The sequence below is a fragment of the Dendropsophus ebraccatus genome, chromosome 10, assembly GCF_027789765.1.
Source record: "Dendropsophus ebraccatus isolate aDenEbr1 chromosome 10, aDenEbr1.pat, whole genome shotgun sequence".
In the NCBI taxonomy this organism is placed as follows: domain Eukaryota; kingdom Metazoa; phylum Chordata; class Amphibia; order Anura; family Hylidae; genus Dendropsophus; species Dendropsophus ebraccatus.
Genome location: NC_091463.1, coordinates 48,353,128 through 48,418,077, shown reverse-complemented (window position 1 = coordinate 48,418,077; position 64,950 = coordinate 48,353,128). Strand labels below are relative to the sequence as shown.

At 44.2% G+C, this 64,950-nt stretch overlaps 1 protein-coding gene across 1 annotated transcript; it reads left to right on the top strand.

Moving 5' to 3' along the window:
* The first annotated feature begins 7,717 nt into the window (after window positions 1–7,717).
* On the top strand, window positions 7,718–52,285 carry LOC138802838 (ubiquitin carboxyl-terminal hydrolase 12-like). The gene is made up of 9 exons (XM_069986535.1): window positions 7,718–8,038; window positions 25,704–25,784; window positions 31,186–31,399; window positions 34,385–34,611; window positions 38,184–38,260; window positions 40,620–40,703; window positions 43,786–43,983; window positions 50,042–50,120; window positions 51,247–52,285. Exons 1-9 carry the CDS (start codon window positions 7,991–7,993, stop codon window positions 51,346–51,348), a joined length of 1,110 nt encoding a protein of 369 aa, XP_069842636.1. The 5' UTR covers window positions 7,718–7,990; the 3' UTR covers window positions 51,349–52,285.
* The last annotated feature ends 12,665 nt before the right edge of the window (window positions 52,286–64,950 follow it).

Sequence of the window (64,950 nt, the reverse complement as noted above, 5' to 3'; positions counted from 1 at the left end):
TGCTGTTTGTCCAGAAGGAAGTGGTCTAGTCTGAAACAGCGCTTTCTGCTGCCACCTCTGTCTGTGACAGGAACTGTCCAGAGCAGCAGCAAATCCCCACAGAAAACCTCTCCTGCTTTCCAGACTGGAAAGAATACACCACTTCCTGCAGGACATTCATCAACTGATGAGTACTGGAAGACTTGAGATTTTTTAATAGAATTACATTACAAATCTCTGGCACTTTCTGGCACCAGTTGATTTGAAAGATGTTTTTTTCTGGTGAACTACCCCTTTAAGGGTGCATTCACACATACCGGATCCTCAGCGGATTTCATGCTGTGAGTTTGCTGCGAATCCATGTACTGTGAAGATCTATGGGAGTTACATATCATCAGCGGAATTTTCATTCCACTGCGGATATGTAAGACGGCCCCTTTAACCCCCCGCAGCCCTGAAGCATACATACATACGAAGCAGTAAAGCTCCCGGCTCCCCTCGCTTCCCATCAGCCAATCAGTGGTGCCATGTACTGATTGGCTGATGAGGAGCGAGGGGAGCCAGGAGCCTCACACACAGCCACGGCACCGAGCAGGTAACGTATGCTTCGGGCCGGGGACTGCGGGACGTGGGGCGTTAAAGGGGCCGGGTGACATACTGACAGCGGAATGAAAATTCGCGCTGCGTGGATGTGATCCATTCAGCTTTACACTACCAGGATCTGCAGCGGATTTCGCTGCAAACTCGCTGCACATGTGAAGGCACCTTAAAGGGAACCAATCACTTAAAAAACGCATGTAAAGCTATGGGAATGTGCTGTAGCAGCACCCAGCACACTTCCCAAACATGCTTTTATACCCCCCGTCCCTGCAATGTACAAGCCAAAAACGTACTTTATAAACTCGGCGCCCTGTATGTAAATTACCCCCAAGTAGTTCTCTGGGCGGGGAGCTGCGGGCAAGTAGTCACGGTCCCTGGGCGTTCTGCAGTGCTAATCACGCCCCTCCGGGCGTGATTAGCCTGCATAATTGTGGCGGCGTCATCAGAGGCGCGCTGTCTCTAACGTCAGCACGCCTACGTTCTTGCTGTGCCGCTCATGCGCAGTACAGCGGGTCCGGTCTGCGCAGGTGCAAAATAGCCTCGAACTCATTGCCGGATCTCCAGCAATGAGTTTGAGGCTTTCTGCACGTGCGCAGTACGGCGCAGACCGGACCCGCTGTACTGCGCATGAGCGGCACAGCAAGAACGTAGGCGTGCTGACGTTAGAGACAGCGCGCCTCCGATGACGCCGCCACAATTATGCAGGCTAATCACGCCCAGAGGGGCGTGATTAGCACTGCAGAACGCCCAGGGACCGTGACTACTTGCCCGCAGCTCCCCGCCCAGAGGACTACTTGGGGGTAATTTACATACAGGGCGCCGAGTTTATAAAGTACGTTTTTGGCTTGTACATTGCAGGGACGGGGGGTATAAAAGCATGTTTGGGAAGTGTGCTGGGTGCTGCTACAGCACATTCCCATAGCTTTACATGCGTTTTTTAAGTGATTGGTTCCCTTTAAAGATAACTTGATAAAGTTGTGGATAATATAGATGTAAGGGATTAACAATAGTTTTTAGTAAAATAATAATTAGTATGATTAAAGTAAAAGCAAATAATATTGTTCCAAGGCTAAGGAATTTTTTTTTTTTTTCCTTGTCTCACATGTGTTACATGTGATACATTCAGAAAATAGACTGTGTGCAGGCACTAGTATACTGCATTTGCTCCGTGGCATACATAAGCCAGGTTCTTTCATCTTCACAAGTTCTGCTACATTATTATTTGGGTCTGTTGTACTTGGCAGTGAGACATAGAAAAAAATTACGTCTAGCTTCCGGAATAAGTATATAAAAATAACAAGTGTACTTCAGGATATCTAAAAATATGGTGGATTTCTTCCTACTTTCTATTTTTAAATGTTTTTAGACATGCAGAAATAACCCTGGAATTTTTATATACTGCAGATGTATGTAAACCTGTAGGCTGATTACAATGACTGCCTGTGCCCTAGATTAACACTGGCACATGGAAGCCAGGAAGTCTGATGAATGTCAAGAAGACCAAAAACAACCGTATATCAGATGTGCTGAGAGTATACAAAAATAAAGAATTTACCTTTATTTGTGGAATAACAGGTGTGCATAAGTTTCCTTTATTTGCAAACCAGTTGGGAACCTGCTGCACCTCTGGGCATGACAGGAGTGCAATGATATTCCATTGTTACTGATCTCAGTGAATATCAGGAATTTGCCGCTTGATCCTAGGCTAGGCCTTTATCACAGTATTTGGGTCAGAATAAGAGGTAAGTAAACTTACTGAATTTCCAGGTCTGCCTGAACCCGAAAGCTTGGCATTTCACTCCTTTTGGCTAGAGAAGTTGGATGCAGCCCTAGGGCTACCAGGAAAACATAGATACTGCCTATGGATGGTGATGCCGTTCATAACTAGTTAGAATTTTACATTAGTATTTATAATCCAAAACAAGAAAAATATATTCTAGGAATATTTGTACAGTATTTCCCTTGTGTTGTTCATCCACCACTAGTTTTGGCTGACAGATACTGACCACGATACAAGTAACTGCTATAAAGTTGTCCACCACCCGGTTGGAGTCTTACGTTGACTCCATGTTAGAATTTCCAAACTGTAAAAAAGGTTAAATAATTATTTCCAATGATTAGCTGACAGCAGGAAGTGTTTTCAGATTAACCAGATTCAGAAAGATATACAGAAAAAAAACCCTCAATCCTTGCAGTACTTATCAGCTGCTGTATGTTCCGAAAGAAGTGATGTTTTCATCTTTTTTTTCACATTTTTTCATGCTAACATAAATCAAATTCAAGTTTCCCTTATCATTATGCACTCAATAACAATGACCAAATTTATTAAAAAGAATATGTAGGCACGCTTATGTCCAAGATCGCAGGTACCATTATGTTGCCATATGAGGTCCAAATATCTCCTGCTGCCGTCCTTTTTATAATAACACTCTTTTAATCCGGGGGTTTGCTGTCAATGAGGCCTAGAGCATCTGTGCCCTTGGAATGCAGAGCCTCTATTCTTGCTGCCCACCATTCTTCTTATCAGATATGCCCCTGGGGCGAGTAGGACAGGCAGCAAGAAGAGAGAGGTGCTGCAGGCCTGAGGTACAGATGCCCTAGGACCTGCTCCATTGACCCAGTGCCGCAGAAGTAAAAGTGCTTTTATAAAAAGGAAGGCACCAGGAGATATTTGAATACTGTAACAGGACATGGATTGCCCAAAGCAATTCCACAGTACTTTAACAAAAAAATTACAATTTTGTATAGACATACTGTAGGTACTCAAACCCTTTGCTATGACACATGATTCATGAAACTTACCTCTGGGAGCCTCCCATTTCTCTTGATCATCTTTGAGATTTTTGACAGGAATTGGAAGGACCCAACCCTGTCTATATACAGTAAGATCTCAAAACTGATAATGCATTTTGAAGCAAAAACTAAAGCCCCTATTACACGGGGCGACCTAGAGGAGCAAACGAGCCCTGGCAGCGCATGTTGAAAGACAAACAACAGCAACGATCAGCTGACATTGTTCATGTCGGCTGATCGTTGCCTTCTATTATGGTACTTTTACACAGAGCGATAATTCGCCCGATCGCACGATTAACGATTTTGAATAAACAATATTTTTTTTATAACGATCAGCGTTTAGACGGAACGATACATCGTACAGAGAAAAATCGTTATGCGATCGTTTTGCGATTGCTTAAGCCTATCTCACACATAGGTGAAATCGTTGAAAGAATGTTTACACGGAATGATCTGCGAATTTTTTGCGAACGACCAACGATAATTTGAGAACATGTTGAAAGATCAAAATGAACGATTTCTCGCTCGTCTTTTGATCTGTCCGTGTAAAAGGACCATTACAAGGGATGATTATCGGCTGTAAGGGTCCGTTTACACACACACATTATCTGACAGATATGGATTTGAAAAAAAGAAAAATCTCAGTCTTCTCTTTATGATCTGTTCCCTGTTTATAGTCCATTCCTGGCTGCAAAAATCTGTCAGATATCTGTCAGATAATCTGTGTGTGTAAACGGACCCTTACGACTGATAATCGTTCCGTGTAATAGGGAAAAAGAACCCAATGGTCACTCTGGCTGAGCTCTAAAGATGCTGTGTGAAAATGGGAGAAATATCCAGAGGGTCAGCTATCACTGCAGCACTCCACCAATCCCGGATTTATGGCCAGAAAGAAGTTCAGAACAGACACATGAAAGTTTGCAAAAAAATCACCAAAAGAACTCTCAGACTGAGAAACATGATTTTTTGGTCTGAGGAAACCTTTTTGGCCTAATTCGAAATTTCATGTGTGTCGGAAACCAGGCTTTGCTCATCACCTGCCCGATACCATCACTGGCTGGTCAGGGTTGAGGGAAAGGTTAACAGAGCAAAGTACAGATATATTTTTAAAGGGGTAGTGTGGCGGTAAAGAATTATTCACAGACTAACACACATTACAAAGTTATACAACTTTGTAATGTATGTTATGTCTGTGAATGGCCCCCTTCCCCGTGTCCCACCACCCCCACCCGTGTACCTGGAAGTGTGGTGTGCTATACATACCTGTCACGTGTCGACACCCGTCTCCGATCTTCAGCGAGTGACGTCTTCGGGCGGACTGCGAACAGCTCCGACTGTCCCAAATGTCGGCCGCCCTCTGCAGCGTCATCCGATGCTCAGCCGCGATTGGCTGAGCATAACTGTGCTCAGCCAATCGCGGCTGAGCACAGTTGTGACGTGGCGGAGGGGGGACGGGCGGCAGCGTCCGAAGATGACGTTTGGCACAAGATGGCGGACGGCCCTCGACACGGATCAGGTAATGTATAATCCACCACACTTCCGGGTACATGGGTGGGGGTGGTGGGACACGGGGAACGGGGCGATTCACAGACATAACACACATTACAAAGTTGTATAACTTTGTAATGTGTGTTATTCTGTGAATAATTTCTGAGCACCGCACTACCCCTTTAAATGGGTTTTCCAGGGTTAGAAAAACACAGCTGCTTTTTCCATAAACAGCCCCACTATTGTCCTGAGTTTGTGTGTGGTATTGCAGCTCCATGAAAGTAAATGCAGCCAAGTTGTAATACCACACACAACCTGAGGTCAGTGGTGGTGCTGATATTTTCTTATGTTATATATCCATTTAGTGAAAAAACTGCTCGAGAGGACTCTGCACCTCAGACTTGGCTGAAGCCTTGCCAGCCAACAAGAAAATAACACTAAGCACACAGACAGGACAACTAAGGCATGGCTTAGGTACAACTCTGTGAATGTCCTTAAAGTAAATGTACCATAAGGCCCGGGCTCAAGCACTGGAGGCGGGCCGCCCTACCCCCAGTGGGAGGGTTTCCTCCCACTGGGGGTGGGCCAGTCCGCCTCCAGTGCTTCAGCCTGGGCCTAATGGTACATTCACTTCAAGCAGTCATATATTCTGGATAACCACCATGTATATACACTTTGGTTGCAGGGTAGCCTTTCTTTTTATTGCTCTTAGGTGGATGACCCCTTTAGGAGCAGAATAATGGGGGGAGGGGTCATTTTTGCACAAGGCCGCCACATAAATTGTGAAAAATGTGAAAAGGTTGGAAGACCTTCCACATGCATTATATTTATTCACTATTCAATATTTGCATTAGTTCAAACGTAGTGACTGGTAGGCTACATTCAACCGATTAAAGTCTGTAAGTCCTTATTTGTTTTAAAGGGGAACTATCAGCAGATTAGACAAAATGCTAATGCTGATAGCTCCGTAGTGCGCATGGGGCGCTGAGGATGAAGGTATGTCTCTTACTTTCATCCCGTGCGGTTTCTTGTGAAATCTTAGGAGCACTGGGGATAAAAGTGCTCCCCGAGCACTGATCTAGCCCATCCCATTGATAATCATTAGAAGGGGTGAGTTGGCCGGGGGCAGATTTGTGCGCGGGAGGTGGCAGCTCCGCTCCAAGTGCTCCTAATGGCCCTACTGGGCAAAGGATTTCACGACAAACAGTACGCACTAGGGCTATCAGCAGGTAAAGTAGCCCTCTATCACCCCTCCTTTCTACGGTACAGGAGCTCCTCTATCGCTCCCTCTCCTATTTGGTACAGGAGCCACTCTATCACCTCTCCCCTATACATTACAGGAGCCCTTCTTTTGCCTCTTTCCCTATACGATACAGAGGTTCCTCTATCACCCCTCCTCTATAAGGTACAGGAGCTCCTCTATCACCCCTCCCCATACGATACAGGAGTTACTCTATCATCTCTCACCATATCGTACAAGAGTTACTCTATCACCCCTCACCATACGATACAGGAGCCCTTCTATCACCCCTCCCCTATACAGGAGCCCTTCTCTTCTATATATACGGTACAGAAGTTCCTCTATCACCCCTCCCCATACGATACAGGAGTTACTCTATCATCTCTCACCATATGGTACAAGAGTTACTCTATCACCCCTCACCATACGATACAGGAGCCCCTCTATCACCCACGCCTCTATAAGATACAGGATCCCCTCTATCACCCCGCCTCTATAAGGTACAGGATCCCCTCTATCACCCCGCCTCTATAAGGTACAGGAGCCCCTCTATCACCCCGCCTCTATAAGTTACAGGAGCCCCTCTATCACGCCCCCCCCCCCCTATAAGGTACAGGAGCCCCTCTATCACCCCTCCCCTATAAGGTACAGGAGCCCCTCTATCACCCCGCTCCAATATGGTACAGGAGCCCCTCTATCACCCCGCCTCTATAAGGTACAGGAGCCCCTCTATCACACCCCCCCTATAAGGTACAGGAGCCCCTCTATCACCCCGCCTCTATAAGGTACAGGAGCCTCTCTATCACCCCCTCCCCTATACGGTACAGGAGCCCCTCTATCACTCTGTCTCTATAAGGTACAGAAGCTCCTCTATCACACCCCCCCTATAAGGTACAGGAGCCCCTCTATTACCCCGCCTCTATATGGTACAGGAGCCTCTCTATCACCCCGCCTCTATACGGTACAGGAGCCCCTCTATCACCCCGCCCCTATACGGTACAGGCGCCCCTCTATTACCCCGCCTCTATAAGGTACAGGAGCCCCTCTATCACCCTGCTCCTATACGGTACAGGAGCCCCTCTATCACACCCCCCCCCTATAAGGTCCAGGCGCCCCTCTATCACGCCCCCCTATATGGTACAGGAGCCCCTCTATCACGCCCCCCCTATACGGTCCAGGGGCCCCTCTATCACGCCCCCCCATAAGGTACAGGAGCCCCTCTATCACGCCCCCCCTATATGGTACAGGAGCCCCTCTATCACACCCCCCCTATACGGTCCAGGGGCCCCTCTATCACGCCCCCCCTATACGGTCCAGGGGCCCCTCTATCACACCCCCCCTATACGGTCCAGGGGCCCCTCTATCAGGCCCCCCCACTATACGGTCCAGAAGCCCCTCTATCACGCCCCCCCTATACGGTCCAGGGGCCCCTCTATCAGGCCCCCCCCTATACGGTCCAGGGGCCCCTCTATCACGCCAGGCCTCCCCTCCACAGCAGAACTCTTCCCGGCTGTAGAACCAACTCCTTCTAGGAGTGCGGAACAAGCAAAGTACAGAGTCACGTGACCAGCAGATACCACATGACTCCTACGTCACGGCAGCGCTTGTCTACACCCGACTGTAGCCCTCAAAGGCGCCCGATAGTCACCCGTGTAGTCGCTTGCTGCTCGCCACACACTGCCGTGACATAACGTTATACGCTGGTCGCAGAGCAATCGCCGCGGTCGTTGTACGGAACGTCTGTACAAGGAACTCGCATCCGCTCTCCATGTTTCCGGTCGGCACGTTTTCAATGTAGCACAGCAGCGGGCGGAGCGCTTTCCCGGTGACCCCGCTGCGGCTGTCAAGGGCCGAGCTCCGGTTCATCATGGCGACGGTGGAGGAGGGCGGATGGACGTACTGATGACCGTCCGTAAGATCGCCTCGATCTGTACGATGGTGAGTCCCGGGAGCCGGGCGGGGAGGTGCGGGCTGCGGTGGCGGCTCTGCTGGGGTGTGATGGGGGGCGCTGTGCAGGGAGATGCCGGACTTCAGGTGTGTACAGGTGGATCCACCTCCTGCAGTGCTCAGCAACAGGGGGCAGCAGCTGTGATACACTACAGATCCCAGCATGCCTGGCCCAGCTGGCGGAGCCCTGCAGTCTGCTGTCCGGCCTGTGGGGGGCTCACCTGTATAGAGAGCAGGCAGGGCACCAGGAGCACATCCCCTGTGACATGTCACCACGCCCCCTTCTGGCCACAAACCTCAGCTGTCATATAGTTCTGTGGGTCTCCGCCCCCTATCCTCCAGTCCTGGGGGCCATAGTGGGGTCTTACAGCAGGAGGTGCACGGAGCCATAGAGGGGTCTTACAGCAGGAGGTGCAGGGAGCCATAGTGGTGTCTTACAGCAGGAGGTGCAGGGAGCCATAGTGGGGTCTTACAGCAGGAGGGGCTGGGAGCCATAGTGGGGTCTTACAGCAGGAGGTGCAGGGAGCTATAGTGGGGTCTTACAGCAGGAGGTGCAGGGCTGGGAGCCATAGTGGGGTCTTACAGCAGGAGGTGCAGGGAGCTATAGTGGGGTCTTACAGCAGGAGGTGCAGGGCTGGGAGCCATAGTGGTGTCTTACAGCAGGAGGTGCAGGGAGCCATAGTGGGGTCTTACAGCAGGAGGGGCTGGGAGCCATAGTGGGGTCTTACAGCAGGAGGGGCTGGGAGCCATAGTGGTGTCTTACAGCAGGAGGTGCAGGGAGCTATAGTGGGGTCTTACAGCAGGAGGGGCTCAGAGCCATAGTGGGGTCTTACAGCAGGAGGTGCTGGGCTGGGAGCCATAGTGGGGTCTTACAGCAGGAGGTGCTGGGCTGGGAGCCATAGTGGGGTCTTACAGCAGTAGGTGCAGGGAGCCATAGTGGGGTCTTACAGCAGTAGGTGCAGGGAGCCATAGTTGGGGTCTTACAGCAGGAGGTGCACGGAGCTATAGTGGGGTCTTACAGCAGGAGGTGCAGGGAGCCATAGTGGGGTCTTACAGCAGGAGGTGCAGGGAGCCATAGTGCGGTCTTACAGCAGGAGGTGCAGGGCTGGGAGCCATAGTGGGGTCTTACAGCAGGAGGTGCACGGAGCTATAGTGGGGTCTTACAGCAGGAGGGGCAGGGAGCCATAGTGGGGTCTTACAGCAGGAGGTGCAGGGAGCCATAGTGGTGTCTTACAGCAGGAGGTGCAGGGCTGGGAGCCATAGTGGGGTCTTACAGCAGGAGGTGCAGGGAGCCATAGTGGGGTCTTACAGCAGGAGGTGCAGGGAGCCATAGTGGTGTCTTACAGCAGGAGGTGCAGGGAGCCATAGTGGGGTCTTACAGCAGGAGGGGCTGGGAGCCATAGTGGGGTCTTACAGCAGGCGGTGCAGGGAGCCATAGTGGGGTCTTACAGCAGGAGGTGCAGGGAGCTATAGTGGGGTCTTACAGCAGGAGGTGCAGGGCTGGGAGCCATAGTGGTGTCTTACAGCAGGAGGTGCAGGGAGCTATAGTGGGGTCTTACAGCAGGAGGGGCTCAGAGCCATAGTGGGGTCTTACAGCAGGAGGTGCTGGGCTGGGAGCCATAGTGGGGTCTTACAGCAGGAGGTGCTGGGCTGGGAGCCATAGTGGGGTCTTACAGCAGTAGGTGCAGGGAGCCATAGTGGGGTCTTACAGCAGTAGGTGCAGGGAGCCATAGTTGGGGTCTTACAGCAGGAGGTGCAGGGAGCCATAGTGGGGTCTTACAGCAGGAGGTGCAGGGCTGGGAGCCATAGTGGGGTCTTACAGCAGGAGGTGCACGGAGCTATAGTGGGGTCTTACAGCAGGAGGTGCAGGGAGCCATAGTGGGGTCTTACAGCAGGAGGTGCAGGGAGCCATAGTGGGGTCTTACAGCAGGAGGTGCAGGGCTGGGAGCCATAGTGGGGTCTTACAGCAGGAGGTGCACGGAGCTATAGTGGGGTCTTACAGCAGGAGGGGCAGGGAGCCATAGTGGGGTCTTACAGCAGGAGGGGCAGGGAGCCATAGTGGGGTCTTACAGCAGGAGGTGCAGGGCAGGGAGCCATAGTGGGGTCTTACAGCAGGAGGTGCAAGGCAGGGAGCCATAGTGGGGTCTTACAGCAGGAGGGGCAGGGAGCCATAGTGGGGTCTTACAGCAGGAGGGGCAGGGAGCCATAGTGGGGTCTTACAGCAGGAGGTGCAGGGCAGGGAGCTATAGTGGGGTCTTACAGCAGGAGGTGCAGGGCTGGGAGCCATAGTGGGGTCTTACAGCAGGAGGTGCGGGGCTGGGAGCCATAGTGGGGTCTTACAGCAGGAGGTGTGGGGCTCAAAGCCATAGTGGTGGGGTCTTACAGCTGGAGGTGCAGGGCTGAGAGCCATAGTGGGGTCTTACAGCTGGAGGTGCAGGGCTGAGAGCCATAGTGGGGTCTTACAGCAGGAGGTGCACGGAGCTATAGTGGGGTCTTACAGCAGGAGGTGCAGGGCTGGGAGCCATAGTGGGGTCTTACAGCAGGAGGTGCAGGGAGCCATAGAGGGGTCTTACAGCAGGAGGTGCACGGAGCTATAGTTTGGTCTTACAGCAGGAGGTGCAGGGCTGGGAGCCGTAGTGGGGTCTTACAGCAGGAGGTGCAGGGCTGGGAGCCATAGTGGAGTCTTACAGCAGGAGGTGCAGGGCTGGGAGCCATAGTGGGGTCTTACAGCAGGAGGTGTGGGGCTGGGAGCCATAGTGGGGTCTTACAGCTGGAGGTGCAGGGAGCCATAGTGGGGTCTTACAGCAGGAGGTGCAGGGAGCCATAGTGGGGTCTTACAGCAGGAGGTGCAGGGCTGGGAGCCATAGTGGGGTCTTACAGCAGGAGGTGCACGGAGCTATAGTGGGGTCTTACAGCAGGAGGGGCAGGGAGCCATAGTGGGGTCTTACAGCAGGAGGGGCAGGGAGCCATAGTGGGGTCTTACAGCAGGAGGTGCAGGGCAGGGAGCCATAGTGGGGTCTTACAGCAGGAGGTGCAAGGCAGGGAGCCATAGTGGGGTCTTACAGCAGGAGGTGCAAGGCAGGGAGCCATAGTGGGGTCTTACAGCAGGAGGGGCAGGGAGCCATAGTGGGGTCTTACAGCAGGAGGGGCAGGGAGCCATAGTGGGGTCTTACAGCAGGAGGTGCAGGGCAGGGAGCTATAGTGGGGTCTTACAGCAGGAGGTGCAGGGCTGGGAGCCATAGTGGGGTCTTACAGCAGGAGGTGCGGGGCTGGGAGCCATAGTGGGGTCTTACAGCAGGAGGTGTGGGGCTCAAAGCCATAGTGGTGGGGTCTTACAGCTGGAGGTGCAGGGCTGAGAGCCATAGTGGGGTCTTACAGCTGGAGGTGCAGGGCTGAGAGCCATAGTGGGGTCTTACAGCAGGAGGTGCACGGAGCTATAGTGGGGTCTTACAGCAGGAGGTGCAGGGCTGGGAGCCATAGTGGGGTCTTACAGCAGGAGGTGCAGGGAGCCATAGAGGGGTCTTACAGCAGGAGGTGCACGGAGCTATAGTTTGGTCTTACAGCAGGAGGTGCAGGGCTGGGAGCCGTAGTGGGGTCTTACAGCAGGAGGTGCAGGGCTGGGAGCCATAGTGGAGTCTTACAGCAGGAGGTGCAGGGCTGGGAGCCATAGTGGGGTCTTACAGCAGGAGGTGTGGGGCTGGGAGCCATAGTGGGGTCTTACAGCTGGAGGTGCAGGGAGCCATAGTGGGGTCTTACAGCAGGAGGTGCAGGGCTGGGAGCCATAGTGGGGTCTTACAGCAGGAGGTGTGGGGCTGGGAGCCATAGTGGGGTCTTACAGCAGGAGGTGTGGGGCTGGGAGCCATAGTGGGGTCTTACAGCTGGAGGTGCAGGGGTTTCTGTGCCCTGTACTGCAACATGGACAGCAGGCAGGCTGTCATGTGAATAGTGCTGAGCTGCCCTTATACCCCCCCCCCCACCCCCCTACAAGGGGCATCAGCTGAATCTGCTGGGGTAGGGCAGGTCTCACACAGATTTCTTAGGCCTCTCCTGGATTGGTGGCATCTCATGTGTCTCAGTCTCTCACTCATCTGACAACCCTTCCTGTCACTTTTTTTTCTGTCTTTTCTAAACTTAGTTGCCACCACCTGGAGAGACCTAGAAAAAAATGTGTGCTTCTAGGAAGGGGTCCAGGGTGGCAGAGGCCCTTACTATGCACCCAGGTACCAGGAAATCTAAGGCTTGGGCCACACTGTGTTTTTGCCAATTGTTTAATGTATCCATTTTATGGGGAAAAAACAGAAGCAGTTGTTTACCAGCCTGCAGGATCTGTTTTCTATTTACTTACTAAGAGAGAAGGATCAAAACGGATCAATTTTTTTGTACATTTTTGACATACACGAAAACGTGGTGGACCATGTTAACTTGAAACGGATGCAAAAACGTAGTGTGAATCCAGCCTTAGTTGGGACAGTGGTATAGCACAAAACACAGCAGTAACCCGTGCCACAGCTCAGTGCAAATACAAGTCACCCATATGAATAATGGAATCACAAGAATAAAGACAGTCATGAACTGTAGGTAACCCCAAAACACTGCAGTGACTCCCATATTCCTAAAAGCCTTGTATGATGCCTAAACCTCTGTAGTATATAAGAAGACAGCTTTGCTGCAATTAATTCACTGTCATATACAAATTCTATAGAGCTGTTGGGAGTCAGGCTAGATATGATGTCATGGCTGGAGCTGGAGGTCCATCTGGGTCTGATGTCATGGCTGGAGAGCTGTATTCACAAATGATAGTCTTAGCTCAGTAACACCACCATAGCAAACTTCTTTAAGTTTCCCAGGACTGGATCCATCTTTCCCAGCAGCCGGATGAGCATAATGCAGATAGGAATTCACTCACCTCTAATTGTAAGGATATGTTCACACATAATGTATACGTTGTGGTTATATATATTTATCAATTAGCGGCCGTATCGGGGTCCCACCTAGGCCGCAGCTCTGACAAGGAAGCGGCCGCAGGACGGGAGTACTGGGCAGCGCGATCTGGGCACCGGCGTTGGAACGGGGGTGGTAAGTGACCTCCGGCTTCAATTTCCACCCCCTCCCCAGTGATCCTCAAAAATACCCACCGGCCCGGAGTACCCCTTTAAACCCACAGATGGGCTGGGATTTGAGGTTGTAATATAGGTTCAGAAGCCTTGTTCAGATGTGGCACGTTTGAGTTCAGGAATAGGTTTTTTGAATCCTGTTTTTTGCTAAATATTTTACCAGAATACTTGTGATTCCAGCCACTTTGCCTTTGGTGTACGGGGGGGGGGGGGGGGGGGGGGGGGGGGGGGGGTTCTTTTTTTATGTTGTGTAGATATAGTTATCTGGTGATATTATAGAGCTAGAGCATATGACTGCTATACACAATGAAATTGGAAAGCAATATTTAACCCTTATTTCCTGGGCCACTTTTCATTTTTGCACTTTTGTTTTGTACTCGTGTTTATAAGACTATAGCGCTTGCATTTTTTCACCTACAGACCCTCATGAGGTCTAATTTTTATGAGACCAATTTTACTTTGCAATGACACTTCATTTTTCCAATAATTATGCTGCGAGGCCGGAAAAACTGAAAAAAACCAAAACATAAATTTTCTCATGGGTCATGTTTACGCCATTTGCCCTATGGTAAAACTGACATGTTATCTATGTTCCTCATGTCAGTACCATTACAACGATAGGCAACCTGTATAACATTTTTTTATGTGAGGTGTCATTTTTTTGCACCACGGTTTGTACTTTCTATTGTTAGCTTGTGTATATGTAACTTGGGTATTTGGCATTTTTTGCACTATATACCCTTTACTGTGTGAGATCAGGAATGCCATAATTTAATGGTTCGGGCGATACTAAATATGTTTTATTTAATTATAAAAAGGGAAAAGCGGGGTGTTTTAAACTTTTATTATGGGATTTTTTATTACCAGTGTGCACTTAGCTGATTTTACATAGAGATCAATGCAGTACCTATGTACTGCATTGATTTAAAGCGGGCTCAATCTGACCCCCTCAAACCGGTTTTACCGTCAGATAGCTGCTTATAATCCAAGATCTGTCCTGGGCTCCGTTCGGCAGATGATGCAGTTATTGTCCTAAAAAACAACTTTTAAATGTTGCAGCCCTGTGTCAAATTGGCGTGGCCTACAGTGTCTATGCCCTAGGCTTGCACATAAAAAGCTTTGAAAGGAAACGATGGAAATGCCTTTTAAAAATGTTAAAGTACTTTTGTACTAATCCAGTGTTATAGTCAGAGCTCAGTCCCCTTTCATCTGCTGGTTGTAGTAGTAGCAGGGTTCATCTCCCAATAGTAATATAAGCAGCCTCTCACTCAGGAGAAGACAATGCAGCCTCTAGTGTCTGCTCCTGTATGAGTGTGTCGCTGTCACAACCAGTCCTGTCTTTCTGTTTGTACTGTACTGTGTTGCTTTAGAGTGGCTCTCATCACTGCGCATCATGCAGGGAAAAAGAGGGCTCAGTCTGATGCAGGCGAGAGTGGTGCTGCCTGCATTTACAGGGTCAGACCTGTGCTGGGGCAGGTGGGTATTTACAGGCTGGCAGCTCATTTAGGATCAGTGTTTCCAAATCTATGGCTCTCTATTCTTGCAAAACTCCATTCCCGTCCTGTTGTCAGGGTATGAAGGAAGCTGTAGTTTTGCAACTTGTAGAGAACCACAGATTGGGAAGCAATGGTTTAGGGTTGGGGGGGGGGGGCACAGTAGCACAGATCAGCAGGGTATGAGAGCAAAGCGGCATCTTTTAATTACAGGAGCACAGTGACACAAAAAAGTTATCAAATAACAAGCTGATTGCTGGGGATATGACTGCTGGTATCCCACTAAGCTCAGTGCTCAATGTTCAGCAGCCCCATAGAGAATAAATGGAACACAGGTAGGTATGGCCGCACAGATGAGGCAAGCACTCCATTCATTTATTATTGCATATAACTTCAAGGTGAGCCCCTACACACCTTAGTATAAAACTGATTTCTGCCGCATTCACACATCTGTTATATACAGTCCATAAGCTGACTGTTTATCACGGACTGAACTTTTCATCCATTACAAAAGCTTCCGGACCATGTATGAATACGGCCTTAAGGCTCTATTACATGTAACGATTATCGGCCAATAATCGTCCTGTGTAATAGAAGGCAACGATCAGCCGACATGAACAATGTCGGCTGATCGTCGCTGTCGTTTGAAAGACAAAGACTGGGATAGCAGCCCTCCCGGTGGCAGCGGACTGCTGCTATACGCTATGGGCTGCCCGGACAATCTAGCGATCACCTAGGCAGCCCCCCCCCTGAACTTACCCGCTCGCTGCCATAACGTGTAATAGCCGCAGCAGCGAGCTAGGAACGAGGAGCAAACGAGCACTGACATCGCTCGTTTGCTCCTCTATGTCGCCCCGTGTAATAGGGGCTTTAGTCTAAAGAAAAAGCTGGTGGAGCGAACAGAAGGAGTTTGTGTGTTTGTGTGTGCCATTGCTTTTTAGCCCCCATTCTTTTAAATGCTGGATTTGCATGTACTGCTATCCCACAGTATATACTGTATCTGGCAGTTTTTAGAATGGTAGCACCCCTGTTACATGCCTTGCTGTCTTCCATACTGCAGTCTCTGAATTCCAACATTTTTATTTTTGTAGCTCTGATGCAGAAATCTGATCTTCCTTTCATTTACCGCCTGTTATTCTATGTCTAGACTTTGTTCTCGAAGCACGGAACACATTTAGTTTTTCTTAGATGTTTGCCAGTGCAATGTCTGTGTGTAGATTTTCATAACCTTATATTTACTGCTCCTTCCCAGTATTATTCCAGCACATCTATAGATTTCATGTGTATATGATCACCTTGCTGTTGGTGCTCCTCAGCTTGGGTTATAGGAGTAGTCTGTGGTCGGTAATGTGCAATGGTATAGAAGGCAATGACTGTGCCACTCATTACATATGGGAGAAAAAAGTTTTATATTTTGTGCGTTCCCCTCTACTACTCCTTGCCATTGGTTGGGGTCAGGTAGACAGGGTGAAGACTGGCTATTAAAATGGATTACCCTTAATGGCTGCTCAAGGCCATTAAAAATAGTCAAGACCTACGTGTCTATATGGCGCTCGATGTTAGTTATAATGTAAGAATTACACTTTAAAGTGACTCTGTACCCACAATCTGAACCTCCCCCCTCCCCCAAACCGCTTGTACCTTTGGATAGCTGCTTTTAATCTAAGATCTGTCCTAGGGGCCGTTCGGCAGGTGATGCAGTTATTGTCCTAAAAAACAACTTTTAAACTTGCAGCCCCATGCCTAACAGGAGTATCTGTGCCCTAACTTTGCACCACCCCTCCGTCCCTCCTCCCCACCCTCTTCATCATTAGGAATGCCACTGAAACATTTTCTCCTGTCTGAACATTGCATAGGTGCCTTAACGATCCAGCCCATGTTCAGTATTCACACAGTTGATGAATGGGAAACAATCTGCCTGGAGCATTCCTAATGATGAGGAGGGCGGGGAGGAGGGACAGAGAGGCCTAATGCATACACAATCTAAGCCCCGGCCGTTTGGCATGGAGCTGCCAGTTTTAAAATTGTTTTTTAGGACAATAACTGCATCACCTGCAGAACGGACCCCAGGACAGATCTTGGATTAAAAGCAGCTATCTGAAGGTACAAGTGGTTTGGGGTGGTCAGATTGTGGATACAGAGTCGCTTTAAGGCCATGTTCACACAGTGTATTTTTTAAGACAAAAAAAAAAAAAAAAAACAGCCGTTATTGGCAATCAAAACAATGTCCATTCTTGTTTTAAAATAATGGAGTGCAATAAAGTCTAAGGGGAACAACGGCCGTTCAATATGGCCACACAACTAATTGCTAGAGCAGGAATAACGGACGCTGTTCACGCTCTGTTTAAACAATGTATGGCCGTTCTGACAGCCGTACATTGCATAGACTTCAATGGTGATTTGGATTGCAGGCACACCCAAATGTGCCCGCAATCCAAATAAAATAAATAGACGCTCCTGCAGCCAATATGGTAGTATCGGCCTCAGGAACATATAAAACAACATCCGTTGTTAATACACTGTGTGAACATAGCCCGATGGAAATGGCAGGGTCAGTGGTGGCTGTGGAATTGGTTCCATGTCAGGGATTTGTTCTCTCCTCATTTTGCTTTGTTTAGCCCTAGAACAAACCACAGGGACAGAGTGAAACAGATCAATACTGAGGCTGATACTGCAATGATTTGCCGGATGGAGCCAGACAATGGCTGCTAATCATAGAGGCCTGTCAGCACCACCATTAAATAGTTAAATAGCTATGCATTTACTTCATAGAGGCATGTTAAGGGCACTTGAGTAAGCAGCCCTGTTTTCACACATACATTATCCTTAATCCCCAGAGTAATTCCCTCCTTTGACTTGTGTAGTAAATGACTAGCTGACATGGCACAAATGACTCTGCTGTGTGTTTGTCAGGTGCTTGTCTAGTCTTTTCTTGTTTGGATACCCTCTCACTCTGATACTGTGTGTTCCAGAATTTCAGTGTAGGATAGATAATAATTTTTCTTCACACTTTTGTATAGTATTCTTTTTTTTTTTTTTTTTTTTTTAAGTTGACAGTAAACTTTGACAACTAGCGTCAAGTAGCTGCTGCCAAGGCAAGTATAATCATGGGGTTGTCGTGGAATTGCACCCTATATACTGTGCATTCAGCTGTGGGTTAGTACCATTTAGTGGGTCTACTTTACGTCCTAGCCATTCATGTGGACTCTGTGTCAAAGAAGTGATGTGTTGCTTTTTTTTTTTCCACCATAGTGTGGATTTAAAATATGCTCCAGAGCATATGTCCCTATAGTGCATGGGGATGAAGCACTGAGGATGATGGTAAATTTCTTACCTCGATCCTCTGCACCGTTTAAGTTTAATTTGTAGTTTATTCCTTATGTTAATAAGGCGATTTGGTGCACGGGGGCAGGACTACCCCTCTCCGCACTGATCCGCCCCGGCAGGCCTGCACCTTCCAATAAATATCAATCTAGCGCTCTGCAACAATGACGTCATTGCAGAGCGCCACCCCAATATTTAGTAGAAGGGGTAGACCAGCCAGTGCGGATCAGTGCACTGAGAGTGGTAGTCCTGCCCCCAGTGCACCAAATCGCCTCATTAACATATGGATTAAACTACAAATTACACTAAAATGGTGCAGAGGATCAAGGCAAGAAACTTAGTCATCCTCAGCCCCCCAAGTGCTACAGCTGAGGCAGGGAATCTTGGCTCTCCAGCTGTTGCAAAGTACAACTCCCATCATGCCTGGACAGCCAAAGCTTTAGCTTTGGCTAGATGCTTAGGTTAGATGCTTAGTTTCGCTTTAAAGGGGTTATCCAGTGTGGGGGCACTTTTTTGGGGGGACCGGGGAGGAGGTGGCTGAAATAAAAGACGTCCACTTACCTTGCCGGTTCCAGCGGCAGGTCCCACATCACGGCGCTCCGGTGCCCCGTTCCCAGCCGCTTCCTGGTGTCTGACGCCGCCCGAGACGCTACGTCTCAGGGCCGCTCAGCCACTCAGTGAAGGAGGCGGGATCCGTTTGAAGTCCGCTCGGATTCCGCCTCCTTCACTGAGTGGCTGAGGTATTTGTATTACAAAGTTTCTTAAAATCGCCTGGACTATTGATTTCTGCAAAAAAAAAAAAAAAATACGACAGTGACTCTTTAAAGTGATATTGTCACTCCCTTTCCAGGGGGGCTTCTAGTATAAGTGTAAAAGTAAAAAAAAAAAAGTGTTGTTATTAATAAAAAGCCCCCTCCCCTAATAAAAGTCTGAAATAAACAAACATGTTTGGTATCGCCGCGTGCGTAATCGCCCGAACTATTAATTTATCAAATTCCTGATCTCGCACGGTAAACTGCGTAAGCGCAAAAAAATCCCAAAGTGCAAAATTGCGCATTTTTGGTCGCATTAAATCCAGAAAAATGTTAATAAAAAGCGATCAAAAAGTCGTATATGCGCAATCAAGGTACCGATAGAAAGAACACATCATGGCGCAAAAAATTGCACCTCACACAGCCCCATAGACCAAAGGATAAAAGTGCTATAAGGCTGGGAATGGAGCGATTTTAAGGAACATATATTTGTAAACAATGGTTTTAATTTTTTACAGGCTGCTATGGCCTTTTATGCACAAGGAGAAGAAAGCGAAAACGCAAAAATCAAAATTGCCCCGGTCCTTAAGGGGTTAAGGTGATATTCTGGACATTTCATACCTTACCATATAAAGGATTACTTTGTGGTCTCTCCTCTAAAATGCATGTTATTGTTGGTGCACAGTGCTGTAGGGGTGGAGCGTAATGCCTGTGGTGTCCCGCCCTGTTATTTTGTCTAGGTCCTGCCCCCTCTACATCTACATCATCATCATCATCAGAATGGGCTGACCTAAAAGCATAGCCTCGGATAACAGTATTTAAAGAGGAAGTCTGTTCACAACAATTTTTTTTTTTTTCAAACAGCAGGGCAAGTTTAGTATCATTAAAAATGATACTAAACTTTCCAGTGCTGGATCGCTGTTCCGACATATCCAGCAGAGCCAGAGCCAGAGCCTGCTCAGCCAGTGCTTTCTCATTTGGTTGGATATGTCTAATGTTCTGTATCCTGTTGAAGTAAAAACAGCAAGGAATCTATGCAATCCCCCACAGGGTGCTGCTGCTCCTCTGAGGTCTTCTGGTCCCGGCTGCTCTCCTCTTTTTCAGATGGCGTTTTGTGCCTCCACAGCCAGCCGGTGGGCGCACAGCTCCTGCTGACGTGAAACATCTCAGGAAGCAGGGGAAAAAGGACATTAAATCTATGGCTGCAGATTTTGATTTGCACATGCCCAGTGGATAGAGATATTATATATACACATCTAATCTGGATGTTTCAGGTAAAATGTATGTGAATAGAGAGCGATTCCATTTTTCATTAACAAGCACATCCAGTTGAGTTGTCCTCCTGTGATGCTGATAAATGTGAATGTTACTACTTGGTCATATGTGAAGGAATTGGCAAACATTTAGATAACCAATTTATGGAGATGTCTGGCAATTAAAAAAAAAAAAAATGTCAGGGGACAAATAACAAACTCCCCACCATGCCTCTAGTTCTGGATTGCCACTCCGTGTCTCCTGCACAGGGGCGGGCCACTGCTCCAGCCACTGATGGGATGAGCTCACAATCCATCAGCTGGTACAGGCATTTTCCCCCAAATTATGACATCAACAGAAATGGGGGGGGGGGGGGGGGGGGGGGTCTTCCGGCAGGGGTCCCGGAGCCTGTGGACTGGCACTTCATGAGCGGGGGAAGAGGTAGGTAGTGTTTACTATGTAAATAAATAAAAGGTGGTTAAAACTTCTAATGACAGATACTAGGGGTTCACAATCTTAAAAGCAAGCATGGAGCTGAGAAGCGTAGCCTACTGAGTTTGTGTAAACATTACGTTGTCGCCTGCCGGTGTTATTACATGAATGATGCAATGTGTGGCGTGGTAGCTGGGTGTAGTGAACTGGTAATGGGTGACATCAGTCAGGGCCTTGTATCTGCACTCAGCAGCCTGCATATATTGACGTGCCCACCGCTGCTGTCATCAGGCCAGAAACCTCTCAGCAGCCCATCTTTCTGTCTCTCTTTGGCAGAGTTTTATTGTATTAACCATTCAGTTTGCAAGTTTTAAATTTGATAGCAAAGCCTTATATATTTCTGGGTTATTCTGGCAGTACGTGGAGATCTGTAATGTAGAAATTATAGTAGTGGCAGCTCATTTACTGGAGTGTTGCTGAATGACAGGTGGTTGTTACATACACCTAAGTGTATGTAAATTTATGACCTCAACTGTATATAAATATGTGTTTACTGGAACAAGAAGCAGATATAATGTATTTTGCACAGGCTTTGCATCTGCCCAAACCCCACATTATGCAATCCACTCCCACTAATACATAGCCCCTCTAATAACCAGCTCTCCACTACTGAGAGGAATGAATAAAACGTCTCCTTTAAGGGCCTTTTACACGGGCTGATTAAAGCGCAGAAAAAGTACACAAATGCATTTATGACCATATTTATGAACGCACCTACGATTGCATTGACAACCTTTCATAGCAATGATTTTCTTGTCTAAAATCGTTTAAAAGGAAAAAAAAAATCATTGCTTAAGTGATTTATCTGTACATGTTAAAGGGTCTGCAATAACTAGCAGGTAGGTGTTGTCTGCTGCTAATACTACTGTAAATATATCACAAATAATCTTTATCAGTTTACTACGTTTATAAATGGAACTGCTTGCTATGTGTGTATTCTGTTATAGATTGGGGGCAGTATATCAGTCCGTATAAGAAATATGTTAGTTTATATGCACAGTAGAGACCTGTATCTAATTTGCATTGGTGTAATGGTGTAACACACATGACATTGATACTTGTGACGTATCAGTAAGGGTATGTGCATACTCCGGAATACGTGCAGAGACCTCAACCAGATTCCACTGTGCCCCTCTGCTTGAAGTCCTGCCCATCCCATAGACTATACGCCAGCAAATTCCATCGTCTGTCCAAAGACATGTCATTTCTTTGAGCAAATGTTGAAATTCGCCGGCTTTGGTCACAGGGTGGATTTTTGGCAGGTTGTTAGAGGCAAAAATATGACCTTTCTGTGTTCATTAAAGGGGACCTGTCACCCTGGCTGCCAGGGATGAAGCCCGCCCGACCCCCCGGTCCCGAACACCGTCCTGCCGCTGAGAAATCCCCGTCGGAAGCTGTGCGCGCACTCCCCAGAGATGAGTCCGGCTCCCATAGAAAATGACTGCTCCAGTAATTCTCTATGGGTGTTGCACTCATCTCTGGTGAACGCACGCACGGCTTGCGGTGGGACGGGGTCCGGGACCAAGACTGAGAGAGGGGGTTAAGTATAAGGGGCTTCACCCCTGGCAGCTGGGGTGACAGGTCCCCTTTAAATTATCAAAATTTTGAGCAGTGAAGTTATTTTTGTAAAAAAAAAAAACCTAATTTGGGAGGGTTTCAGCTTTCATATGAGTCATTTCTAATACCAATGGATGAATTTTAACTCAGCTTTGGTTTCCACAACATGGATAAGCGCCAGAACTTCTGTCAGGGACTGTACTATATGTCTGGGGGGGATAATGATGTTTCCTATGACTGTTACTAGGCATAGCTAATACTGATCCTAACATTGCTCTGTATGGCTATTATATATGTTATGTACTTTCCACCACTTTGCATTTACAGGGCTTTGCCCTAAACTTGTCCTACGTCTTGCTGTCTCTATTGGTTTAGATTTTACTAATACGTTTTTATTGCACGTCCATTCCATTGACTATAGAAGCTGTTTAAGATCAGGATGTTAATGTGGAAAAACGCCTTCATGGAGCAGATCTGGGAAGTGGTGGAGCTGTCTGCTCTCTGTCTCCTCGGTGTCACGTCTTATGTGAGAGCCCAGTTGTTTGTGTGTTAGGGATGTTATATTTCTTACTGTTGCTGCCAGATACTTCCTTGAAATAAACATAATGTTGTGTAATATCTCTGTATGGTAAGGCTATATAGTCTGTAGATAGAAGGCATTCATCCTCTTAAAGTGGCTGTCAGGTCCCATGACTAGGAGACTTCTTGCTGGAGTAGTCACATTCGGCACTATGACTACCACCAAGGTCCTAACCCTGACATCATCTCCAAAGTGATCTGTCTCACCAAACAACAAACTGGACCAAAAGAAGTCCTTTAGAGCAGGGATGGGGGACCTTCGGCCCTCCAGTTGCTGCAAAACTACAAATTTGGCTTTGGCTGTCCGAGCACAATGGGAATTGTAGTTTTGCAACAGCTGGAGGGCCGAAGGTTTACCATCCCTGTTTTAGAGTTATTTTAGTGGTTGTAAAGGAAGAAAGTGGCCCATTTTCCATTGAAATAAAAGTTTTCTTGTTTTGTAGTGGGAGATGCTATGATGCAGTACATATGCAGCTATGTAGACTTATCATATTTCCCCATTTAAAGGAAACAACCTGTTTTTTTTGTTCAATAATTGCAGGTGTGAACACCCCTTAAAGGTCCTATTAGATAAAGCCATTTTTCGTTTTCTCTGATCAACGATCAACAATGGATTTGCAAATGGTTAACAATGATTTTACGGCCAGCTCAAAAGATGCAGTCAACAACATACCAACAAATTTTTGTTAGTCGTTTGATTGTTGCCCGCATCAACATAGAACAATTATCGCTTAAATTTGGACAATTTAACAATTTTTTGCAAGATAATCTTTCCCTGCCATAGGGCTCTAAAGGTTCACACCATATACTGTTATGTATATTTACCAAGTTGTTAATTATTAATTGGTATACACCATACGGCGACAGATAAATGTCAGCAATGTGAAGTTCTGCGACTATTCAGTGTATGAGCTTTGGGCGTACCTAAAAGATCTGCACCAAGGTCACATTGATCACAAAGATCTGCACCAACGTAATGAGCACAAATCTTCTGCGTGTGAATATGAACACTGTCTACAAGATATGTCTGTGTTTAGATGCATAAAATTTGATTGCCTGGTGGCATATAGCAGACCCAGACGGATCTATTATTATGCCTATGGATATTATCCAAATTTCCTTGCCTCCCTTCTGCAGGCATACAGTGCGGCCATGGTGACCCAGAAGTATTACATGGTAAATATACAGGAGAGAAAGAGAGAAGAGGGCACTCACCCATTCCTGGCAAAATTCTTCTTTATTCATAAGATGTGCAGTTTAAAAGTCCATAAAGACATTTCTCATGCGGGCAGACGCCATACCACCTTCACGGCGTTAACATGATGGCCATTTCGCGCACATGTGCGCTTCAACAGATCAATAGAGAGTAGTGCCGGTGATTCCTACTTTTGGTATTACATGGTAAAGGTTATTGCTTTCCTGAGCATTTCTGATGCATCCAAAGGATGTGCAATGAATGCCCTGTAAGTTCTGCATTTACCTCCGGAATACACATTTATTGGGAAAAGAGGGGTAACCCTGATCGCCAACCTGCTGGCCGCCACATTCATCCTTACAGTCCTTATTAGCAGTCTTTAGAGGTTAGGGAAAGAGACAAGTGCTGCAATAACACTTACAGAATTTGGTACTAAGGCCTGACTCCGCTGTCACTGAGAGAATGAAGCAGCTGGGGTCCCAGGTACCTTTGCTGCCCTCATCTATACCAGATGAAATTAAAATAGATTTCCGGTGTGTGTTCTGTTAAATCGGCCAGGCTGAAACACCCCTACTACTGAACCCGCCAATTTTTAGCATTTTTGGGCAGAAGGTGGCCTTTAAAACTGGTGTTGATATTCATAAAGTCCGTCCTGGTGTATACCAGTTATCGAGTTCTTCAGGCATGACCACAGGTCTTTAATAGGAGAAGAAATAATCCCTTCCTGTAAATGTGACAGTGTGAACGTATCCTCTGTCATAGCCAGTAGGGGTAATAACATGAATTGTTACTGAACCTCCGGAGGGAGGCATGATGTCACTTGCAGCTTCCCCCTTCTCACCGCTCCTTTCCTGATATACTGTCTATGTACTCAGCAGTGAGAAGGTTAATGATCCAATCAAAGCCACCTGTCTAGTGTTGCGGAGGTCTCTCTCTTGCCTCCAGAGCAGCCCTGACAGGCAACTCATTACTTAAGGCAAGGCAAGATTCCACAAGACCTCTGAAGGTATTCTGCCATGTAGCACCAAGACACTAGCAGCAGTTGTAAGCCGTAAAGTCCTCTATGTTTTTGACGTGGTGTTTTTTTGTTTTTTTTAACAGTAGATCTTATTAGTCACAAAAAGTTTAGGGATATATGGCTTGGGGGTGAAATTTGAGGATGAACTTGTACTTGTATAACATCATGTATCCAGTCATTGTTCCTCTGTATGAACAGCACAGGCCTAATTTCATCTTCATGGATGACAATGCTCCAGCTCATGGAGGTCGTATCATTAGGGAACAGCTGCTGGAGAGTGGGGGATCTCGCATGGAGCAGCCTGCACCTTCTCCTGACCTGAATCCCATAGAAAACCTATGGCATCAGCTGAGACATCATGTAGAGGCAAAACTCTGTACCCCAAAATCTCATTGACCTGAGGGCCCCCCCTTAAGAAGAGTGGGATGCCATGCCTCAGCAGCCAATAAGTCGACTTGTGAACGGCATGGGACGTCATTGTGCAGCTGTTATTGATGCTCAAGGGCACACGACAAGTTATTGATATTCTTTGTTGGGGTGTACCCACCACTTGTGTTGGATTTTGGTTTCATAAATTTGGTTAGGAAATCACCATTGCTGCTTCTATGTAAATGCCCTATTTTCATGATATAACACTGTAGCGTGACTTTTTATTTTTTACATTTTCTATAAATTTCACCATAAATAACACAATGGCAGCTTATCCTCCTTTCTGCTGCATATCGCTAAATACAGTTGAAAACAGCTCAGGTAGGACGGATGACCCATAATATTGTACTACAATGTATTTTTTAACCAGTGCATTGCTAATGTTTACATGTATTTGCATTGTATACATTTATTACAATTTTGTTTAAGAGAGTTTTTTTTCCCCATAGGGCACCAATGCCTCAACATTGGAAAAAGAAATCGGCCCAGAGCAATTTCCCGTAAATGAACATTATTTTGGATTGGTCAACGTAAGTCCTCTTTTCTTTCCTTTATGAATTGAATATGTTTTCTTATCCATCGTGAAGATATACAAGCAGACAGTAAGGCAGTGTGGATTTTTGATTTAGAAGACACTTTAAAGGGCAACTCCAGTATAAGCAGTTTTCTTTCAAATCAACTGATGTCAGAAAGTGCCAGAGATTTGTAATTTACTTCTAGTACATATCAGCTGCTGTATGTCCTAGACATAAACATAGATATGTAGGACCAGGGCTTTGGAGTCGTGGAGTCGGAGTCTAAGCTAGTTTTGGCTGGAATCAGAGTCAGAAAAATTTTTTCCCACTCCAGCAGAATCAAGTTTTTATATGAATTTTACAAGTTTTTGCTCATGAATATATATTATGAGCAACATTCTAATAGGACACTGGCCCTATTACATAAGGGGGGTCATGGAAAAGTTGTCGGTCACTATTTGGCAGTTTGTTTCTGAGCTGGAAGAGACCATTGTGTGGGGGGATATATGTGCTGTTCTCTTCCTGGATGCTGGATGACTGTATATGAGCAGCAGTGTAATATGAAGATATCCTGTGTAATATAGAGGAGGAGGAGAAGACATAAGTAGTGTAGCAGTAACCTCTGTCCTCAGTGTGGTGTTTTCTCTCTGGGAGAAGATTGTGTGTTTTTCTTCAGTGTTCTATGGCTGCAGCTGTGTGTGTGTGTGTGTGTGTGTGTGTGTGCTATGACTGCAGCAGGCTGTGTGTATGATATGGCTGCAGCAGGCTCTGTGTGAATGCTATGTCTGCAGTAGGTTGTTTGTGTGCTATGTTCGCAGCAGGCTGTGTGTATGCTATGGCTGCAGCAGGCTGTGTGTATCCTATGGCTGCAGCAGGCTGTGTGCGTGCTATGGCTGCAGCAAGCTGTGTGTTTGTGTGTGTGTGCACTATAGCTGCAGCAGGCTGTGTGTATGTGTGCTGTGGCCGCAGCAAGCAGAGTTTGTGTGTGGGTGGTGTGCGCTATGGCTGCAGCAAGCTGTGTGTGCGCTATGGCTGCAGCAAGCTGTGTGTGCGCTATAGCTGCAGCAGGCTGTGTGGGTGTGTGTGTGCTATGGCTGCAGCAGGCTGTGTGTGTGTGTGCGTGCTATTGCGTGCCCCCACAGTGACCTTCTATATCACTATGTGTGACCCCTCTATATCACTATGTGTGACCCCTCTCTATATCACTATGGCTGACCTCTATATTACAGTTATCTGGCATTGTTGGCAGTGTTTCTTTAAGTATGGTGAATATTTAGTTAGAAACATAGAAGACTGTCAGCAGGAAAAGACCACCTGCTCCATCTAGTCTAGTTGTGAGTAGTTCAGGACATGGAGGCTTGAGACTGGCTGCATCCACTGCACACACAGGAGAATCTGCTTTATATACAGTATTCCTTTATTCACTAAGAAGTCGCCCCAGGGTCATGTAGGACATTAGGGAGAAGCTGCTGAGCCAGTGTGATAAATAACTCCCCTGGTATATGACTGGCCATTTATGAAGGAGCGGGAGTCGGAGTTGGAGTCGGAGTCGGTCTTCATAAAATTCAGGAGTCTGAGTCTGAGTTGGAGTCGGAGCTGCGGCTTACTGACTCCACAGCCCTGTGTAGGACATACAGCAGCTGATAAGTACTGTAAGACTTGAGATTTTCAATAGAAGTAAACTACAAATCTCTGGCACTTTCTGACACCAGTTGTTTTTAAAGAAAACATTTTTTGCTGGAGTTGCCCTTTTAGTGACTGTACATTCGCCTAATGTGGGGGTGGTGAACCTGTGGCACTCTAGCTGTTGCAAAACTACAATTCCGATTGTTGCTTGGCAGCTATAGCCCTATCTTTGCCTGTTCAGGCATAATTGGATGTGTAGGTTTGCAACAGCTGGAGTGCCAATAGTTTGCCATCACTGTAAGTGGGTCCCGTCCACGGGCACAGGCTCCCTTATTATAGCTTGCTATGATTGGCTATGGAAGGCCACTTTGCACATACATAATCCACTGCAGAGTTCACACTGTGGAATTGTGCTGTTTATTTTTTATTTATTTATTACTTTTATTTATTTTGATGAAATCCTGAGTGGCGCTGTAAGTCACAGGGGCAAAGACGTCCTAATAGACATCTCCCCAGTTGGCTTTATTGATAGATCTCTCCCTATCTGTGTATAGAAAGTAACCTACCAATCAAGCTCCAGCGATCCTGGACAGTTTTGAAATTATGAGGATAATGTACAAGAGGAGTGGTGAGATGACTTTATATCGGTTTTATTAGGCTATAGGGGCAATATGCTAAGTTTTTGACTCCTATATTTTTCCACAGTTTTTCTCCAGTTTGGACTTGGACTACGTCATAAATTTCTCACGTATAATAGAAATAACAAATTTACTATAATAAAATGCTTACATCACCTATGAGTTTGTATTCAACAAGATTATTACATATTAACCCCTTAACAACCCATGATTTTATCATAGGGTTTTTAAAGAGATATGGAGAGGGTTAAAACTCAAACCCACTCAATACCTGGTAACCCCCGACTGCTTGCAGTAGCTGAGGGTCACTGTTCCTGCTGTCAAAAAGAAATCAACACTTTTGCAATATACTCTCCTAATTTTATTTTTTTTTTTTTACCTTTCCTATGTTTAAATCAATGTTATACATATGGCCACTAGATCTCTCCTTTTCTATCAAATTCAGACTCCCGTTCACACAGCGTTCCAACATGTTTTGTGACCTTCCTCAGGGAACATGCCTAAAGAACAGGTGTCTGAGCATAGGAGCATGGACCACAGTTTGACAGGATGTATAATGTTGATTTACATAGAGAACTTTAAAAAAAATTAAGCAATGAAAATTGCAAAAATTCCACAAATTGCCAGAATTGCAGTTTTTTTTTATTTATTTATTATATTCTATAAAGTACTAAAAATTGATCAGAAGGTCAAATCTAGACAAAAGGGGTACCAATAAAAACCACAGATTATTGGGCTCTAATCCCTGTACAGCTCCCTTGACACGGTAAATGTTCGCCCCATAACTAATAAATGGAGTACAGGCCACAGTGGCCATAGGTGCTCTCTTCATTCCAGGGACGATTGTCTCCTCATTCTCTGCACCACTGGAGTTTCCTGCGTTTGACCGCCACTGATCAGTTTGTTATTCCTATCCTATCATGAAGGGATAACAACTTGAGATGGGAATACCCCTTTAAGTGGCTGAACTGCATTATCTCTATTTTGGTGTACCTTAGCAAAACAACATTAGATAGAAAAAATTGAGACAAATCTCCAGCTCAAACAGGTATGCTCAGATTCCCTGTGATCATTAGTTATAGCGCGGCAGCGTGCTTCATTCCCCAGAAGGCCATCCAGCCTGACTCATTGCACGTGTTGGGCTCTGTTATAGTATTGAAGCAGATTGGGCAGCCAGTCGGGGAGTAAAGCCACCATCTGCTCCACCCAGCTATAACTAATGATTGATGGGGTCTCACCACCGAGATTCCGACCATACTTAACTTTTGAAGTTTTTTGAACGGCTAAAGTTGCTGTGTATCCTTAGATTATGTTCACACTACGTAAGTTCCGTGGAAATTACGGCCGTTGAAACAACGGCCGTGATTTTCACAGAGCTTACGTGGTGCTGCAGGCTGAAGGGATCCCGGCGGGAGTGTATACACATAGTATATGCTCCGGCCGGAATTCGTAGTGGCGCTGTAGAGTTTTCTGCGTCCGCAGAAAAGCATGTCAGTGTACACTATGGAGCGAGCGGCTCCGGCCACACGCTTCATAGTGTGCAGTGGGGAGTTCTGATTTGGGCGTGCATGGATGTGCCCGCATCAGAACTAAGCGGCACTAAACATCATCCGGCCGATACTGCAGTACTGGCCGGTATGATCTTTTCTGAGACTGGCCGTTCTGTGACCGGCCGGTCTCTTACAGCGTATGAACATAGCCTAAAACTTGTTATTTGTACCCACTTACATTCACATCTTTACCCCTCCCTTGATATAACTTGATGAATGTGTCTTTTTACAACCATAGAGTATAACATTTATTTCTCAGTTAATGCCAGAGTATTATTCCCTACTGCCATTTCCTTGCCCATGCCATAAAGGATAAAATAGCTATCATGACACGCCAGATTTTTTTGCAGACTGTACAATCAGATGGATTTCATCTGTTTCAGTTGTGACTGGCTAAAAAGCAGGAGACAGCGAATACGGAGTGAACGTTCTCACTGGGCTATGAATAGAAATGCTAAAAATAACAAGCCTGTGTTCTATTTCCGCTCCATAATAATATTAAGAGGACACTTAGATGTCCTTTTACCATCTCAAACACAATTTACTAACAATAGAATTAAGGAATGTTTTTTACGCAATGTTTTAAGACGTGATTGCTACACCACAATGAAAGCGCCAATGAAGGTGTTTATTGTACGTTATTCTATCTGCCATTTATTTTTAGAAATACATTGTTAACTTTTTTGAATCCCTAGGTCAGTTTTACAGAATGTAACAATCTCTGTGACAACCCCTTTCCACAGTAGAACATTGGCCATAGATGTACAAATTCTTCAAATGAACTTGTAGGCCCTCTGTAAACTAAAAGCAAAACTTAAAGGGGCATTCCCATGTCAAGTTTAAAATGCAAATGCTGCTGAAACATGAAGCATTGCTTGGCTACCCCAATTCTTAAACCAACAAAAATCTATTCGTTTTAAGTGTCTGTAATTCCCCCCCCCCCCTTCCTTTTCCCAGTATCATGATACCACGTCCTTGAGCAGTAACGTAGTACCACACCTCCCAGAATACCTTGCTGCCTCTCACTTTTCTATAATGGCCCTCCCACCCTGCATACTCCTCTTTGACAGCACTCCATTACAATGCATAAATTTGCAAAAGCTGACATGTAATTCCCCGTCTGCTTCTCTTCATAAGACACACCTAATTCTTCTCAGTAGAGAGAGATACTGTATGTATAGGTGTACATGAAAAGGAGATAGTTCCGGGCAGGGGTGATGACATCACTTAAGCGGTGAGGCTAGAGTTTAGAGACCAGATCCAGCCAATCGTCCTGAGAGAATAGGGTGTTGTCTAGGGACGGTGGGAAGAGCCGGTGAACTGCTGAGACAGTACCACATTGTGTAGTTCTTTCATTTTCTACTGTCTTCCAGGGGTAAATCAAACAAACCCATCCTGAAGCCAGTACTGTTAGTGACAACCATATATACCTTATATACTTTGGGGTGATAGTTGGTCTGGCTATGTTGTTTTCTCTAAGAGTCTACTTGTATAGTCCTTACCTATACAGCAAAGTATAGCTAACTGCTAGTGGAGTCTTTTACTTGTTTGTATATGTGCATGGATCTGTTATCATTCCCATTCTTCATCTTCTTCTTCTAGTTCGGCAATACCTGCTACTGCAATTCTGTTCTACAAGCACTTTATTTTTGTCGTCCGTTTCGGGAAAAAGTTCTGGCATACAAGGTCCAGCCACGGAAGAAGGAAAGCTTACTCACATGCTTGGCGGACCTGTTTAACAGCATTGCCACGCAAAAGAAGAAAGTGGGGGTTATACCACCCAAGAAATTCATCTCCAGACTGAGAAAAGAAAACGGTAAGCTCATAAATCCCAGCCTTCGTGTCATATGGGAGGCATTTCTCGGCGCTGAAGAATGAACATATTTATTCTTCAGAGCGGAGAGAGAAGATGCGCGAGTCTCCCATAGACTGTCATTATGACACGGAGGCTGGCGGCATTCCGTGGCGGACAATTCCACCATGGAATTCCACCGCTTTTGCTCTGTGTGCACGGAGCCTAAACCTGGGATCTAAGTAGCTTTCTTTACTAGCCGGGTAGGGGCAGTAATAAAGATGCTAAGGGCCCTATTCCACGGAACGATAATCGGCCGATAATCGTCCCGTGGAATAGAAGGCAACGATCAGCCGACATCGTTCATGACGGCTGATCGCTGCAGTCGTTTGTTTTTCAACATGTTGATAAACAAACGACTGATACAGCAACGATCTGCTGCCGTTGCTCCATGGAATAGGAGCGTCGGCAGTAGATGCTGCAGTATGCTTTGGGCTGCCTGGACGATCTAGCGATCACCCGGGCAGCTCCCCCCGGCCCTCCCTGGATTCAGCCGCTCGCTGCTGATGCGTGGAATAGCGGCGGCAGCGAGCGGGGAACGAGGAGCAAACGAGCGCTGAGAGCGCTTGTTTGCTCCTAAAGTCGGCCCGTGGAATAGGGCCTTAAGTCACAGGTAGAGATGAGCGAACCGGGTTTAAGTCCATCCGTACCCGAACGTTCGGTATTTGATTAGCTGGGGCTGTTAAACTTGGATAAAGCTCTAAGGTTATTTGGAAAACATGGATACAGCCAATGACTATATCTATGTTTTCCACATAGCCTTAGGGCTTTATCCAACTTCAGCAGCCACCGCTAATCAAATGCTGAACGTTCGGGTTCGGATGGACTCGAGCATGCTCCAGGTTCGCTCATCTCTAGTCACAGGTAATAAATTCCCTGTCATTGCCTCTAAACATACAGAATGCAGGCTTTAAATGAGAATGGCATACATTTTTAAAAAGATTTTTCTGGTAGGACGATTTCTCCTGTGTGTCAGGTTTCATCTATAAGTTGTTTTGTATGTGTTTGTACTACTTAAGGATTGTCAGGTTGAATTTAAATCCAGATTCCTTTGTTCTTAAAGCAGTTCTGTCATTTTACAGTAATTGAGTAGTAGGGTTTAGTGCTGTGATGTGGTCCGTGTACCCCAAGAATACTTGACTAAGCAGCTATAATAATATGCCGGCTCTTATGCCGGGACGTCCGTACAGTGCAAGGACACTGCAGATGTAGAGGGATAGTTTTATGACTGGAGGTATGCATTCATGAGTCGCTACATGCCACTTATGCCTGTATGTACATGTATACATCTCTACATAATCACCAGAACAGAATCAAACAAAAATTTGTGATGTCACATAGAAGTGGTGAATGGGTGATTACATGTGCAACTGCCATATCCTCTGTCTTGTAGAAATCATATCACCCCTTTAGTAGAAATATACCTCCCCATCCAATGGAACAATCAGGGTGGGCATATCCTGTAAGATTGATAACTGGGGGGATAACCTGAAGAAAGTTGCCGCTTTCTCTCTGCGTCACTGGAAGCTTTGAAGGGGAGAAATGACAGTAAGAGGTTGTGACCTTCCTTCCTGATGTCACTTGGAGCGTCCTCCCTTAGATTCAAAGCTATGAAGTAAAACTTTGTGTGCTGCCCCCTGACACTTGATGGGGTGTCGTTAAAAAAGTGAAGATCTCTATATGATATGAACTTGGATTCTAGGCACAGCAAGCGTTTAAACTCATGGCTACAGGTGAACAAACGGCCATCGAATCTGATTCTATTCAGCGGCCAGTTAGGATTTGTATGGGAGCGTCCATTCCTGAACCTCTATCCTGAGGAGCGACCGCTCGGAGTAGCACATTACTGCTTACCTTTGGCCAACCAAAGACATTTGTATTTAGTGTATGAGTTGTGGTTAACACACCATGGCCTGTTCCAGCTTTGTGACCAAGGTTGTCCCATAAATACAGACTGAGGAGAGAATCACAGTGTTACTCATTCTAGTGATTGGTCTGGCCTAAACACCCAAACCTCGACAGATGAAAACTTTTGACAGGTACACCTTAAGATCTGTAGGGGGTATGACATATGACCGTTTACTATCTCTCCCTGTATGGAGAAACCCTTCAGTAGCCACAGCATAGTGCGATATGTGCAATATGTCAGTTCCGCAGTTTCCTAAATCATGTGTGAATGAGGCCTTGGAAAGTACTTGGCTGAGAAAGTGTATGGCTGAGACACCAAGACGTGATTCATCATATGTGGAACATCGCCATCTTGTGGATAAACGTGTAAACAAGTAAAAGCAGTTGTCTGTAAAGGTGGAAGTGGAGGGCTGAGCATAGTTAATAACACTGCTGGCTTAATAATCTAGAAGAAGAATCATCTTTTATAACCTGCTACCTTTTGGATCATATAATTGCTAGATGAATATATTTGTTTAAATGAAAAAAGTATGGTAGGTAATCCTAGTGCCTAACACCAGTTTAGTGCAGCCAGCTTTCATAAATGGGGGCAAAAAATATTTTTTATGGAAAACTGCATGTGGAGTTTACATTAAGGGTGCCTTCACACACACCGGATCCGTAGCAGATTTGATGGTGCAGATTTTAACTGTGTCCAGTTTAACTGTGTTTGCAATTAAGCTCCATTTACTTCAATGGAACTGAGTTTGAAACCCCACCCAATCTGGAGACAAGAGAGGGGGAAAAGTGGCCATGTTTTTGTAGCGCTGGATAGCCCTTTTAAATACATTATTTACCTTTTAGACAGTTGCAGGTTGGACATCTAAAGCACTTCAGTATATAGAGCAATTTACATATGACAGTGGAGAGTATGAGGTGTTGGGGCTACCTATAGTCACACCTGAATTTGTAGGCTTTGACTGAATTTAACATTTACTATATATTTTATTTATGCAAACTGGAAGCTCAGACATGGAAGTGATTCTGTATCATTGTTTGCAGAATTGTTTGATAACTACATGCAACAGGATGCCCACGAGTTCCTAAACTACCTTCTCAACACTATTGCTGACCTGCTGCAAGAGGAAAAGAAACAGGAGAACCAGAACGGAAAGCTGCAGAATGGGAGCTTAGAGCTTCAGGAACCAGATAAGCCTGACCTCACCTGGGTTCATGAGATCTTCCAGGGGACTTTAACCAATGAAACCAGATGTCTTAACTGTGAAACTGTGAGTAATGTGTCGTAGGAGGAACTATTGCTAAGGACACCACTTCAAGTACAGGCTGTAATTCTGCATGAATATGATTACATTACTGTCATGATACCTAGGACCCCTACAGACAGTATAGCCACCATTGGTTACAAATATATGATAATTACATTACAGTAGGACAAAGATGCTAATCTGTACACCCCAGTCTCGCATACCATACCCAGAATTATCATGAAATGAGCCTCCCCAGGAGCCGAATAGCATTGCATGGGGTTCACAATAAAGAGGTTATCCCATGAAAAATACTGTGTGTGTTTTATAACTAGCAATGGATTAGAATTTAAGTTGATATCAGTGGCAGCGCCCCCAGCTGGTCATGTTTTATTTTCTGGGTGGACCCACAAATTCCTGTCACAATTCCTGTGTACATTTGTATATTATATACTTTATACTCCACACAATAAAATTACAGTGCAGCACGTGCAGGTCATATTCAGCCGTATTAAAGTTTATTTAATTGCACATAACAAGTGTGACGTTTCGGCTAAAATGCCGCTTGAAAAGGGCACTTGTTATTTGGAATCAAATAGACTTCAATACAGCTAAATGTGACCTGACCTCTGGTTCTGCTGTGACCTTATTGTTTGGAGTGTTCATAGGAGAGCAGGAGAAAACAGTACTACAGCCAAACGACTAAACTTTCCTGTGTTCTCTAAGCTGCAGCCAGACTGCTCTGGAGACCGCTTATCTCCCCCAGAACAAAGGGGTCAGACAGTGGTTTTCCATGCCCAACCTGTATCTCCACTTACATGATCTGTCAGTGAGTGCTCAGGAGAGCCCCATACATGTTATACTGAGGTCTGAACCTGCCACAAGCGGGAAGTTTAGCAGGCAAAAGTGTTTGGGGACTCATCTATATAGGTCTGGTAGCTTCTAATGACTTTCATTGCCTCACTACTGGAGGCGGTCTCCATAGATTTACATTGGAGACTGTATCCTGCTGGGAGTCAGCAAGTAGGGAAGTGAAGTGCTTAACATGGAGCTTCTCTGGGCTCTAGCTAATGATTGGTGGAAAGTTGAACTACGAGACCTTGACTGACAAAAACTTTTGATGATTTTAATTATGTCAAACGTTTTTAAAAGCAGCAGTACCACAATATACTATCACTGTCAGTGTCCAGGGCATGAATAGAAATGGCTGCCCCCCCCTCCCCAACTAAGTTGTCAAGTGCAGTCCTAAACTTATGTTACATGGTTACAAATAATGTGTGTCAATGTGTGTATATATATATATATATATATATATGTATGTATGTATGTATGTATGTATGTATGTATGTATGTGTGTGTGTGTGTATATAGACAAAGTATAGATGGAGACAGAACCTCAAAAAAATTTGGGGAGTTTATTCATTATGTAAATTTTCCGAAACGTTGCATTGGTGTGAATAAACTCCCCACGTTTTTTGAGGTGCTGTCTCCATCTATACTTTGTCTGGATTTGATACTTACCTCGGTCTGGTAAGGTGAGGCGTGCACCTACTGCATGTTATTGCATGACACAGCTTGATTGCTCTGCATATTTGTGCTGCTTGACAATTACTTACAGTGTGTGTGTATGTATGTGTATATATATATATTTTTTTTTACCACCATACTTTTAATGACCAAATCCAGTATACTAAGACCAGTAATACAAATAGTACCAGTTTACACCAATAAAACCTCATACAGTCACCATATAGCAGCAGATACCAGCTCTACACAGGTTCTTTAGAGCAAATCTGACTACAGTGCAGTTACAGCCAATGACTCACAGGGGGCGTTGTCTTTGAGTGAATTACAGGGAACTTTTTCTCCGATCGGAGTTGCTCACTTTTCCTCTTCCTCTCCATCCGGCCTGGGCCATCATGAGGACTTTTCCCAGTCATAAGTCGTCCCCGTAGAATCTGCCAGACAAACATTTTAGGTTCCTCACTCATGCACCATCCGCATCCTCCACATCTACATTGCTCTATCTATGCCCTCATATAGTGTTTAGTCCCCTCCGTACCCATATAGAAGTTAGACCCTTGTGTGCCTTCATTTGGCCCCTCTGTGCCCCTATATAGTAGTCAGGCCCATCTTTATGCATCTGTATAGTAGTTGGGCCTCATTGTGCAGGTATCCGCTCTAGCAGGTAGTGTCTGTCCCCCACATTGCTGTTTCCCCCATAGGTAGTGTCCCTGGTTGGTATGCATCCCTCTAAGTAACCCCACCCCCAGTAGTAGGCCCATTAATATGTAGTATACACCATGTAGGCACTCCTCTGTAGGCAATCACCCTCTGGTAGTTAACCCCCCCCCCCCCCCATGTAGTCATCTCCTATGGTAGGTCGCCCTCACGTGTAGGTCAGAGTTTCCTTCAGACAGCTGATTGGATAAGTCAGACCCCCGCTGATCTCAACTTTTAACAATGACAATGTAAGATCACTGTTAGGTCAAGGAGACACTTGGTGCCTTCCAGAATGTCCAAACATGCATTCTCCTGTGCAAAGTGTCAGAGGCTTTCCAAAGCATCTACCCTGGCTGAAAACTGTAATGACTCTTCGCTCCCCCTTCCATCCCTGTCCTTGTTATATTGACAGTTGCCTGGAAGCTGAGCCACCAACAGGGTTTGGGATGGGGAGCAAGGAGGCAATGGGGCTTTTCATCATTTTGGTGCTTGAGAAAACCTCTTTTGACATTTTGCACAGGGGACTAAAAGCCGTTTCCTACCATGTGTCTATTTGAACTAACAGTTTCAGCAGTTTGGTCTTTCAAATTGCCTGCTGCAAGGGAAATGCAGTTTATTTTTAAAAGATAACACATTTCATACATACACACACACATATATATATATATATATATATATATATATATATATATATATAAAATATATATAACAACATGTGCAGTTTGTGTATAAAAAAACGCAAATGTAACATCTCACTTTGTTAAAAGTTAACAGTGAACGTATTCTCTGGCAAGCCACTTGCGTATAACAGTCACTTGTGATTACCCCTCAGAAGTATGGAGGCGTAAATGATATTTTATTATTGGCTTCTTCAGGTCAGAGTAACTTCTCGTCCCCATCTGTTCCATACTGCCATATTAGTCATAAACCTTCCAGCAACTGCTGAAGATTTACACTTCGCAGTTTTCAAGCCACTTTATTTTAGTGCTGCTTTATTTTGTCATTTAGTCATATAGTTATTTAGGCATTATATGCACAATGATTATTGTAACAGGAGCTCAGCCGAAGAAATCTTTGCATAGCTCCAGCATATTCCACAGCACTTAACAATACAGAAGAGTGATGGTCCTGCTCACGAGAGCCTACAATCTATGTAACAACTCTACACATCCTCTCTATAAATACATGGGATGTTAACCTTCTAGTTCTTTATCGTTAGGGTGCGTTCACACCTACAGGATCTGCAGCAGATCTGCAGCAGATTTGATGCTGTGTTCAGTTATTTAAATGAAATCTGCTGCAGAAAATCAGCTGCAGATCCTGTAGGTGTGAACGCACCATTAAGCTGTTTTTTTTTCTTTGTGCTTTTCCAGGTTAGTAGCAAAGATGAAGATTTCTTGGATCTCTCGGTGGATGTGGAACAAAATACTTCCATTACACACTGCTTAAGGTGAGTCATAGTGACAAGCCATATTCTTGCATTACCAGCTATAGAGTCTGTGCCAGCATATATAAACCTTTGCTTACACTGTACAATGTGACCCTAATAATAAAGGGTGTGCACAGATTTGTATAAACACAAGGCAGGATCAGTATGCCGAGTATCTGGAGTTGTGTATTGGCCCATAGTAAATACTTCTGTAAATTGCATATTTGAGGAAGAATCAGCAAAAACATGAAATACAAGCTGTTCAGTAGGTACACTAGAAGTACGTGCATTCTAAAACCTATAGATATCTATATCATAAAAATCAAAGTCTGTCTGTCTGTCTGTCCTTCTGTCTGTCTGTCTGTCCTCTATAGACTTCCAAACGCCTGAACCGTTTGACCCCAAATTTGGCCCACAGATACATTGGGTGCCCGGGAAGGTTATTGCAAAGGTCCCGTCCCCGCCAGATGTACAGGAGGGGAGGGGGAGGGGAAAGAGAGGCGCCCCATAGAGATGAATGGGAAAATCTCCTCACTGCAAACACAGGTGATATAATTAGCTGCAGCAGACACGGCAGTTGGAGCCTTAGCAACCAATAGGATTACTGCTTTCATTTTCACAGGGAGCAATGGTTTCTAGGGAAGCTGCCTCACAACATCCACAGTAATAACTGGTAGACCCCCTACTCCATCTATACAGTACATGTATATACAGGACCCCCTACTCCATCCATACAGTACATGTATATACAGGACCCCCTACGCCATCTATACAGTACATGTATATACAGGACCCCCTACTCCATCTATACAGTACATGTATATACAGAACCCCCTACTCCATCTATACAGTACATGTATATACAGGACCCCCTACTCCATCTATACAGGACATGTATATACAGGACCCCCTGCTCCATCTATACAGTACATGTATATACAGGGCACAACAGGTATACCAAACTGTGACTGGGTAACACTGCTACACCAGACCTGACCAATACCGCCATACTGTGACTGGATAACACCTCCATACCAGACCTGACCAATACCGCCATACTGTTACTGGATAACACTGCCAGACCTGACCAATACCGCCATACTGTGACTGGATAACACTGCCAGACCTGACCAATACCACCATACTGTGACTGGATAACACCATCATATCAGACCTGACCAATACTGCCATACTGTGACTGCATAACACCGCTATACCAGACCTGACCAATACCACCATACCGTGACTGGATAACACCGCCACACCAGACCTGACCAATACCGCCATACTGTGACTGGATAACACCCCCATACCAGACATGACCAATACCGACACACTGTGACTGAATAACACTGCCATACGGGTAAATACAACCCTGCAGGTATACAGGACACTACAGGTATACAGGACCCCAAAACTATACACTACAAGTGCACAGGACCTCCACAAAACTATATACTACAGGTATACAGGACCCCAAACTTTACACTACAGGTATACAGGACCCCAAAACTATATACTACAGGTATACAGGAACTCCACCAACTATATACTACAGGTATATAGGACCCCAAACTATACACTACAGGTATACAGGACCTCAAAACCATACACTACAGGTATACAGGACCTACACCAACTCTATAATACAGGTATACAGCACCTTCACCAACTCTATACTACAAGTATACAGGACCCCAAATATACTACAGGTATACAGGAACTCCACCAGCTATATACTACAGGTATATAGGACCCCAAACTATACACTACAGGTATACAGGACCTCCACCAACTCTATACTATAGTTATACAGGACCCTCAAACTATTTACTACAGGTATACAGGACCCCCGAACTATATACTACAGGTATACAAGACCTCCACCAATTATACACTACAGGTATCCAGGACCCTCAAACTATAAACTACAGGTATACAAGACCTCCACCAACTATACATTACAGGTATACAGCACCAGCTATATACTACAGGTATACAGGACCCCCGAACTATACAGTACAGGTATACAGGACCTTCACCAACTGTACACTACAGATATGCGAGACCCCTAAAAACTATACATTGTGGGTATACAGAACCCCTCCAACTATGCACTACAGGTATACACTAATTCCACTGATTAACTCAGATGAAACAATACCTTTAGCTTGGCCTCCTGGGCTCCTTAGAACAAATCTAATTAACACACTGACACTTTATACCCGGGCAGCGCCGGGTACATTTTCTAGTATATCATATAAATGAAGAAAACTGATTTTTCTATAAAGTGTTTTCAGGGACCATCCACTGTCTGTGAAAATGAGTTGACTAAGGTGTTTGTCGTAGACCTTATACAGCCTTTATTGTGTTCCCGCAGGGGGTTCAGTAATACAGAAACACTATGCAGTGAATACAAATATTACTGTGAGCAGTGTCGAAGCAAACAGGAAGGACAGAAGAGGTGAGTAAGAGAGGAGTTTTGGATAGGTTTCTCCTCTGCGATGTCTTGGAGCCTATTCTTATTGTTTTGCGGCAGACAAGGGAAAGACTAAGATCCTCTCATTCCCTCCCCAGCCAAAAATGAAACGGGTCTGTAGATTAACCCCATACCTTCTCTGTGGTACTTCTGTAAGGGTACTATAAGACGCATAGATTTTTCAGAAATAATTCACAATATTACAAGGAACAAAAGTTGTTGGTTACAATTGCAATTACGATTGTAATTACGATTGTTCATACACTCTAGTATTTGATCATAATAATGAAGGAACAATGTGTACATACACCTAAAGATTATGAGAGGTTAATGAGAATTTTATGGTCAGCTTAGGGTGCGTTTACACAGAGATTTATCTGACAGATTTTTAAAGCCAAAGCCAGGAATGGATTTGAAGAGGGGATTGATCCCAGTCTTTCCTTTATGACCTGTTCTCTGTTTATAGTCTGTCCCTGGCTTTGGCTACAAAGATCTGCCAGCTAAATCGCTTTGTAAATGCACCATTAAAAGATTAGATTAATGTCATACGAACTAATTTTCTTTAGATCATTGCCTGCATACACCCAGAAATTTTATCGAGTAAATTTACACAGTATAATGATTTCTCTGTAATGGGGCCCTTAGGCTGTCACTGACTGACTGACAAACAGTGGGGAAGTCTGTCTACTCTTATTTTACATCAAGATTTGTAGACCTTGTTCTTGTCTCTAAGAAAAGATAAAGGTTATAAAGCTGTAGGTTGCAGTTGGGCCCAGCAGGAGCGGTCAGAGAGAAGGATGAGGTGAGACCCAGTCATTTTGGAGCCCAAAGCTAATAAGGTAAAGCTGATCAGTCATTGGACGTCTTCTGAACTTCATCCTATGGGTGGGAACCTGGATTTTTCTTTCATGGGAGACAGTCAGAAGCAGAAATGAGAAGAACAGGACAAGCTCAGCATAGTGCAGAGAAGTATAGCATGTAGGGCCGCACCACTGATCAAGTCTTCTGAAGGCCATGGAAGTGCAGATCACAGAGATCGGTGCCTGTTTACAGACCGGCTCGGACCTTGCACAAACAGAATTTGCTGTTACCATATACATAGCCTTTAAAGTGAAGCATGAGGGTGTTCAGGAGATCAAGCTGCTGTGTCTCCAAAGAAACTTGTACTGGGAAAGCATCTGGAAAGCATCCGCAAGGAGCACAGATCTAGAGTCAGAGGTCCTGTCTCCCTACAGGGAGACTATAATCCAAAATCTAGTCTGTCAGTAGATTTGCCAATGGCTACAGTATCAGAATGGTGTAAAACAAACAGGTGAAGAACACAGATTTCCTATACAGTATGTCTGTTCTATGGGACACTAATCCCCTGCCCCAATACATGTATAGGCAGTGTCGGACTGGGGCACCGGAGGATCCTCTGGTGGGCCCCTCCCCCACTCTCACTGCCTGTCCAGCAGCTGGGGCCCCCAGACAGCCATAGGATGATGATGCTGCCTGTCCTCAGTGGGCCCCAGCTGCAGCAGGATAAATACATGGTTTTGCCCGGTATGCCCAACTCTGAGGAGACAGCCCCGGCAAAACCATGTCCCAGGTAGTCCCGGGAAGCCCCGCCACCATCACGAGAAGCCCCGCCCCCTTCCAGCGTTCGTGATCTCACTCAAGCAGAGCAGGGAGAGGAGTGGCTGGGGCACTAGAGGAACCATACAGGTGAGGTAAGTATAGCTGTTTTTTGTTTTAAATATAGATGGAGGGGCTGGAGAATGATAAGGGAGGTACTGGTATGCTGATAAGGGGCAAAAGCATGAGAGGGGTACTACTATGATGATGGAAGGACAGGAGGATGAAGGGGTAGTAATATGATGGAGGGGCAGGAGGATGAAGGGTGTAGTAGTGTGATGGGGTAAGAGGGTGATGGATGGGTAGTATGATGATGGAGGAGCAGGAGGATGAGAGGGGTAGTAGAATGATGATGGAGCAGCAGGAGGATGAGAGGGGTAGTAGTATGATAATGGAGGTGCAGGAGGATGAAGGAGTAGTAGTATGATGATGGAGGTGCAGAAGGATGAAGGGGGTAGTAGTATGATGGAGGGGCAGGAGGATGAAGGGGGTAGTAGTATGATGATGGAGGAGCAGGAGGATATAGGGGTAGTAGTATGATGATCAATGATATGGTCAGTAACAGTGTGATGGTATGTTGAGAGGTACAGTATAGTGATAATATATATTAGTGCTGTTCTGGGGTCACTTCCACATAAGCCCCCACATAACCCTGTATTCTGATCTCCCACAAAGTATTCAGTGTACAATACACCAAGAATCCTCCAGGTACAACTCCCAGCATTTACTGATAGTCTGCATCCCTCAGGATATGCTGGGAGTTGTAGTACATATGAGCTGCCACTGTAGAGACCTATAGTGCTGGACCTTCAGGGCTGATGGTTGTAACAGATTACGGCCACCAGAACCTTCTGCACAACAATCAATTATTAAAGGTTTGTTCTGTCTGAAGCTACAACTCCCAACATACCCATCATTAAAGCTTCATGAGTGTAGGGTATTCTGATAGTTATAGTTCGACTGAAAACATGTCATTCACAAGGGAGTTGTCGCAGATCCAGATGAATCCAGGACAGGGCCGGGTCAGTATGTTGCTTTTTACCGATTCTTCTTTGGTGGGCCCCAAGGATCATTTCCTCTGGTGGGCCCCAGGTACCCCAGTCCAACACTGTGTATAGGGGACTTATAATTCATAGGACCCCTTTAATCATAGTTCTGATATAGTCCTAGATGTATATTCATCTGGCTGTTCTCTTACGTCTGAGATCGCTGACAATCTTTGTTGTCAGCCACTACATATTTTACATTGTGTCCTCTTAGTGAGCAGACAGGCCATTTGTTGTGTCTCCACTTCACAGCAGGGAATGTATTATTGTACTTGAGGACGATTAAATTCTGTTTCTCTTAATTTCTATTCTAGTTATGTGTATCAGTGACCTTCCCTCTTGTCACACTGTTACTGAGTAATCCCATGAAGTGCTTGCTAAATGTTTTGTGAATCTGTTGGCAGGATGAGAGTGAAGAAGTTGCCTATGATATTAGCCCTGCACTTGAAAAGGTTTAAATACATGGACCAGCTGCACCGATATACCAAACTTTCCTACCGCGTGGTCTTTCCACTTGAACTGCGGCTCTTCAACACTTCCGGGGATGCCACTAACCCCGACCGAATGTATGACCTTGTAGCTGTGGTTGTTCACTGTGGCAGGTGGGTAAATATCAGGTTACTTAAGGGACTTCTATGATAAACAGTACTGTATTTGTGAAGAGGATACAGAAACCTTTGGAAGAAAAAAAATAATCCAGATAAAAAGAAGACTTAAAGGGGTACTCCGGGCTGGGGTTATTTTTAGTGTATGGCTGGGGAGGGGGTGGATATAGAGGCCGCCGGTCACTTACCTCCCTGGTTCCAGCACCGAGTCCCGGATCGCGCTGCCCCGGTTTTCTGTTCCACGGCCGCTTCCTGGTCTGAGCTGCGGCTTGAGACGTGACGTCTCAAGGCAGCTCAGCTATTCAGCGGCCAAGGCCGGACTCGGCTCCGACTGCTGAATGGCTGAGCTGCCTTGAGACGTCACATCTCATGCCGCAGCTCAGACCAGGAAGCGGCATCGGGGCGGGAGAACGGGGTGGTGTGATCCGGGACCCAGTGCTGCAACCGGGGAGGTAAGTGACCGTCAGCCTCTATTTCCACCCTTTTCCCAGCCCGGAGTACCCCTTTAAAGGGTTTATCCAGGATTAGAAAAAGTCCAACCACCCCTGTCCCCAGGTTTTGTGCAGTATGCAGTTTAACTTCAATGGAACTGAGCTGCAAGACCACACCCAAACTGAGGAATGGAGAGGTGTTGTTTCTAGGCCTGGGCAACACCTTTAAAATCTAATACTGGGAAGAGGGTAAGAATATAGAAGCAAAAAAAGTTACAATGTATTCTCTGCCCATCTCACTTTCCTTTGCATCTATCTACTGTCCATGTATGTAACCTGTAGTAAGTATAGGGTTACTGAAACTCCTCCAACTTGTAAGACTCTGGAGGACATTCTGCTAACACTTCAGTTGCCGCTTTTGTGAAAATTTTCATACATAAAGTGACCAGTAGGCAGCTCTGTAGCTATGCAAATCACTATAACTGTTCAGTATACTCCCTTGGTTTTCAACCATGCACTCCATTCTTAAAACATTGGAGTAGATTTACCAAACTTGGTGTAAAGTAAAACTGGCTCAGTTGCCCCTAGCAACCAATCAGATTCCACTTTTCATTCATCACAGATACTTTGGGAAATGAAAGGTGGAATCTGATTGGTTGCTAGGGGCAACTGAGCCAGTTCTACTTTACACAAGTTTGATAAATCTCCCCCATTGTTTTCCATCTCTGTACGCAGGGGGTTAGTGTTAAAGGGGATATCCAGCGAAAATCTTTTTCTTTCAAATCAGCTGTTTTCAGAAAGTTATATAGGTTTGTAATTTACTTCTATTTAAAAATCTCAAGTCTTCCAGTACTTATCAGCTCCTGTATGTCCTACAGGAAATGTTTTCTTTTCAGCCTGACACAGGGCTCTCTGCTGCCACCTCTGTCCGAGACAGGAACTGTCCAGAGCACTGGAGGTTTTCTATGGGGATTTGCTACTGCTCTGGACATTTTACTGCAGGACATACAGCAGCTCATAAGTATGGAAAGTGAATTACAAATCTATATAACTTTCTGAAACCAGCTGATTTGAAAGGAAAAGATTTTCACTGGACAACCCCTTTAACCCCTTAAGGTCAAAGCCAATTTTCATTTTTTGCGCTTTTGCTTTTTCCACTTTGTTTAAAAGGCCATAGCACTTGCATTTTTTCACCTAGAGACCCACATGAGCCCTTATTTTTTGCGACACCAATTGTACTTTGCAATGACAGACTTTATTTTACCATAAAATATGCTGCAAAACCGGAAAAAAATCATTTGCCCTGTCAAATTGAAAAAAAAGAGGAATTTGTTTTCATTTCAGGGAGTATCGTGTTTACCCCGTTCGCCCTGGGGTAAAACTGACTTATTATATATGTTCTTCAAGTCGTTACGATTACAACGATATGTAACATGTATAACTTTTATTGTATCTGATGGCCTGTAAAAAATTCAAACCATTGTTAACAAATATATGTTCCTTAAAATCGCTCTATTCCCAGGCTTAAAACGCTTTTATCCTTTGGTCTATGGGGCGGTGTGAGGTGTAATTTTTTGTGCCATGAAGTGTTCTTTCTATCGGTACCTTGATTGCGCATATGCGACTTTTTGATCGCTTTTTTGACCAAAAATGCGCAATTTTGCACTTTGGAATTTCTTTGTGCTGACGCCATTTACCGTGCGAGATCAGGAATGTGATTAATAGTTTGGGCGATTTACGTGCACGGCGATAAAAAAAACATGTTTGTTTATTTATATTTATAAAATAGGAAAAGGGGGGTGATTTGACTTTTATTAGGGGAGGGGATTTTTTTATTAATAAAAAAACATTTTTACTTTTTTTTTTACTTTAACTAGAAGTCCCCCTGGGTGACTAGTGTATACACAGCACTGATCTCTCCTAGAGATCAATGCTGTGTATATACACAGCAAAGATCGATTAAATCGGTGATAGATTGCTTTGGTCTGCTGCAGGCCACAGCAATCTATTGCCGAGACGGGATTAGTGTCATTGCGACGCTGAGTCCCGGCCCGGCCAGAAGCACAGATCTTGCGCGGGGGGGGGGGGGGGGGGGGGGGGGGGGGTTTAGAGAGATCTGACCCACTAGACACCAGGGGTGCACGGAGCTAAGCAGCTAAATGCAGCTGTCAGGTTTGACAGCTGCATTTAGAGGCTTAATTAGCCGGCGCGGCAAGGGGACCCATGCCGGCTAATAGAGGCACTGCCCGGCTGCAGATAACAGCTGGGAGCGGCGCCGTTCAGAGCGGGGTCCCGGCGGGGGCCTTTAACACAGACCAATTTTCCTGCAATAAATCGCTTAAAGGGGTAGTGCAGCGGTAAAAAATTATTCACAGAATAACACACATTACAAAGTTATACAACTTTGTAATGTATGTTATGTCTGTGAATGGCCCCCATCCCAGTGTCCCACCACCCCCACCCGTGTACCCGGAAGTGTAGTGCATTATACATACCTGATCTGTGCCGACACGCGTCCCCCATCTTGTGCCAAACATCATCTTCGGCCGGCCGGCCCGAACACCTTCGATCTTCCCCTAGTCCCGGCCGCATCATCAGCTGCTCAGCCGCGATTGGCTAAGCATAACTGTGCTCGGCCAATCGTGGCTGATGAGGCGGCCGGCACTCGGGAAGATCGAAGGTGTTCGGGCCGGCCGGCCGAAGATGACGTTTGGCACAAGATGGGGGACGCGTGTCGGCACGGATCAGGTATATATAATGCACTACACTTCCGGGTACACGGGTGGGGGTGGTGGGACACGGGGAAGGGGGTCATTCACAGACATAACATACATTACAAAGTTGTATAACTTTGTATTGTGTGTTATTCTGTGAATATTTTTTTACCGCCGCACTACCCCTTTAAATTTAAACAATAATCTTCCAGTGTAAATGCGGCAGTGATCGAAAAGTCTATCAGATGTCATTGATCACAACTTTTACTCTGACCTCTGAATCATCGTTAATCATGCACAAGTCTTTCAGTGTACACATTCATTGTAGACATTATATATTCCGAATGCAATGACTATCCAATTTACCATGATAAATACGGTTGCATTAGCAACTTTTCCTTTGTGATGTAACTTTTCGTCTACACGCCTATCATTCAAAAGAAAATTTTGATAGGACATCGGCTATCCTTCATATCTGACACTGTTGCAGGGCTGTTGCAGTTTACCTGGCCTGTCTTGAAATACCATAACTAGAAGTCAAAAAGCGTAAGATCAGGTGAGCAAGGACTTTTTAGACAAAAAAAAATAAATCATATTTAATAATTGGAGAGCACATCATGAAGTTCTGATTTTTGCCTAATTTGGAGAAGTAGAATGCCCTGTGGAGTCCTCCGAGTTGGAGAAGTTAAATTTCACTTTGCCACTATATGGAGCCCATCTTCTGCTGTGGAACAGATCTCCGCAAGCTGGGGAAAGAAGCACATAGCTGCATGCTTCTCCCAGCTCCATCTAAACTTAAAAAAAAAAAAAAAAGTTTAAAAAGGGAAAGGGACAGGGTCTATCCTCCTGTTCTTGATACTTCTTTTTTGGGATGAAGGCCCCTACATGCAACTCAATAATTCCCAGTATTCCCAAATCACCTTGAACAGTTCTGTTTTTCCTTCTAGTGTAACCCCCCTCCGCCCCCATGGCAGCGCAGCTCATTCAGGTTTAAAACATGCAGTAGAGGAATGATTTACTTACTGTGGTTTCCCTGAGATTCTCATCATTTACAGAAAGGTTTATGGCTTTAAGTAAAATCTTATTGATTGATTTATATCATAAACATCTGCCTCTTTGGGATATCACACAAGTTTTAGCATTAGCACTAAGAGCATACATCCTGGAGTTGTGTAGAGCCATTATGGTAACTATGTAAAGAGATTACATGCATGGTGTGTATCTACATTTGGTATTCTTACCTTTTAATTTGTTTAATGACTGCTATGGGTTCATAAAATAGGTTATTCATCATGTAATTAATATAGAAGTTATTTCCCGACATGGCATTTACAAGAATACAAAAAGACAAGGTCTGTTTTTGCTGTCTTCCGTATAAGCTATGTTCACGCTCAGTATTTTTCAACCAAAACCAGGAGTGGATTAAAAACACAGAAAGGGTATGTTCACACATTGATAAAATTGAGTGGTTGGCCGTCTAATGGCAAATAATGGCCAGTATTTCAAAACAAAGGCCATTGTTTTGAAATAATGGCTGGATAATAATAAATGGCGGCCATCCACTAAATTCTAACAGTGTGTGAGCATAGCCTTTCTGTGTTTTCAATCCACTCCTGGTTTTGGTTGTAAAATACTGAGGAAAAATAAAGTGTGTGAACATAGCCTTAGTCTTAATTGTTAAATACTTAGTAGCTGGGCATGTTTTCCCATTACCTTACAGTACATTGAACATCTCTTCTATGTAAAAAGCCATATGACCAGAACAGATTTTTATCCATATTAAGAAAGAAAAAACTGCATGCAGAGACCCATAAAGCTGTAATGAATTGAAACAAAGTATTCTGGAAATTTTATAACTTTTCATAAAACACACAGTAAACTTTATATGCTATTAAACTGTAATACACCCCTTTTAAACTTGAGGTCTACAATCTGTATATTTACATTCCACTTGCTGATGCGCAGTGCAGCTGGAATGTAAATGAATGGGGCCCTCTTAATGGCTGGTCGTGCTGTATATTGCTCTTCCATTAAATCTGTCACATTAAAAAAAAAACTTTTGACATGTCCTAGAGACCAGAAATAAAGATCTGACTGCATCTATATAGGCCCTTTTAAGGCCCCATGTGTACATCCGTGGCCGCTTTTACAGTCAGGAAATGTCATTTAGGGAGCCTTTCAGGAGGCTTCAGGAAATATCAGTATTTCCTGATTGTAGAAATGGAAAGGAACAAATAAGGTAAAATAATTAAAAGCACATACTGAACTGCTGCATGATAAGCTCTTCTTATCCCTCTGCTCATGTGCCAGAGGGCTCGGGAGGAAGCGGTCTGTTGGGGCCGTAAGTGTAATGCTGTCTCCAGCCTAAGAGTGTTTGACAGGACAGGGGCCAATGGCTCCTCACCCTGTCAAACACAGTGCTCCATCTAATTCTTTATGCACTGATTAGGTGTGTGCAGTTAAAGCGCCAGGTGCTGACGCTGGCCCAGTCTGGCAGACAGCGCATCCAGAATTCTAGACATTCCACATGCTCCCATAGGGATGTATGGGGCATCTGTGTCCTAAACGGTGTCCATGGCCAATAGAATCCAATTGGTCAGGAAATCTATCTGATAAGAAATCCGGATATGAGTGCATCACAGAATATGCTGAATTAGCTTTTGCCTTCCTAGGCTTATATGCAAACAGTAAAAAAGTTTGCCCATAGGAGTTAGGAGCCCACTTAAAGGTCCGTCATACAGCCTTATAGCCAGTTTCATAAAAAATGGTGATCTGTGATGGGTGTTATATTGCTTGCGAGTGCAGGGATTATTGTGTGACATCCCAAGGGGAAAAATGAAATTAGCATTAACATTTCTATCTATTTATTTCACTACAAATAACTTGCCCAATTTTTTTCATTTTACACAGTGGGCCAAACCGTGGACACTACATAACCATTGTAAAGAGTCATGGATTCTGGCTGCTGTTTGATGACGACATTGTAGAGGTTGGTAGTTATACCTTATGCTATGTTTTTCATTAATAATTTACTCTATGTATTGACTATCCCTCTCTTAGCTTTGGTTTCATATTGCCACTTTACTTTGGCATCCAGTGTGTATTTTGAATGGGGAGTATGGCAGTCAGTGTACCTCAGACATTGTGATAGTTAAACTCTTTTTTTTTTTTTTTTTTCAATCGTTAAATACCATTATCTAATTCTTTTTAAGAAGCAAAAATGGACAATGCAGGCGGGAGAAGCCGCAACATCAAGTTATGAGTCAGACATCTAATTCTGTACAGCTATTAGCTGGAATGAAGAGGAAAAGCAAATTAAAAGTTGTAGTGAGAAAATACACATTTAGAAATAGACAAGAATGATGATGGGAAGTCTAAACAAATATGAGGACTGAGAGGAAATAAAGTGAATACACACAAGACATATGTCAGTCTAACTGACCGAATATCTGTGTATGGAAGGGGGTCCTCCTGACTGTCCCTTCAACAGTAGATATCAGGGGAGAGAAGGATCAGACATATTGGATTTTAACTGCCCAATCCTTTTACTCTCTGAGAGCTAAACTTTCTCCCCTCACACATACATATACCCAGCCAAGCATGCACATGTCCTGGGGAGGCTCAGGAGAGAACGCACCGAGACAACAGCTAATTAGCGGATGGCCTGCTTAAAGGATAAGGCTTATAGAATTTATGCAGCTTGACCATCGTGTGGAATACAATATGGCTGAAGCTATGATCCACAATACTGTGTGGGAACCTAACCTCAATTTGCTTACAGTAGCCTTTTTTTGGTTCAGAATTTATGTGATATGCACTATGAATTTGTGTGTGTTTGTGTGTGTGGCACGATTGTTCCCCACAAAAGAAGGGAACGTCCTTTCTATACTGCATTGAGTACTAGTATTGTCCAGAAGAACCTGAATGTCCGACAAGCTTATCTTCAATTCTATAAACTGCTCAGACTGAAATTATCTTTTTTTATTCCGGTTTCATTGGCTAATTTTGGAGTGCAGGAATAGAAAACATATTTTATTTGGTTTAAAAAAAAAAACAAAAAAAACTCTTTTATTAATGTTTTGTCCCCCCTTCCTTTTTTTCCTTTTTGACAACAGAAAATTGACGCCCAAGCCATTGAAGAGTTCTACGGTTTAACATCAGACATTTCCAAAAACTCAGAGTCTGGATATATCCTATTCTACCAATCCAGAGACTGAACCCCACAATTGGGTTAGAGTCAATTCCTGTTTGGGAAGAAGAGGGAACTGTTGGACAGTAAATGAGGGATCAGAGTCCTATATGGAGTAGATGAGATGCTCATAACCTGCTGCCACAAATATCATATCAGTACCTGGATGGACTGTTTCATCTTCAGCTTTTCTTGTATCAGCCGTACAAAGCAGATCTCCAATATGCCACTTCAGTCTGTCTTCTCATAACCCGCTGTATACAGAAGAGACCCTTGGAGTTCACTATTGAGTGTAATGAGCCTCCCAGACCCAAGCTAAGAAGATAGCACTTTGTAAGACAGAGGACAGTAGTGGTTTGGTGCTCAATCATTCTGAATGAAAAAATGTTAACATTCGACAGATGTGATATTCATGAGAAGAATTAATTTGTATCACATATAACCACATCTGTACCTGCACCATCTTTGGTGATTCCTACTTTCCATTTCTTTTTTTTTTTTTTTGCTGTAACACTCCTTGTAGTGAGTGTTAAGAGGCTGCTGTTCTGCACACTAAACAATGGGATCACATGTTTTTTATTTTGTTATTTAAGTTCTCTTTCAATATATTTTGGAATTTTAGCACCTTTTTTAATTGTTCAAGTTGTCCTCTGAAAATACTACTGGACATAGATGGACATAGACTGGCAAGAGTGCAAACTGTTTGAGCCTTTCTGCCTGCAATCATGAACTCCTTTTCAGGATTTTTCAGGATCTGGTCACATGGGTGCCATGGTGCAAATAATATGGCAATTGTGTCCGTTGTGCTCCTGTCATTTGGTCCTGAAAAATATTTACTGCTGGATTCCAGAGTCCTTGCTCTCTAGGCTTTTTGCAATTCCTGTTTAAAAACCTCAGTTATAAGAGACAGGTGATGAAGGCTTATATTGTAAAATCCCATAAATAAAGTAACCCATTTATCTTTACTTGGAGTAGGGCTTAAGCTTTTGCCCATTTTTCCTTCTCATCGTGAAACCTGTCAGCTGTTGCTGCTGCTGTGATACTATGTTATAAATGGAAGAGACCATACCAAGAATGAAAGATGCACACTATTCATTCAGTCTGCATTCTGTATTGCAATAGGATTTATAGTTACATAGTATGGTTGAAAAACAAAACAAAACACATGTCCATCAAGTTCAACCAAAGAGGGATTCATGAAGGAAAGGGGGTGGGATTGATTGTGTCTAATTTCCTTAAATCCACTTTCACACACTATTTCAGCCTTTTTTAACTCCTTTAAATCAAGGGGGAAATAATGTCTAGTTTAGAATGCCATAGAAAGCATCTTTGGTGGCTTTTTCTTTAAGTCTGACCTTTCAGCAGGACAACGGTTTGAGTGGCTGCGTGAGGCTCCTGGGGGGCAGACTACCCTACAACTGCTCACTTCTGATCTTACTGCATCTGCACATTACTCGGGGGCCCAACGAACGCCCCACATGTGATGTTCAGCTGCAGGATCATCCACCAACTCAGGGTCCAATAACAAAAAAACTAACCTACCACATGCTCCCCCTGCAGATCTCCCCTGCTCTCTATTCCAGCTCAGGCAACAAATTTTACAGGTTACGGAGTTTTATGTAGCAATTGGATTTTTTAGACTGAGCCCTTGGAAAGCTAGTTTCATAGAATCAACCCTGAAGAGCATTTAGCAGCTCATATTGGGTTGTACAATAAAAATGTCTGAAAAGGTATTTATGGGCTTTAAAAATAAGAACTTGTCTCATTAGAAAAGCTGCTACTTTTAACAAGCTTGAAAGGACAAGAACACAAGAGCCAGCATTTTATGTACAAAAATAGTTGTATTAGTTTCAATTAAGTAATTTACACAAGGACGATGTAATAGTCCAGGATACAGTATGGCGCTACCTTTTTTTTTTTTTTTTTTTTTTTGACAGGTCCCTGATGAAGTATAGCCATCTACAGTGCCTGTGGGTAAATCGTATCAATGTTTTATGTACAGAAACAAATGTGTGGTTTACAATGGACCTGATCTTGATCGTGCACATACAATCTACAAGGCTCTTTTCATGCATCATTCATTTCACATATACATAGGACCCATAGGAGTCAGTGAGCTGCATGCCCATCTGGTTTACATGTTGAGTATGTGAAGTTTGCAGTAACGATTAGAATTGATGTTTGACACCAAACAGATGCGCCAAGGAAGATGACATTTGGCACATAAGTGGATGTCATACACAGAAAAGACTGCAATTGGTTTGGGTTATTTCACACTATTTCAGCTTGTGGGCACTCCTCTATTCCTGGCTTTCAATAATTGCAATTAGAAACCTGAATGTGTGACCACACCCTCAGCGGTACCTAACAACTAGATTGCCCAATTCCTAAGTTGTGCTATGAGTTCCATTGTTTGCGTCACACTGCAAACAGGTATAAATTCATACACACACCCATATAATCTCTGTAGGCAAGCCTTGCTGTTATTGTAAAAGAGAAAAATACACAGCACACCTTAGGGTAGTCTAGTCTATGCATGAAGTACCCCCAAAATGGCCAAATGTGTGCTCACTTATGGTTGTCACAGCTGTGTTTGGTATAGTCAAATGTGTATTCCTGCCGGCTGTGTTGTTCCCTTTCTCCAGGCTTTAGTACTCGTAATACTATAAAACAAACTTCAGTAAAAGTTGAAATTTATAAAATTGGGTTGGTTCTGCACTGCCAGGACAAGAGGATTCCAGGTAGAAATGGATGTTGCCCAACCTTTACTTAAACAATGGGTTCGTGGTTGTACAACTCCACTAATGTGTAAGAGCGCCATGGAATGGTGGGAAGCATGGGTACAGATGAACTTTATTTTATATATGCTTTGACAAACCTTCTCTACAATCTAGTGACCATTACCTGTAATATTGTCAGACTCCAGAAAAGCATAAGGAACCCTTTTGAACTTATTGTATTAAGTTGACAAGGGCTGCCAGATAGTTGTATATTCTCGCTGCTCTTCTAGTAAAGAATCCCTTTGCTTCTATGCTGGTGTACATAGAACATGTCACATATATTATAGGGCTTTGCAGATAATGGCATGTTGAGACTTACTGGTGCATAAAACTGCTAATGAAATATCAAGATTGCCTATAATTAATAAGATTTCTGCTGAGTGTGTGTTCACATCATGTTAAGAACTTACATTGGTTGTATATGTTAGGAGATTCTCATGCCATGGTAATAGGCTCTACCACACAGATTATTTATATGTATATAGTTTTTTAAAGCGACTCTGTATGAATGGAGCCTCATGGATAGGTCTAACATGTACGTCTGCAAATTTTCCCAACACATGATAGACTTAGGCTCTTAACGTAGACAGCCTTAGATCAGTGTGTTCTAGTCTAAATGCTGCATGTAATGGATAGGCGGGTGCCTGCATTTGTCACCCTTCACTCTTTGTCATCATATCCTTCAGTGAGCACCGACCTTGTGTACACTTCCGAACAAGTCCACTGGTCTCATTATTTCATTAGGTCGTCATTGCTTGGTATGACAAGCAGGAGACGATCTATGCAGTTACGGCAGATGACGGCCTTTGCTGCACATCCTACGTGACGTATGTTTGCGTTTAGCCACATCAGCTGAACACTGCTAAACGTGCTGTAAAGCTTTATCTTTAGTAGCACAAACACTTAACCTTCCCACTTCTCTTTACAATAAGAATTCATTACTCTTCCTCTCCTATTGAACTCACATCCCACACAATGCTTCCATTTGTCCACTGGCGGGAGCATCGCTTTAACCCTTGTGTTGACAAGTAAAGCTTGTGTTAGGGAAGCTGTACAGTTGCCATATACCTCTACTCAGTACCAGCTCTGGACTGTAAAGAGTGGGAATAGTCATAGCAGTACTGAAATTGCCATAATTCACTCCGTATCTGGGAATTACTTTACAGTCCTATGCAACCTGCAGATTACATATGATTATATCACATTGCTCATATTGAATATTTATACTTATATACTTTTTTATAGAGCTACATGTATATGGCTTTAGACGGGGGTTGTAAAATCCTATTTACTTACATTGTGCTCTGTCATTGCAGATTCTTTATGTGCAAAATCCCATGCTGACAACCTGCAAGATATGCAACCCAACCTTGTTCATTAATTTATTGTTCTTTTAGTTACTTAGGTTGAAAAAAGACACATGTCCATCAGGTTCAACCTTAGTGAGATGAATTATACATTGTTCAGTGCTAAATTATGTATTACCCTCAGTGTCATTTATCATTCCATAGGCACCCAGTGCTTTTTTGATTGCTGCCATAGAATCTGTCCACATCTTGTAGTATGGCAATCCAGCGTTTGGCCGCTCTCAAGAATCATTTCCTATATTAACACGTAAAACACCTTTACCCCACAAGGAAGGAATGGCCCCTGGTCCCCATTATTTGGAATATTGTGGCTATACCAGGAAGTCAGTATACTGGTTGTCTATTAAAACAGCAAAAGTTGTGCTGTGGTTTTATGTCACCCCCACATACCTCCTCCCTTTATTTCAGATGGTGCAGCAGGGAGACCAACATGCTCCGTGGTTTGATGAACATGTCTAAGGGTGAGCTGGTTCTGTTTCTATCAACTCACTCAAGTCTTAAAGGGGTTGTCCGTAAGCAGAAGACTTGCTTGCCGGAGCTGAAATCTAGTGAGTCTACGTTTCCGATATTGCAGAGACACTGTGCAGCTATTTGACATCACCTGTAGGCATAGTTTTCCCCCTAGAAACAATGATGACAACCTAGTCCCACCTCCCTTGTCTCAAAAGGCTTACTTACAAAATGTGTAATCTCAGACAGTGAGCACCGGCAGACAGAAAATATAAGCCGCCTTCTGTCCGACAGACAACCCTTTAAGGTGGCCGTGCGCCATCAGTAACCAACAGCTGAATGATTGTTTAGCCACCAGTTATCTGTCCCAACCAGCTCCCAACTTTTCAATACACAGGAAGGTTCCAAGCGATCCTGTGTTCGCTATGAGGAGGGAAGAGTTAAGGAGCTCTGGCTACAGCTTATCTCTCTCTGAACAAAGGGGACGGGCAATGATTTTCCATCACACCTGACCTCTATCCACCAACCTCGTCTGTTGGCAGCTGGTCGACAGAACCGCATTCACCTTATACTGACAGCTGCCAAAAGTATTAGGTTATGAGGACCTTTTATTAAACCATAACTTAAATTTTAAGATTTTCAGCAATATTAATCTCTGTTGTATATCTTGATATTAATTTCCATCTGGAGCAAGCTTACATATCTCAGTGATAAATTGCTTAGGACCTCAGAACATATAAGGGCTCCTATGCTCCAATAAGCTATTTTATATACGTTTCTGGCTTTTTCCCATTTATCACTCTATGTGACCCAGTGTGAAGGATCTTGGACTTGTTTTATAGCCTATGTGTAAGTACTTCTTGATGACTACATTGTATCAGCCTTTAGGCTCAGCTGAATCCACAGCCCATCCTTGCATCTTTTTGTTACTTTTCTTTTCTCTCTGTGGGTTTTTGATCCATACTTCAAATGTTATTCCAATTGTACCGCTGTCCAGTGGTACAGAAATAAACCACTTGAGCATACGAGCCCTTGTAGTTCTATAAATGGATAATGAAGATCAAAATCCTCTGCTCCTACTGAGCTATATACGGCTTCATTTATTAGAGTGTTAGGCATCTTCAAATTCAAGGCTAAATCATTTGATCCCTCCCTTGAACACCGAAGTGTTTCTTTTTATGTATTAGAGAAAAAAAAATAGATCTCACAGACCAAATCTTTGCCAAATGCTCGTAAAAAGGTTTGTAAAATAAAATACTGTATTGTAATAAGTAATGTAAACTAAAGCTGCTCATTTCAGATTATGGAGGAGCTATTGCCTTGTCAGTTCCCAGAAGGGTTGGTGCAAGGGGCATAACATTAGCCATACCTCTTAGTTAATGACTGTACAGGTAAAAAAATGCCTTTTTGTTAAAAGCTGAAGAGTCAAACTGGTGGTGCTAAGTTTTAGCAGCATACCCCCTGCCCCCTGTGTACATCAGTCATGCTGAGCAGGGTGGGAGAGTCACTGCGGCAGATCAGCACCATCAGTCTTTAGCTGGGAACAAAAAAGGAAAAAAGTAGCCAATAACTTCCCAAACAGGGATCAGCAAAACAAAATGTATGGTTAGTTTTATCTCCCTACCTGTTCCAGAGCTGCCATTTCAACTTTAAAGTGAATGTACCTTTTTTTTTTCTTTCTTTATTAAATCTGGATATTGAAACATGTTCTCTTTTCTAATGTTTCTATTTTCTGTATTTTTTTTTTTTACTTTAGTTTTTAGTACATTGTTATAAGGAAAGCCATCATGACAGCCTTTTTTTTTTACAGAATATAGAGAGATGCTTCACAGCAAGCGATCTAAAGGCCTCAGGCGGGATGTACTAGCAGGGCACCGACCTAACTGTTCAGTGCATTGATAAGCGCCATTCTACCTAACTTTTTTTTCTTTTAAGAGAAACTCTAGAAAGGGAAAATTATTTTCTATAAAAAAAAAAAAAAAAATTAAAGTTAAGTAGTTGTTTCTATATATATGTTCACACAATGTAAAAGTATGGCCGTTGTTGCAATCGGCAACAACGACCGTACTTTTTATGGAAAGCTATGTTGCATAGTTTTGTATGGGATCCTGGCTGGAGCGTATACACATAGTATACGCTCCGGCGGGATCTCTCGCGGCGCCGCAAACAACTGACATGTCAGTTTTCTGTGGCTGCTATTCAGTGAATAGCAGCCGTAGGAAACCCTGTCAGTGCACACTATGAAGCGAGCGGTTCAAGCCGCTCGCTCTGTAGTATGCTATGGGGAGTTCTAATGCGGGCGTGCCAAAGATCATCCGGCCGGTACTGAAGGGATGATCTTTGCAGAGACCGGCCGCTCCGTGACCCGGCTGGGTCATGGAACGACCGGTCCAATACGCTGTGTGAACATGGCCATACTGTGTCTGTGCAGATCTGCTGCACTGGTAGTTGATTGACATCCAAGAAATGAAGAAAACTGGCCTCTTCACAATTCCCCAGTAGACAGAGATCAGGTGACCACTGTCTCACATTCAGTTTGCTGAGCACAGACTGAGGGTGCAGATGTGACAGGGATGTGGTGTGGGCAGCAGAGAACGAGAGGGGGTGGGATTATGGGAATGGAAGAAACAGGATGTTGTGAACATGCACTATAAAGACTACTGGGAAATGTAGTCTGGTAGCAGTGCAGGGGAAGAGGAACAGCAAGAGAGACGGAGCATGCAGAAAACTGCATCAGAGGAGTACGACTACTGGAAAACCACATGACGCGTGGGGGAGGGGGGCGATACATAGGTTAGAACCTTGCATTGCTTAGTTGTTATTTTTTTAACAAGGGTGCCTGTGCTTTCTCTTTAAAACAAAAATGGGAATGGATCACATCCTAATATATTGGTAAAACCTGTTTACGAGATATGGGACATCTAACCAAAGATAAAAATATAAGGTCCAAAATAATTAGAAAAATTACATTTCTTCACCACTTGTCCTCCTTTCCATGTATGTAGGAGAGCCTGCATGTGGCAGCATTGTCTGACAATATCCACTTTAGGCTGAGTTGACAACACATATGCTCTTTACCGCAGTAAATTCCCCCCCCCCCCCCCCCCCCCCCCCCATAGACACCATTCTGTGGTCAGATGCGAGTATCGGAATCTGCTGGAACTTTCCAGTGAGGATTCTGTAGTATGAACGCACCCAAAATTGGCAGATACCTGCATAGTAAAAGCGCAGCAATTTGCATATGGTTTGACTACACTACACTACAGCTGTGGGCAATCCCAGCCATATATATTCTTTAGTGTGCCACAACATGATGTAATATGTGTTAGCATATGTTGATCCTGAAGACATCCTGGTATAAAGATGAGATTTGTTTTGTGTAGAAGAATGCAGACAATAAATGAACTTCATGGTTTTGTTCTACAAAGACGTTCCTGCTGTAGCCTATGCAGTATCTTATTGGATACCATGATGTTACTAATTTCTAGCACCAGGAGATTCCGCACTAATTAAGAGATCTTTGTTTGCGTCTTATTGTTTTCTTAAGTGCTGTGTGGGTGGTGATGTGTGTGTATCCTACATCTAACCTTTCACGCCTGTGGTGACCATGAGTATATTTATCAAGCTTAGATTAGTGGCTGGAAGAAGTAATGGGGTTATGTGCAGCGTGGGTGGCAATGCAGCACAAGGGATGTTAGATTAACATATCTATCCTCTGTCTCTTCCTAGTATTTAGAGATATTAACACAAACACGACTAATGGAACACTTGGAAGAAGGAAACCTAATTCATTTTATGCTTCTTCTGCCTTTATCAGGAATATTGAAGCTTCTATTGTCTTTTTTTTTTTTAATACTAAAAATTAAATCAAAAAAACGGATTCTCTTCAGTCTGTGAGAACGCTAGGGGTTAACAGTAGCTGTGGTAGCAGGAGATTCCCTGGCAGCCCCACACTGTGTCTGTGTGTAGGCGGAGGACAGAGGCTGTTAACATGTCATTATATTGGCCTGCATCCTCAGAAATGTCAAGGTGAGAGGTGTGCAGAGCTCCCGATAAGGCTACCTATCATGCTGCTGGATGACTCACAAAGCACATCTGATGGCGCATGTGGGGATGAGCTGTGGTTGTCGCTGTCAGGAACTAAACATGTAAGGACAGGGCACAGCTGGCACGCCAGACACATTTTAATGGGTAGCAGGTAGATTATATTTGACAGCAGAGAAGACCTTATTTGTCCATCTTATCTACCTCATGTAATGTCTATTTAGTGTTTTTTTCTTTTTTTGTTATATTTTTAAATCATCCATGGATTTCAGTTCCTATTTTAAATAAGCTAATGAATAAATAACATATGAACAGAGAAGGATATCAGACATCAGTGATCCTGCATCAATTTTAGTGCAATATGCCTATTGTATGGCTAGTGGAAACCTTAGTTGTCATCGGTTGATTGCGAAACTGCATAAAATGCAAGAGTTGCTGTTTCTGTAATGCAGTCCCCCAACTTCATCCAATGGCATCTGACATTGGATGCAAATAGGAGCTGTCATGTTACATAGGATCATTGCAAAACACACTGCATGCACTGTGTCCGTCTAATTTAATACTCCAAGACTTGAAACCAGAGTAAAGAACTGTTTGATCACCATCCCAGAAGGCACAAATAAAACATAGATGCTCACTACATTCACTGGGCCAGGTGCAAAAGCCAGGAAAATGTATGACTGGGTGAAGAGTACTGTATGTATCCCTACTTACCCCTCTTTGCATATGGAGTCCAGGGCTGCATAGTTGCAGATCTGCAGCATAATCTAGAACACCTGTAGCTAATTTTGACTTTGAATTCAATAGGGAAAATCCACAATATGTTTAATGCAAATCAAACACAGAAATTGAAATGCTGCCCATTTTTTCATCTACATTACATGGTTAAGATTTACAAAATCTTGTTCACTTTACTAGTAAAATTTTCAGCAATTCTTCTACATGTGGCTATAGGCTAAGGGTCCTATTCCACAAAGCCTTTTTGCCTTGACGATAAACGATCTCAAACGACCACTATGGAGAATGACCTGAAATCGTTCACCCAATTACACAGAACAATAATTGATCGTTCTTGCAGTTGTTTTGTTGTCGCTACTGTGTTCTTAGCTACTGCAAACGACCGCTTATTACATCGAATCATGCGTGAACGATTTGCAAACGATCAACGATAAAAATAGGTCCAAACGATCTCTCTTTGTAAAGGCATCCTAAGGCTGCATTCCCACGTTCTGTGATCCTAACGGATCACGGACGTGGAATGCATGTACCGGAGTCCCCCCGCGCCAGGACAGCATCTGTAATTAGATGCTGGGAGCGGGGAAGACTGGGTAGCTTTACAAAGGGGGAAAAGATATTTTATAATCCCGCGTGAGGCCGGGAGAGGGGTGGCCCATGACCAGTCACGACTCTCTGCCTGACAGCGCGCAGTGTGAGGATGATTGACAGGCAGACAGACCCATTAGTGGCCTTTCTTCCTGTCACTCATCTGTGCACGCGGGGATGACAGCTATCCAGCAATTTTACCTACTGGTTCATATACTGCTTATGCCGCCTAATAAAGACCATAGCAGTATATCACCTATAACAGTTGCTTTTCTGGTTCCTTACTATGGCGCCCACTACTCAGATACCCCTAGGACCTACAGTAGATCTGAATTGTATAACAACCAGTCAGTCCAAGAAAAAACATACAAAGAACACAAAGATCGATTCTAGCAGGTGCAAGTATCAAGCAAGCCACCAATAAACAACAGGAACAGAATGTTGATGAAAGGGTGATGAAACAAAAAGCACATGATGAATAGGAACAACTGCATAAAGAAATGTGGCTAGCAAACCTTAAAGTGACTGTACCACCAGGCCCAGGCTGAAGCACTGGAGGCGGGCTGACCCACCCTTAGTGGGAGGAAACCCTAGCCCCTCTATGATAGGGTTCCATTGATTCTAATGGAGTCATGTCATGGAGGGGCTGGAGTTTCTTCCCACTAAGGGTGGGTCGGCCCCCTCCAGTGCTTCAGCCTGGGCCTGGTGGTACAGTCACTTTAAGCCTTTCTTGATGCTATCACTGCTGCAGTAAACTAACACAGGACACCACCAAGCTTCACAATCCCTACAAATATTCCTATAATAATCCTGATCTAAGAATTATCACTAGTAAAGAAGCAAGCAAGTGCTAGGACCAAAAGACAAGCACCAAGCTGAACATATACTGAACTAAGCAACAAGTATAATGCATCACAAAGCACAAACTTCAAAATAGACAAGGAGTGAATAAAAAATGTTTAAAGTGTTACTGTCGTTTAATTATTTTTTTTTTTTTTTTGCAGAAATCATTAGTACATGCGGTTTTAAGAAACTTTGTAATAGGGTTTATTAGGGAAATATGCCATTTTCTGCTAATAGAAATCCCGGCAACTCACCACTAGATCATCATATAGTATAGATTTATTTCGGTTCCATAAACCAAGTGTGAACAGTGTAACAGCAGAACGCGTTTCGGCAATGTGCCTTTGTCAACTGCCTAATACATAGTGAGAGCTATCTAGCTTAAATAACAAAAAAGTCCAGGTATGCTTGCGGCTGAGGTGTGTCCTGGTGACGTCCTGCTCACACCAGGATCAATCAAGGTTCCTTAACCATTTCATAGAAAGTCCAATCTCAAAGCCGCAGCAACATCATCCAAAATGTGAATAAACACTAAAATGGACATAGATATATAATATATAATACAATTAAAATCAATAGACCACCTAGTTATAAATATAAGAATAGATGAATGAATACATATATATATAAATACATAAATATACTACAAATGTATACAAATTACAAGTTACAAAAATACAAAACATTCTATATACATATGCACATGAAGACTCCAAATATATAAATGTCAAGATGACTACAAAATACATGGGATTGCCTACCGTTATCATAGAGAAAGGGTCAGACTGAAAACTGTTGGTTATTGAGGCTGGGAGGACTACAAAACATGAAATGGAATTAGAAACAGAAGGGAGTAAAGATTACAAAATATTATAAAGACATTATAAGAAGCTACCCAATTCATAATCGCGGTTGAGACCTCTTGGATGTAAAGTTTGAAGGGTGTGTATCCAAAAAGCCTCACGCCTATGTAATAGTTTTTTTATATCGCCACCTCTCTCCGGAATCTTAATTTGCTCTAACACCTGGAATTTCAACTGAGAGATGGAATGATTTTTTTGTGCAAAATGGTGTGGAATCGGTAAAAGTAAATTCTTACAACGGATCGTGGACTTATGTTTACATATTCTGTCCCTTACTGCCTGGGTAGTCTCACCTATATATAACATACCACACGGGCACTTTATACAATAGACCACATTCTTAGTACCACAGGTATAATAACCTTTTATATTATAGGGCCTTCCAGTCCGTGGATGAAATACCTGGTGTCCTTTACATACGTTATTACATTGAGAAGACTGTAGGCAAGGGAAAGTTCCTTTCCTAGGGGTGCTCAATGTCTGTTGCCGTGTAACACACACTTCACTTTTACAAACTGCTCTTACCAATGAATTGTACAAATTAGGAGGTTTCTTATTACAAAGTAAAGGAGGATTTTCGAAATTCCACGATATTGGGGTAAGCTCTCTTCAAAATATACCAATGTTTTCTAATTGTCGTATCAATTTTATATGTCAATGGATGATACTGTCTTACAAAAGGAATCCTTTTATTCTCTCCGTCCCCTTCTCTCCCAGCTCGATGGCCATGCTGACCCACCTCTTCCTTAGCCTTAGTTAAAATCTTTTCGGGGTAACCTCGGTCTCTGAACCTCTCCACCATCTCATCCAATCTTTTCTCTTTTACATGCGGGTCACTGACTATCCGATCAGCTCGTTTTAGTTGTGATTTTGGAATATCTTTTTTAGTGCTGAGTGGATGTGCACTTGTGAAGTGTAATAAACTATTTCTATCAGTTTTTTTTCGAAATAAATCAGTTGAAAGAGACCCATCCGAGTTTTTCTCCACTCTAGTATCCAGAAAATCAACTATATGTTGGTCACATGTCATGGTAAATTTTAATTCAACCCAGATAGAGTTGAGGTGCTCCAGGAACAAGTCTAGTGTATCACGTGGCCCCCTCCCATATGCAAAAGACATCATCAATAAATCATTTCCATAACTTTACATGTCTAAACAGTTCATGATTGTAAATATGATGATGTTCAAAACAAGCCATATAGGCATTTACATATGGGGGGGCCACATTAGCACCCATCGCCGAACCTTGTTTCTGCTGGTAATACTGTCCCTGGAACATAAAATAATTTTCATGCAACACCAATTCCAATAGATCAATAAAAAAGTTTTGCTTTTTTTCAGTATACTCACTATCCCGCAGAATCCATCTAACTGCTGTAATACCCTTGGTATGGGCAATAGAGGTATATAAGCTGACCACATCAATGGTCAGCAACCAAGATTCACTGCTTAAGTTCGTCAAATTTCTGATCTCTCTAAGGAAGTGTGAAGTGTCCAGTAAAAAAGATGGTGTCTGTCTGATGAGTGGGGTGAGGGCTTTTTCTAACAATATAGATAACGGGCTAGTCACAGAGTCGATCGAAGCCACGATCGGCCTGCCAGGCGGATTTACCAGCGTTTTATGTACTTTCGGGAGTATGTATATTACTGGGGTAATTGGGTTATCCTTCTGCAAAAATTTAATTACCTTACTGTCTATCACCCCTTCATCAGTATGCTTTTTTAAAACGTCTGTAATCCTAGATGTTATTCTGGCTACTGCATTACCTCTCAGTAATTCATATGTTGTGGAATCGGCGAGCTGACGTTTAATTTCAGATATATAAACGTCAGCTCGCCGATTCCACAACATATGAATTACTGAGAGGTAATCCAGTAGCAGTTAGATGGATTCTGCGGGATAGTGAGTATACTGAAAAACAGCAAAACTTTTTTATTGATCTATTGGAAGTGGTGTTG

Coding starts and splice junctions, on each gene's coding strand:
- LOC138802838 (XM_069986535.1), top strand. CDS start 7,991: ATGGACGTACTGATGACCGTCCGTAAGATCGCCTCGATCTGTACGATG. Junction 40,704..43,785: donor AAACAGGAAGGACAGAAGAG/GTGAGTAAGAGA, acceptor ATCTGTTGGCAG/GATGAGAGTGAAGAAGTTGC. Junction 43,984..50,041: donor GTGGTTGTTCACTGTGGCAG/GTGGGTAAATAT, acceptor CATTTTACACAG/TGGGCCAAACCGTGGACACT.